Source organism: Netta rufina, assembly GCF_964035555.1.
Source record: "Netta rufina genome assembly, chromosome: 17".
NCBI classification, from domain to species: domain Eukaryota; kingdom Metazoa; phylum Chordata; class Aves; order Anseriformes; family Anatidae; genus Netta; species Netta rufina.
The window spans coordinates 2,269,471-2,341,559 of NC_140141.1; the positions used below are offsets into that span (position 1 = coordinate 2,269,471).

At 37.2% G+C, this 72,089-nt stretch overlaps 2 protein-coding genes across 8 annotated transcripts in view; one reads left to right on the forward strand and one right to left on the reverse strand.

Annotated features, from left to right (window-relative positions):
* Positions 1–8,841: 8,841 nt before the first annotated feature.
* Positions 8,842–28,898, forward strand: PIWIL1 (piwi like RNA-mediated gene silencing 1; the record flags this gene model as incomplete). Its single annotated transcript, XM_084297419.1, has 20 exons — positions 8,842–8,919; positions 10,624–10,756; positions 11,350–11,475; positions 12,227–12,441; positions 13,272–13,393; positions 14,043–14,123; positions 15,712–15,909; positions 16,291–16,402; positions 18,578–18,698; positions 21,204–21,321; positions 21,453–21,567; positions 22,491–22,678; positions 23,291–23,367; positions 23,724–23,920; positions 24,218–24,321; positions 24,838–24,908; positions 25,527–25,680; positions 26,570–26,695; positions 27,894–28,041; positions 28,782–28,898. 20 exons carry the CDS (start codon positions 8,842–8,844, stop codon positions 28,896–28,898), a joined length of 2,601 nt encoding a protein of 866 aa, XP_084153545.1.
* A 3,292-nt stretch (positions 28,899–32,190) lies between these two features.
* Positions 32,191–72,089, reverse strand: part of RIMBP2 (RIMS binding protein 2) — a gene marked incomplete at both ends in the record, with an annotated part of 144,445 nt that continues 104,546 nt past the window's right edge. For 2 of the 7 annotated variants that reach the window (XM_084296980.1, XM_084296978.1), the window contains 15 exons: positions 34,134–34,160; positions 34,747–34,881; positions 36,002–36,073; positions 37,943–38,046; positions 41,578–41,746; positions 44,059–44,243; positions 50,533–50,650; positions 55,629–55,787; positions 57,382–57,531; positions 58,971–59,438; positions 59,829–59,980; positions 62,885–63,691; positions 64,141–64,250; positions 65,530–65,606; positions 67,978–68,129. In XM_084296980.1, the coding sequence (XP_084153106.1) occupies positions 34,134–34,160; positions 34,747–34,881; positions 36,002–36,073; positions 37,943–38,046; positions 41,578–41,746; positions 44,059–44,243; positions 50,533–50,650; positions 55,629–55,787; positions 57,382–57,531; positions 58,971–59,438; positions 59,829–59,980; positions 62,885–63,691; positions 64,141–64,250; positions 65,530–65,606; positions 67,978–68,129 (2,885 nt within the window). Of the gene's footprint in view, positions 32,380–34,133; positions 34,161–34,746; positions 34,882–36,001; positions 36,074–37,942; positions 38,047–41,577; positions 41,747–44,058; positions 44,244–47,374; positions 47,528–50,532; positions 50,651–52,378; positions 53,111–55,628; positions 55,788–57,381; positions 57,532–58,970; positions 59,439–59,828; positions 59,981–62,884; positions 63,692–64,140; positions 64,251–65,529; positions 65,607–67,977; positions 68,130–72,089 lie in introns of those variants that run through there. The other 5 variants (XM_084296974.1, XM_084296976.1, XM_084296975.1 and 2 more) reach the window with 5 other exon arrangements.

Sequence of the window (72,089 nt, forward strand, 5' to 3'; positions counted from 1 at the left end):
AAACTTCCAAGGGTTGGAAGCTGACACTTTTTATCTTACTGGAAGGCTGGAAGATTCCATTGTGCTTTTATGGTGTCTGCCAGTCTCCTTTCCATAGGGTGGTGCCAGGCAGGAGTTAAATGATTGAGAATGAGAAAAACAGAACAAAGCAATGCGAAACAGAACCTGTTTTCAAAACATCTTTCAGTGTTCTGGATGTTTCCCTTGACAGAAGTCTGAATGTAGTGGGCATTTCTGGCCTACATTTTGGGGAGCTTACTGTTGCCTGTCTGTGTGTACCTAACACATAAGAAATAGCGTAACAGTCTGCATTTTCACGGTGTTGGCAGGCAGGGATTTGTGCGTTCCCAACACCCTTCACAGCAGGTTACAGAGGTTCCCAGTCCATCTTGGGGATGGTCCTGTAGATTTGGTCACTGTGTAATTCTTCTGAAAAGATCTACTTCAAGCAGGTTACAGCTCCAGTGGAAATTACAGACTTTGCACCTGAGTTTAGCACCTTGTGACTCAACATCATACAGATGGCTGGCTATCGGCCAGAGTTCCCTTGCACAACAAATAGGATTCAGGTGGAGTCCCGAATAGCCAGCACATTGAGCCAGCCTAACCTCTGCATGCTGGACTTGTATCCCTCCATCCCTTTCTGCACATTTCTAAAGATGAGTGCAGGCTTGATTTAGTAAAGTAAGCTCAGCAGAATACCAGTAATTCCCCCATCATGTTGCCTGAAGTGCATGCAGTAGCACATGCCATGGAGGAGCCTACGGTCCTGTTTGCACCATGAATTGTTTCCTGGTCTCATTCAGGACTGCAAGAGTGCACTGTCTTCCACTTAGACTCCACCTTCATCCTTCCCTCTAGCTGAATGCCCTCCAGCACTTGTTTTCAAAGACCGATGTCCATCTTTTTTGATCATACAAGCCTGTGGATTTTTCATGGGAAGAGCTGCTGTTTATGGCTCCTTTTCTCTCTTGCTTTCTTATTCCTTGACTGGACTCACTGTGCATATGATGCAGTTCACAGGTAATTTGTGCAAATAAACCACTGCATGCTTGAAAGATGCCCAAGGTGAAAAATAGCTGAGGTTAGACTGTCCCTATGGGAATAATTCATGCAGCCTGCATACCTTTTGCTTAGGCTGAATTTGAAGGTATGGAGAAATTAGATTGTCAGTAGGTGAATGCCCTGAAAGTGACGGCTGCTTATGCCTGCCTGCTGCTCCTTCATGTTTCTATCTTTCTTACTGGCTTTTCAGTATCTTTCCCATATTGTTGTGGATGTAGTCCACAGAGTGAGTGCTTCTAACTTGTTTTCTCCTGAACTGCCTCTGGTGCAAAGAATCTGGTAAGTTTTGTCAAGGCAGTTTTGCACTGGGAAAGTACAAAAGAGGAACTTGGAGTGCCTGGGGAAATTTATAATCAAAGAGTTCAGTGCACATGAAATTAGGCACCTTCAAGAATAGGCAGCATATAAGCAAGAAATTCCAGTATCTCAGTTTTGTATTTGAATTCTTCATTGTATACTGCAAGCACACACAAAAAGTCCATCTGCTCTCCCTCATCCCAAAAGAAAGTTTGTCACACAAGCCATTCACGTAATTAAAATTCTTGTGTTTATTTGTGGATTGCTTAGAATATCTGCAGAAGCCTGCCAGTATCCCAGTAAGCAAAGCCCTGCCTCCTATTCCTGCTATATCCTATTCCTGCCAGAATGTCCCAGTGGTTTAGGTAGGGAAATTTACAATCTGTTGCTCATACTATCTACAGCAAAATGAATTCAGTTGTGAGTTGTTTCCTATCAGAGTCAAGATAAGAGCTTTTGCCAGTTCTCCTGTTATTGACACCCATGTCAGTAATTTAAGCACACAAATGGAAGACTGAACTAGTAATAAAATGAAACTAGGGATACAGTAAGTGGAAAGGAACTAATTCAGATCCTGAACTGAAATGCTTCTTTGATATCTGCAGTTACATCCATGCTTTGGAATCATCTAAGAAAAACCATTCCAATTCTTCCTCATTCTTCTGATCACTGTTAGGTTCTCAACACGACCACCATCAAGGAAATCAGATGGCATTCCTGCAGAGGGATCAGCATGCCAGTGCGGCCTCTGTTGACATGTTTTCTTACTTGGTGTTCCCAGCTCATAACAGCCCTGGCTCAGGAGGTTGTTTCACTCGTGTGCCCTGAGAGGAAGTTCTAGCCTGCAAAATTTCATAAGGAAACAACACACTCATTTTTCTTTCTCATGCAACCTCTACAACACTTTATTATGTGGTGCTCATTTTTAATTTATTTTATATGTAGGATAAGTTTCTTTCCATAGAGACAAATGTGCTTCTTTTAAATATGTAGCAGTAGAGATTGAGCCCTATTAATTGTAGCTTACTGTATTATGTATCAGATCATCGTGATTGGTTAATTCTAAATGAGGCATTCTAAAATAAAATTTAAGGAAAAGGTTTAAGATTGAGATTAAGTCTTCTTTATTTTGCTGTTCAATAATATAAAATGGCAGCCTTAAATATGGAGCCATAGATTTAATTTCCAAGGCACTTACTACACTGCATCTGAAATGAAGTGCTGAGACACCACTGTGAGACACATTCATGTTGTCTTACAAAGGGTGCAATACAAGATACAACCGCAAATTTTGACAATCAAATATAGGAGGAAGAGATATGAAACCTTTATTAATGTATTTTACATAACATAGCAGTTTCTAAAAACTATGATACCTTGAAGAAAGTCTGCAACTACTGGCCAGGATCACAAAGCATCTGCCTATCTGGAATCCCACAGAACTAAGAGGAGGTCAGTAGTGGCATAAATGCCCATCCATGTTTCAATATCATTGCAGCACTGAATTCATAAGCACCTATTGCCTTTTTAAGTAGCCTGTGACAGATTCACTAAAAACGTGCATGTGTCTTTGCTTATGTAGGCTGCAGATACTAACACTTTGGCCTGTGGTTCCCATTATGCAAATGCTATATGAAGTATACCTTTATTACATAGACAGAATGCACCCAAGAAAGCAGTTTTCAAAAGTTTTTTGACTTAAAATCACAAAGCAACAGAATATGAGTAAACTCTACCTATTGTAGAAAGAAGCCCATGTTTAAATGCAACCTCCTTTGAAAAAGGTCAAGGAGCACCAAATGTTCATATTTCTGTTTTCATGTAAATGCGATAAAGACAGTTGCCTCCATGTAATAAAATGTTCAGGTTAAACTGCTGTAGAAACAGAGTATAGGGTGTGTGGTTTGGTTAGAGCAGCTGCCCAGGTGTAGCAGACAGGTAGAAACCTGTTTGATACTTCATTGTGCTCTTCCATTATTTTCAGCCCTGCAGACCAGACCCTGTATCTGTTTGGAGCAAGGAGCAAAGTGCTTTTACTAGTGCCTTACTACTGTACTAAGGAGTTTACTTTGCACTTTTGTAACCAAGGATATCACTTGTGGATTTGTGTTCTTGGTTCTTGTGAGAGCGTATCTGCCAGATAACCAGGAACTTGACCAATCTTTCAGGAAAATTCTTGGAATAGTGTACCGAAATTGTTACTTGACTTGCTTGGATAGTCCTATAGATTGTGACCATGGATCTGATAATTTCAGTAACAATGTCATGCCCAAAAGAGTAGCAACACTGGCCTCTGTCTCTGCATCAGTGACACCAATACACAAATTCAGTGCTGTCATCCTGTGAAAGTGCCGTGCTTCAAGTCCACTCATTCTCATGCACAGCACTGACAAAAATTTCAATGAAAACATTTCAAAAATGATTTTGCAACTTAAGAAAACATACTTCAGCAATTACCATTTCCTTTACCATGAAACCAAATTCACTGTACATTACAGCTTTAAAGCTGAGATCTAAGGTTCAGATCAACTCTTTAATCCTGACTGTGGCTTCGGGTACTTCCTGATATTTATGAGAAATGCTCCAGGCCTGCAGCTGGGCTTTGAACAAAAAAATAATGAACTTCATTGACTGTGAGCAAAGTTCTACACTATTTTAAAGAAAGTTAAGCTATGACATTTTTTAATCCAACACTGAATCACATAACCCAAATTCTCTGCATAATTCAGGAATGTTCAGAGCAATAAAAAGACAATTAGATCAAAACTGCTTGCTAAATGAGCTGAAATCAATCTGTCCAAAGTTGAGAACTCTTGCTAGTCTCTCTCCTGAAATGTCCCATTACTTTTCAGTACTTTTACTCTATAAAACCTGAATAAAAAGACTCTTTCCATTCTAACATACTCCATACATGAATACTTCATCTCCTCTTATTACTAAAACATTTAGACAAAGAAGGACAAAAATTCATGCTTATTTATACAGTAAGTTTTACTTATCATGCAATAGGTCCTGTTTCTGTCAATTTTATTCAGAACCGAGTCAAATCACTTCTTGCTTACTTTGGTCAGGAATTGGATGCACATTAAATGTCAGCTAGGACTGATGTGAATTTGTAATGGGCAGAAATTAACAGAAAAGAGATTTAAGTTGATATCACATGGGACATTTTTAGCAAGGATATGATAGTTCATAAATAAGAGGCCATTTTCTTTTCAGGAAAAGAGGGCTTGGGGCACTGTCTGACAAAACAGGGTTTGGAATGAGCAGTGGTGATAACTGTGGTGATTAGATACCCCGGTAAATAGGGAGCATGTGAAGCAGAAAAACAGTTTGCTTCTGCTGAAGCAAAACATTGTTGTCATGGGGAGCAGGAGAGAGCCCTACACAGATTCCAAAACTAGTGAGTGATACTACAGCAGAAGGGTTACAGAGAATAAAGGCTCATGCAAAAGGAAAAACAGAAATTAGGGATTACAAAATAGACTAGAGAATAGCAGAGGAAATAAGTTGAAAAATGTATTTTCCCCCTTCCCGAGATAAAATGTTTGCATTATATTTGTTATGCAGTGAGTTTGGTATTATCTCCTTAGGAGCAGATTTTTTCCGTAACATGCCTTTTGCTTTCTGTTTTGGTATGTAAATAATAGTTTGCCAGGCCCCTATACTCCACCCAAGGTAGCACAAAACCCAGGCTCCACTGTGTAGGCAGATCAGCTCCTCTATCCCAAGCATAATTACAGTAAATTAAATGTGACATTAAGAACTTGCATAGAGAAGAAGCAAGATTGTTAACTCATGAGATAGTATTTCAGATAGTAACATCAGTCTTTAAAACCTTGCCTAACTTTATTAAAAAAATAATTAAGAAGAATGTAAAAACATTGTGGTTGAGATTTGTGAGTACTTGAAAACTACCACAGGAATTTGAATGTTAAAGTTTATTTTGAGCAATTCCCATTTGAAAATTTTAAAAAATATTTTAAAAGATTCAGGACCAGTATCTCGGGCTTTTGAAAATCTAGCCACACGTGAGTTGCTGTGTTCCAGTGCGAGCTGTTCCTTACTTCTTCTTCCTTCAGCACAATTTACAGTAGTTTTTATTCTGATATCTTGAGGTATTGTCATTTCTGGGGCTAGAACCAAAAGAGCTATTGCTACCTGAACTTGGTGTTACAAAAGTACATGAAACTTACACTGCTAGGAGGTTACAGCACAGTAAAACATTATGCTGAAGGTACTGAAGTGAGCATTTTCTTCACTGTGTGCATTCAACTCATTTATTTATTTACCATCCAGGATCCCAAAGTGCTGCTAACTACACAAGTTAACAGCTGTCTGCTAGTGCAGTTCCTGGCTCCTACCTCCTCAGGCATCTTTTTCCTGTTTATACTTGTACATCAAATGGGCCTTTGGAAAAATCCCCGATTTTCTTTTGTTCTGTTTTCTTTGTTCTGTTTCCATGCGGTCTTTTCCCCTTTGGAGATGACATGTATGGGAAATGGCTTATTGTAGCAACAGGAGACAGAAGGCAAAAACAATTGCATCGCGGATAAAGCAAACATCAAAGCAACGTGCAAGCTAAGTAGCTGTGAAAAAAAAATTATTTTGTATTTGATATTTCAACGTGTTGAAGTCCAGCATTAGTAAATTTTTTGGCAACATGGAGAAAAGTAAAATGCAAACAACCTCCATTTTCAAAAAAAATTTTTTTTTCCTGTGTTTCTACTAAAAACCAGCCAGGACTATGGACATGATGCACCTGTTGCAACTGGTACATTGCCATTTCCACCTTTCCCATGATTGTGAAAATGCATTAAGCATACCTGTAGAGACAGTTTTAACTATATTTGAATTGGATTTAAAAAAAAAAAAAAAAAGTCTGAAAGACTGTGAAAAGAAAATTGGAACCTATCTTTCATTAACTACTAATTAACTGTCTGACTACCCACGTATAAAAAGGAGGGTGCTTACTGTGGATGTTTATTTTCATTTTTATTTTCATTTTATAAGGAATTGCTGTAGGTAGCAAACCTGATTAAGTACTTTTAGCAATTCCCATCTAAAGATAATTAAGTTCTGCCATGAAATGGAAAGAACCAGGCATAAAAAAAATAAACATTAAGTATGGCAGATATTTTAAATGAATAAACAAATATAACTATTTCCTACACACACATTCTGTTTTCTCACAATTTACATAATGTAAACGACTTTGACAACATCTTTATATTCTGTTTATCCTTAAATACTGTTGAGCTAAGAAAATCTGCATATTGTGTTTTCGCAGCTTCAACCCCCTGACCCACTGGAGAGTTCTGCAGGCTACTGAGCAGTAAAAGTTCCCTCTGTGGGTAAAGAGCCCATGGCAAGCAGTAATCTCTCAGAAGCAATGAACATGCCTCATCTGAGTGTATGTGTTAAGTTTGTTAAATATTTATCCACATCCATATTTGAGTAATAAAAATTACATGCTGAAAGTACTTCAACTATCTTTAAGCGGCAATATCCACACTTCCAGAGTTTGAAAGCTTTTATTTTTAATTTGCAAAAGAGAATCTGTTTTCCTAAGTGTGTTGCTATGCTGACATCAAGTAGAAGCAATACAGAACTGGCTTTGGAGACAAACTGACAATCCAAATCAAACATAAGGAGATATTTTTATTTTTTATGTTGATGCTGCCACTCCTTTTCCACCTGGAATAACAGAGGACAAAGAAAAACAACCTAGTCCTCTATTCCCTGCAGGTAGCTGAAAAATTGTGAATGACCTCATGAGATCAGACCAGTCTTTTATGAAGTTAAGGTTTTAATTAGATAATGTTATCTCTTGTACCTTGAAGTCAGTGTCTCCAGATGCATCACAGTCACCAAAACCTTAAGTTAAAGGCAACTTAAAAACAACAGAAATACACTCTTGAGCTTTGGCGCTGCGTAGGCACCCTGGCTACAGAAGTGTGGGGGCCCTCTCCACTTAGGGACACTTAGTTCTAAGTCATAAAATTTCCTAGTTCTGTTGCAAAGTATCTGAAATAGAGGTTGTGACTCTCTGGAAACAATCATCACAATTGAATCAGTCTTGATACTTAGAAAAAGGCACTTTTTTTTTTTTTTTTTCCTATTTGATTGCTAGTCTGCTGAAGAACACAGCTCAATGTGAGGATGATTGCTCATGTGTTTTGAATTGTTGATGCTTAATTGGCTTATGCCCAGTCATTCCTTCCAACAGCTTCCATGCAGTGCACATTTAAGCCTATTTGTGTCTATTTTTGTCTATATTTGGCACATCTCTGAGCAGAGCAAGAAGTTTTACCCTTATCTGTGTAGACAAACACAACCCTCTGAAACAACTTTGGAGTTTTATTTCTTGTTTTATTGCTCCACCTTCTGGCTAACTTAAACTCACGTTTCAAGCAAGAACCGCGATGAGGGAATAATTTTTAGGGGAAAGTTCCCTCAGAAAAGTTATAAAAAAAACAACCAAAAGCCTGCTCTGGCTGACAAACGAGCCTCCAGAGCAGGAAGACCTCTCAGCGGGCGCAGGGCCCGGCCCAGTTCACTCAGCCTCCCAGGGCTGTCGGGGCCCCTCGCCCTGTGGGGAGCAGCATGTCGGCGCGGCCAGACAGAACTTTTATTTATCCACTTTTATTTATCCACTTTTATTATTTATCAGCGGGGCAGCGGGGCGGGGCAAGCCCCTGTGAAGGCGGAGGCGGGAAAACCCGGCCAGCTTCGGCTGCGTCCGCTGGGGCCAGCCGAATACTTTGGGCCTCTTCGGCAGCGCTCGAGCCTCGGCAGCCAATCAGGGAAGGCCGCGCGTTCCCGCCTGGCGCCGCCAGCGCGTGCTGCGTGAGGCGAGGCGCTGGGTGTGGCCTGAGGGGAGGCTGCGGCGGTAAAGCCTGGGTGGGGTGGGTCTATGTTTGGGGGAGCGGCTGTGGTTGGACTCAGGTAGCGGCCCGAGGCTGGTGGAGGTGTCGGGATCGAGCCCAGAGAGAGGGCAGGTTGTTGTGGGAGGAGTGTGGGAGGGGTCGGGGGGTGGTTTGGGGTATTAGGGGAGCTGTGCGAGCAGAGGGGTGGGCGTGTGGTTGACAGGGGGTGTGAGGTGCTCCGGGGGTAGAGCGGGGAATGGGTCTGAACCCAGTTGCAGATGTAACTTGGTGTCATGGGCCCTGACTTTGGCTTGACTGAGGTGTATTTGCCTGTGCTCGCCAGTTGTCTTTCTGCGCAGTTTGAGAGCAGCTGGTGGGCTGTGCCATTAGGCCTGCACTGAGGAGCCATTACTTACTCACACTGGCTGTTGTGGCTGTATTAATGTGGAGAGACAAAGGCTGGGGGGGGGCTGTAAATAAGGGTGCATCTTACTGAGTCAATTTAAATTAAACAAGGGCAAATGTGATAGTGCTGTTCATAATATGTGTTGGGTGGGGGAAGTGGGAGATTGAACGCTAATGCTGTACATGCCTTGTCTTAGAAGGGAAAATGACAGGAAGAGCTAGAGCCAGAGCCAGAGGGAGGCCTCCAGGACAGGAAACTGCTGTTCCTTCTGTAGGAGCTGTTGTAAGTTGGTTCTTTTTAGTTCACACAGCTATGCTCTGAAAAGACTTAGTTAATATCAGATCTATACGTGTACATTGAATGATATATGTATGTATATCTTGTGTCAGATGTATTTAATCAAAAGCAGTTAATAAAATTAAACAATTCTGTGTGATTTTAAATAAGTGCTCTATTGTAATATAGTTGTCTGAATAGAATGAGTAGAAATAGGAGGTAGCTTATAAGCCTGTTTCTGAAACAGGAAAATGTGTCTTGTAGCGTTGATGGCCCTCTTGAACTGGGAATAGGGTTTATAAACCTGAGATGTGATTACTTCAAACTTGTGCTTCATGACTTGAGTAGAATTTATAGCAGAAGTCAGGAGGTGATGTCAGTATCTTCTTGTGGAGGAGGAAAGAAAAGAAACCATGACTATTGGTGAAGTTGGACAACAAATGCTGATGCAGTCCAAGTGGAGAAAAAAATGATTTTAGTTCTTTTTCTCCCTATGTAAACTGACACTGTTCTGTTGTATAGGCCGAGCATATCTTCCTCTGCGAAGGTCAGTTCCAGAAGTGTTTTTAAAGCCACTTTTGTACGAGGCTGCAGAATGAAGAAAAGAGTTTCATACAAGTTTGGAAAATGAGGGCTTTGGTGTGCACTTGTGTCTCAAGTGAGAACACAATCTGCCCTAATTGTAGGGGAAAACAGTAGCAAGTAGCCATGTGTTGTAGAAATGCACCATGCTATTTGACTTTTACACTGGACTGATACAGAGGTATCATAATACCACCAAGTTGTTACTGCTAGTGATTTATTTATTTATTTTTTTTTTTCAAAAAAGGTTAGTGAGGTTTAAGGTCAGAGGCCTACCTTTCCTTACTGATTTTCTGACAAATTTGTGGTTGTTCTTGCTGCAAAGGTAGGAAAAGGGAGGTGGGGGGAGTGGGGGGAGGGGGGCAACGGGATGAGTAGGAAGGAGTACAGGGAAAGAGGACAGTGAGCACAAATTGCAATGAGTTGTTTTGAGTGGACATAAAGACCGTAAGGTGGAGAATATAAGAACATGGAGGCCTGCCTACTTACTGATGTTGTGGAGTGCTGTGTTCTGCATCAGAACGTGCATGTGGGAATCGTGAGACAGGTGCCAAGTGCTCTGAGGGTGAAGGGGTAGAGGAATTCCAGGAGTTGGGTGCTGGCAGGGTGTGTGGCAGTGGTTTGAGGGGTCCTATAATAACTGCTGTGTTGTGGGACAGAGCTGCTCAGGTTTCGTAGTTTTATTTATAGAGTAAATCTGTGTTTCTTCTCTGGAAACCTGGATTTGTTTTGGAGGAAAAAAGCTCTTATCTATTCCAGGTTATTCTGAGGAATTCTTCCAGATGTGACACTCTTTAATGTTACTTAATCATTGAACACTAAAGCTGCAAGAGCTGTTTTATAAAAATAAGTACTGCAGATAAATGAACATAACTTCCAGAAGAAAAAAAAAAAATAATAAAAAAATATATATGTATATGTCACAAGTTGTCACCCATTGTTTTAGTATTTGAAGTACAAAGTAATATCTCTGCTACGTTTAATTCCTTTTTTCCTATATTAAGTATGTAGCTGTTAAACTTGGGTATTTGGGTATTTGAACTTGATTAGTGGCTGTGTTTTGCTGTACTCTAAGAAGCATGCTGTTTCTTTAGTTGTGATAGGAAAAGTTGTTCTCAACTATTGCAGGCTCAACGGTCTTTTTCAAGTCATCCATCTGGTCATCGGCAACCTCAACAGCCAAGTCTTCCGCCAACACTGTCAGAAGAATTCAGTGGCCGTGGGCGACAGAGAGTCCCTCAGACTGTTCCAAAGCCACTAGGTCAGAAAGGGGAAAAAATGTTCATTTCCCACAAGAGCAAGTGATTTGAAGAGAGTTAATGTATTCTTTATACAACATTTCTCATTCTTCTTTTCAAAATTAGATTCTTACTAAGATTTGGAAAAGTTTACAGTGTTTACCTTGCGTTGATAGTATTGTCACTCTAGTACGCAGCATAACAGAACCTGGACTTTTGAAAGCTACTTTAAGTGTGCTAGAAATTAAACAGGTTACCAGCTCATTTATCAAACTAGTAAATAAATAAATAAAATTAGAAGGCTGTTGGCACAATCAACTGCATGACTACCATTAGTACTTTTTTTCTGCTATGTCATTCTTTTTCTTGAATGTTAGTAATGAAATGAAACTCTCATATCAGTGTGTCACAATGTACTCCTTCATATTTCAGTGTCATTTTGACTTGAAACAAGTGCTATTTCCCCTGCATTTGCAGAAGAGATTGACTTAGTTTATTAGTCCATCCTTCTTCATCTGGTTAATGAGCTGTTCTGTTTGCATGCTGGTTAAATGTAAATCTTAGTAAGATAGTATGTATTACTTTTCATTTTTTTTCTCAATTTTCAAACCAATAGGATTACAGATTTCAGCTGGATTTCAGGAGTTGTCTTTAGCAGATAGGGGTGGACGTCGTCGGGATTTCCACGACCTAGGGGTGAATACTCGGCAAGCCATAGAACATGTTCGAGAATCAAAAACTGGTATGTTCAGATTAGATTATGGACAACTGTAAGCAAGTTGAAATGAAAAGTAGTTCTTAAAGGTCAACCTAGTATTGCCAATTGCTTTGCATGTTGTAGGTTTTTTTTGCTTTTGTCTTAGGTGTATTTTGAATAGGAAAAGTGGATAATCAAAATAAAATGGATAATCCATAATTGACTGCAGTGCACATTTTGTATTAATTTGTGTTTTTAAGTCTAAAGGAAATTTGAAATGAAACTTGAAAAACTAGCAAAAATACTTTAACTGACCTGCAGCTAGTTCTCACTGCATGTTTTTTACTTTTAAATCTTGAAATACCGAAAGATATGTCATTTTAGCCTGTGGGAATGGGAAAGTGGATATCTATATTGATTGATACTTGTGTTGTTTTTTTGCTACATGTTTATTGTTCACGTAAAGAAAGTAATTTGTCCATTTGTGTTTTGGTAGCGATTCATCTCTGTTGCAGATGGTGCTTACCCTTTAGGAGACAGGTTACTGATATAAATGTTTACCTCAATTGATGTGGGAGTTTTCCTGATGGATGAAGGAATTACAAAAAGCTCTGGTGACTGTGATAACACTGTGCATATGTGACAATTTTCTATAACTTTCATTGTACAAAACAATTGCAGAATGCAACAGATATCTAATCTCTGTATGACAGTATTTTAAAACTTCTCAGCGTTGTTAAAGTATTATAAACTGTTAAACTTTTGTAACCACTAGGATGTTTGCCTCTCATTTTAGGTTCTTCAGGTATTATGATAAAATTAATTGCGAATTATTTTCGACTGACATCTCGACCCCAATGGGCTTTGTATCAGTACCATATTGGCTATAATCCTGAGATGGAAGCTCGCCGTCTTCGATCAGCTTTGCTCTTTCAGCATGAAGAGCTGATTGGAAAGACACATGCATTTGATGGATCAATATTATTCTTGCCAAAAAAACTAGGGAATAAGGTGTGATATGAGAATTCTATAATATTCTTATTTTGACTTATATTTTATGGTGCTTCTTAATTCTTACTAGTCTGGCTGAATGTAGAGAATTGATGTCCCATGAGTAACATTTAGTTGGATTGAATTTAGTAGTGTAAGCTCATTTGCCTGCACAGAGAAATCTGGTAATAAACTTCTGATTCTAATTCTCAGGCTCTGCAAACTTGAATAATCCTCTGCACAGAAGCAGATAGTGCAGATAGTTTTCTTTCTGCATGGATCAGTAGATGTTTACCATATGCATTTTTAATGTTTTTTTTTCCTCTCCAATATCTGAATTAGTAAGCAAATGTGAAGTTAATTTCCACAACTTGAATCTGTGTTTAGCCCATGATGGTAATTCTGTAAGTGATCTCCCTGTCTTCATCTTGACCCATGAGCTTTCTTGCTCTTGTTCATCCTGGTTTTTTCCCCACTGTCCTACTGGGATGGGAGGCAAGGGGGTGTGAGCAAGCAGTAAGGTGGAGTTCGTCTGCTAGCCGGCAGTCAGCCAACCACAGCCGCCCCCTTTGCCCATACTGCGTCCTTGCTAACAATCTGCCCCAAATCATCTGCTTGTACAACCTGCTTTCGGGATAGCCTCTGTTCTGTGCCTAGTGTTTCACATAAGCAAGCAAAGCATTCTCGATCGCAGTTTACAGTCATAGTAGGAAATCAAATTCCTGTTTCAGCTAATTTTTGAGATTATTATGTAGAATTTTAATATGCTACTACACTTGATATTAATGGAGCGAAGTCCAGCTATAGCCCTGTTTGCCTTCGGTTTTGGTAATCTAATTTGGCTTTTTCAGGTTACTGAAGTCTTTAGTAAGACGCGAAATGGAGAAGATGTGAAGATCACAATCACACTGACTAATGAACTGCCGCCTAGTTCACCTACATGTCTGCAGTTTTATAACATCATTTTTAGAAGGTTTGCTTACCAGGTTACGTCTTTATAAGAAGTCATTTGAGAAATATCTGACTTAAGTGTTTCCTTTCTAAGGAACAGACTGCAAATCAATATGACAAATGTAAATTTTCAAGCCTTTGTAGCTACTGTTACTATGTGGCCGACCACATCTGGTAACACTTTAGCATGCAGTTACATGCATGCTTCTGGTACATGTTAGTATAAAGCTAGTTTATGCCTTTTTTCTGAGCAAGCAGAGACATGCTGCAGTGCTCATTGTTGTAGGCAGTTAGTCTGTCTCTGCCCTCTTCTGTCTGTGGATTTGCCTCTTAAAGACCAGTGTAGTTCAAGACTTTTAACTGAAAAAGTTATTTTTTTTCCTTCCACTACAGTCTTTCTACTTGAACTTGCTACCTGGTTTCACCCAAAATGTAGCTTGTTTTGACTGTTACCTTCAGCTGGGTGATAAGGTTATATGGTAACTTCTTCTCAACTTCTGAAGTTGTCATTTAATAAACTAAATTTCTAAATTTAATTTAATCAAAAGTTCACATTTGTGACTTTCATGTAGTCAAATGAACAAACTATACAGCTGTACAGAGGGATGGGACCACAGATAGTTGATAAACTGAATAATAATGGTGAATGACATCCTTATTTCAACTTGCAGGCTTTTGAAGATGATGAATTTGCAGCAGATTGGACGTAACTATTACAACCCCAACGACCCAGTCAGCATCCCTAATCACAGGTTTGGCAAAATGAAAAGCCAAGGGGTGGGGAGAAAGAGGAGGATTTTTCAGTATTGCTCCAGTGGTTTATCTTGTAATAAAGACTCAAAGACTTGACTTAAAACCCGTTATTCCTATAGAGCATGAGGCCTCCTTCTCATAACTTCCTGCTGTGTGCAATGTCTGATGACTCTTTACCAATGCATTTTCTGCTTTTACATTTAACTGGGATGTCAGAAACCTTGCATAAGTATCTGTGAAGCTGAGATCATTGAATAGTTCAATTCTAAAGTTCAGGAGTTTCCAGCTTTCATTCTGAAGGCATTTAACCTGCCAAGTAAATTTTTATTTGGCCATGCTCCCCTGCATGGTAGCTTTTGAACTCCCTGTACTGGGTCTGGCTGGGATGTTAACTTTCCCTGCAGCAGCCCATATAGTGTTGTACTCTGTACTTGTAGTTGGAACAGCAGTGTTACCACACCAGTGTTGTGTCTGCTGCTGAGCAGTGCTGGCGCAGCATCAGGCCTCTCTCTAACCCTCCTAGGGGGTGGGCAAAAAAGTGAGAAGAGAAACATCACTAGGGCAGCTGACCTAAACCAACCAAAGGGATATTCCATTACCATGTGATGTCACACTCAGCAATAAAAGGTGGAAACAGGAAGAAGAGGGGAGGGGAGGGCTCTCATGAAAACATCGGTCCTCCTCCTGAACACTGCCTACATGCGTTGAGGCCCTGCTTCAAGGACGTGGTCAATCACTGCTCATTTGTGGGAAGTAGAGAGTAATTTCTTTCCTCTGCACTTCCACATAGCCTTCATTTGTTTTGTTTTCCTTCCTTTTTTTAATTTTCCCTTTCCCTTTTTATTTCCCTTCAGTTAAATTGTTCAGTTCATAATAATCTTTAATTATTATTATTTCTCTTTAATTAAATTATCCTTATCTCAACCCGTGAGTTGTTCTTTGCTTTACTTCTCCCCCTCCTCATCTAAAGAGGGGGAGTGAGATAGCGGTTGTGGTGTTTAGCTGCCCAGCACGGTAAAACCACCACACTCCTTTGTTGGAGGCTGTTGTGTGTTGTCACTATCCCCCGCCAGGATCCCCTAGAATGTGCCTGATGCTTCTGGCCAGCCCCAGGTTTACTGTACATGTGGGTAAGCTTGAGTTTGAGTTGCTACCTCTTGTAGGGCTGTGGTGTGTACCTTACAGTTAGTCTAGCATACATAACCTGCTTGATGGAAGAAACTGGACAGTGTTCTAATAAGTAAATTATTGGTGGTCTTTAACACAGTTTTTGAATACATTTATGCTTTCTATTTAAGATATTTAAGACCAATAATATGAAATGGATTTCTTAACTTTTGAAGTGCCCTTTTTTTTGGTTCAGTCATACTACTGTATCATTAAATTAGTCGATTTAAGACTCAAAAAAAACAAACTTTAAAAAAAAAGATGCACTTAAAGTGTTTTTAGTTTTATTAACTTTGGGGATCTTGTTTATATTTTAATGATGTTTTTGTTGTGTCATGGCTATTTCCAAGTGTCTGAGAAAGTGAACAGAACAGAGATCCTTCAAAGTATATTAAGATCCTGTATGTTCTCTTTTGTCAGGTTGATGGTTTGGCCAGGCTTCACAAGTTCTATTCTCCAGTACGAAGAAAGCATTATGTTATGTGCAGATGTCAGCCATAAGATTCTTCGCAGTGAAACAGTGTTGGATTTTATGTATAGTCTCTATTACCAGGTTGAAGAGCAAAGATTTAGAGATGCCTGCGCTAAAGAACTGATAGGTCTAATTATTCTTACAAAGTAAGTCTCTTTGGACTCTTCTCAGAGATTTGTTCTATTTTTGGGGGTGTTCCATGTCCTGGAGTATACAATGAACTATCAACCTGAAAATGTTATCACTGTCTAGTTAGCAAATTAGTTGAGGTAACAGCATTTAGAAAAGTGGGAAATGCGTCTTGGATTAGGTCTGTTTTCATGTTGTGTTACTGCCATGTAGCTTTTAGTAGAATTGATACCTGTTATGATTGATACCTGTTATAACTGGAAACCTGAAGTTACTGTTGTTGATAGGAGTGAAACTTCCAACTTAAATGAGTATGGCCATCAACTTTTTTTCCTCACAGTTCTGTTTCATTTGTATTTAAGATTAAGAAAAATAAAATGGTGAACTTGTTTATTCAGGTACAATAACAGAACATACAGAGTTGATGACATTGACTGGGATGCCAATCCACAGTGTACTTTTAGACGAGCAGATGGCTCTGAGATCAGCTACGTAGACTACTACAAAAGGGTATGGAAACTTACCTGTCATTCTATGTATTATGCTTGAACTTGAAACTTCAGAGCATCTTCGGAGGTTTTACCTACAATGCATGGAATAGTCATTCCTAGTTGGCTTAAGCAGAATTTTATTTTAATAGATACTGTGTAATCTGAAAGAAGTAACTACAGTAGGCAGCTTGCATTAGGTAGGAGTGGCCCATCTTAAGAAGTGGGAAACTGGGCAGAAATGCCAGGAGAATGGTATGGATGATCAAGGAGCTTTTGTAAAGCTCAAAGGCGAAAAGGAAATATGCAGAGACTGGAAGCAGGGACAAGTAACCTGGGAGGAATACCGCAACAGTATCCCAGCATACAAGGATGAGGTTAGGAAGGCCAAAACCCAAGTGGAGTTGAATGTGGTAAGGGATGTAAAAGACAAAGGATCTAAGTACATAGGTATTTATCGTACGGTATTTTATTCATCTATAAGACAGAAGGAAGATCAGGGAAAATATGAGCCCATTGCTGTGAATGAGTTGGGCCCTGGTGATACAGGGTACGGAAAGGGCTGAGGTACTGAATGCTGCCTTTGCCTCAGTCTTTGCTAGCAAGACTGGCCTGTCAGGGGTGTCAGGTCCCAGAGACTGTCTTTTGGAAAGCCGAACACTGGAATTGTGGAATCCTACACAGAAGTTTCTGCTGTAAAACTGGATGGAACCAAGTTTAAATTTAGCTTCTAGTTCATTATCTATTCTAGTTCAGGTTGGAGTTCATAACTCTTGTGACCTCATGCCTATGCTGTGATCCCACTTTTTTTGTTTGTTTTTAAATGCTATTCTTTGCATGTTTTCTCTTTAAGAATAAGAAGGGGTTAAAGTATGAAGTATGGTTGGCTGTCAGCTTTTTTTTCTTTCTAAATTAAATTAGTGACCACTAGACAGACCAGCTCTTGCCAGATATGAAGAAAGGCTGGGGGGTGGCTGGGTGGGGATGAATTGCAGACTTACATGGAATCCTGTTTGATTCTTGTAGTGTATTTAATTAAATTGCTACACAGGGCAGGAACCTTGTCCATTAGTGATCTGAAATGAGCATCCTAATCTCTGGTTAGGTACTTCGGGTGGTACTGCCTCAAGCAAGGCAGAAGGATTATTTGTCTGTTATCTCTTACAAGTCAGTATCTTGGTGATACCAGCAGAGAGAACAGTGCTTCTGTGTTTGGCCTTTTCTGACAAAAAGAGCTCTCATTAAGTGAATGCACCAATCAAAAACCAAAAGTTTTTTTTTAATAAAAAATACTTTCTGAAGTGAGCATTAAGAAAACCATGTGTTTGTTATGAATATGCCAGAAGGCTGTGCTGCCATTCAGAGAGACCTGGAAAGGCTGGAGAGATGGGTAGGAAGAAACCAAATGAGGTTTAATAAGAGCAAGTGTAGAGTCCTGCACCTGGGAAGGAACAACCACAGGTACCAGTACAGGCTGGGGGATGACCTGCTGGAGAGGAGCTCTGAGGAGAAGGACCTGGGGGTCCTGGTGGACAACAGGTTGACCATGAGCCAGCACTGTGCCCTTGTGGCCAAGAGGGCCAATGGGATCCTGGCGTGCATTAAAAGGAGCGCGGCCAGCAGGTCAAGGGAGGTGATCCTCCCCCTCTACTCTGCCCTGGTCAGGCCTCACCTGGAGTACTGTGTCCTGTTCTGGGTTCCCCGGTACAAAAAAAGACAGGGATCTCCTGGAAAGAGTCCAGCGGAGGGCCACAAAGAAGATACGGGGCCTGGAGCATCTTCCCTATGAGGAAAGGCTGAGAGACCTGGGTCTGTTCAGCCTGGAGAAAAGACTGAGAGGGGATCTCATCAATGTGTATAAATACCTGAGGTGTGGGAGACAGAGGGATTTGGCCAACCTCTTTTCAGTGGTTTGCTGGGACAGGACAAGGAGTAATGGTCCCAAGATAGAGCACAGGCAGTTCCGCACCAACATGTGAAAGAATTTCTTTGCGGTGAGGGTGACGAAGCACTGGGACAGGCTGCCCAGGGAGGTTGTGGAGTATTCTTCTCTGGAGATATTTAAGGTCCATCTGGATGCCTACCTAGGTAGCCTGTTCTAAGGAACCTGCTTTGGCAGGGGGGTTGGACCCAATGATCTTTCAAGGTCCCTTCAATTCTGTGATAAACTAACATGCAATATGTATTTCTAATACAGCAATATAATCAAGAAATTACTGACTTGAACCAGCCTGTCTTGATCAGTCAGTCTCGGAGGAAGAGAGGAAGCATGATATTAGGACCTGTGGTTCTAATTCCAGAGCTGTGCTACCTAACAGGTACAGTAGCAATAGTTGCTTCACATTCAAGCATCTGTCAAATCATGCCTCCTGCTGAAAGTGATGTTTTGACAGCAAACTCTTGCAAAGTTAACTACAAATTATTTGCTTGCATAAAAGTGAGTTCATAAACAAGCATGAAGCTCAGAGTTCAGATATTTAAATGAGACTGAAAAGTTTGAAGGGTTTTGCTGTTGCATAGTCTCTGCCTAGGAAGTTGAATGTTGCCACACTGATAACTTAAAAAGTTTTTGACAGTATAACTTCTGTTTGAAAAAGGGAAATTATCTATAGATAATTTTGTGATTTGCGTAAGAATGTGTTTTTCTCTGAGATACTTAGTTTGCATTTAGCAGTACCTGGCCATCTCAGTTGGATAACTGAGCAAAGCGAACTATCTCAGTTAAACAACTGGTTTGGTTTGCTTTGGAAATCTAAATAAAGAGCTGTGCATCTTACAATTTGGTGTCCCCTAATGCAAAAATATAAAAATGTCTTCCTTGACATCTGTGCAGATGGAAATGTGTGTTCAATCAGAACCTTAGAACTCTGATTACCACTGATGCCACTGTATAGCTGCAGCACATGCACAGCTGATCTGCATGACTGGCAAGAAATACTCAATACCAGTGATTTTGTGATCCTGAGCAGTGAGCAAATTGCCTCTGCTGGAATTCTCTTCTTAAAAGTATGCCCAAGTCTGCTCTTAGTGGTGACCTAATGAGTATGTGCGTAGGATTTCAGCTGTTTACATTTTCTTGATGCACATCCTGTCTCATGTTCTTGTGAACTATACTTTGGCTGACTGTAAATTTACTTTTGCAGTTTTACAAGGTACCCGTGCAGTTGCACTGGCCTCCTTCTGGGTGTGAAATTGCTGAGCTATGTCTTAAAACTGTTTGCTTGCTAAAAAAGCATAATGCCCCTTCTAGGATCTCTGATGTGGTCTGTGTAGTTCAAATTTCAGGAGGAGTAATGGAAATGTGGGATTGTTATACAAATAATAGAGCTGATTGGTGAACAAAACTTGAATCTTGTTACAGATGCCTACTGGTAATATTTGGAACATATCTGGGATAGTCCGAAACTTATTTTCTGATAGGAAGACTGACCAAACGGTCATCCATTATAGATAGTCTGCCATGGTGGTTGTTTTTCTGTCTTTTGTATAGACTGTTCAGACCTCAGTAAAGGCCTCAAACCTGTTGGAAATGGCAGGACTTGTTTTTGGCTGTCTTCCTGGGCTACCGCAGATGGGAGGGATTTTCTGTGTGGAGGTCAGGTGACTGGTGTGCATACCTCACTTGGAGCTCAAGAATTGTGTGCTAATTCCTCCAGTTCTAGAGGGGTACTTAGAGCGGCTAGAAAGCTGTTTGGTTTCAAGTTCCAGATAAAAGTGCAGTCTTTCAACTTGGAGATTCGTTGCTAGCTACAGCTTCCTAGTCAGCTATTCTAAACTCAGGCACCTTCATTGTCTTTAAGTAACTCCTAAGCTTGTACCAAGTACTAAAAGCCATGTCTGTGTTCACCATAGAATTCAGCATGTTCTTTTAACCATGGGTCAGAAGTAACAAATGTACGTATCTTGTATGAAGACCTGGGAGATTACTGAGCATCAAGATACGAAGTTTTAATGAAACAGATAAAGCTTAAAGACAAGCTTGCATGGATCGTAAGAAGACATTGTATCACAATATTAGGAACATCTTATTTTGAAAGTGTGTGTTGGTGTTTGTTTTTTTTTTTTTTTAGCTGACGGTCTGTATAATCAGCCAGGCATGAATATTAAACTTCAGAGTGCAAAGCTGACCTCAGTGTTCAGTGTTGTTCAGCAACTTGGGAATTTTATCTTGTGTACTCTTTTTCTTTTTTTTTTCCCCTAATGAATTGAATGACTGACTATATTAATAATGTTATGTGCTGGTAGTCTTCACTGCATGGGAGGATGAATTCAAAGCTTTGGGGGTCTGATAGAAATTACGTTAATGCTAGCATGAGTCTACTTAAACATAGGTATTTTCCATCTGGTTAGTAAAAAAAAAAAACTTCCTTTTGCTTCTTTGCTATGAAGAAAACCAAATGGGGGCAATAAGAAAACTAGAAAACACAATTTTCTTTTAAAAATAAGAAAAGGCTGAGGAGCTTGCATGTTACAAATACAGTGAAAACTTCCACTAAACCCAGACCGTGAACAGAAAATATGCGCTCAGTGAAGAGCAAAACATCTGTACTGTGCTGTCATCGGCAGAGGTATCAGTTGTTACCCAACATGGGATGTATTCTTACAACTTGTAGACTACTATTAAACTGCCTCTAAAATAGCACTGACTATTGCATATAGATAATTACTGTCTCGTGTTTACAGACTGTGTTACACTCTTCAATTGCTGCAGCTTGAAAGTGAACTGCAGAGAACAAGACTTGTTGGTTTATGTAGGTTTTAGAGTTTACTCTTCTTTGTCTTTAGTCTAATTTGTACTTGGAAAACAATTTTGCTGTTACCAGGATTGACTGAGAAGATGCGGAATGATTTTAACATGATGAAAGACTTGGCCATTCATACACGACTGCCACCTGAGCGAAGGCAATGTGAAATCGGAAGACTTATTGACTACATCCAAAAGTATGCTACCTGGGTATCTTCTGTGCTTCATTGTCGACCAAAACTTTCATGACAAAATTATTTAAAAAAAAAAAAAAAATAATCCCAGCAAGAACAAACTTGTTTTAATTGAAATCTTGTTTTTTGAACAGAGATGACGGTGTTCAGAAGGAACTCCGGGACTGGGGTTTAAGCTTTGATTCTAACTTGCTATCCTTTACGGGAAGAGTTGTTCAAGCGGAAAAGATCCTTCAAGCAGGAAATGTGGTAAATAAAATAACTTATAAAATTTTCTGCATCTTTCATCAATGAAGCAAGTTCTTAGAGGGTGAAATACTACTTGTTGGTTTATAAACAAAACATTAGGAGAGAAAACATGATACATAAGTCATTGTCCATACAGGACACTTAAAAACTTCTCAAGTAGTTCACAAGTTCTGTTTAAAAATGCCTGAGTCTGGCTTGCATTACTATAACATCTTCCTTGCAAAACAGTCCTTTCTGTCTAAACAAAGTAGTTTCAGATAGAAAAGTAGGAGAGTACAGATGTTTTTAATTCTTTTTCATTTATTAAAATACCAAGACTTTCAAATGAAAAGCCATTAATGAGTTCAATGGAAAAAACACATACAGAATCTATTCACTCAAAGCTGAGTAACTCTTTTAGTATGAATGACTGAAATTTCAATTAAATCATGGATTATCATAAAACACTACATAATCACTCTATAGTAGTCTGTGTCCAATTGGGTTTGTTGGTTTTTAAAGGGTGTTAGATGGAAAAGGTTTGAATAGTATCTATGTACTCAGTAAAGCCTGTCCTAATCTTAAAAAGATCTTATACCTTCTTTATTATAATGTCTTTTTCTCAAGCAGTTACCTTATTTAAAAATAGATCTAGGGAGAAAAACATAGTAATATATTTAAACAGCTGTATTTATAGTTCTATCTAACTAAAACCTGTGCAGCAAATAGTAACTTACACTGGCTAAATGAGTGAAACATTTAAAGTATGATGCCTTGAAAGTTTTAGATAAAGCTTACTTTAAATTGGTCAGTGACATCAGTGGAAAAAACAAAAACAGTCATGTTCTAGGCAAAGGTGTTATAGTCTGTTCTTGAAGCATATCAGGAGATAGCATGTTCGGTAGGTTGTTTGATTTTCTTTCTTTTCAACCTCTTATTTACAGTTTGATTACAATCCTCAGTTTGCTGATTGGTCAAGGGAAACTAGGGTAGCTCCATTAATCAGTGCAAAGCCTCTGGACAACTGGTTATTAATATACACACGGCGCAACTATGATACTGCGAATACATTACTTCAAAATCTGTTTAAAGTCACACCATCAATGGGAATCAGAATGAACAAGGCAACCATGTAAGTGTATTTCCCAAAGTTAAATAATTCTGTGCTTACTAAGATGTATCTGTTAGCATGATTCACATGGTAAACAAGATGTAGTAGAGATATCTCAGCATAGAATCTCGCATAAGCTTTTAGCTTAAAAAAAATAATAGTAATAATAATAAATTGCTTTCCGTCTGCAAATTCTTCAGGTTAGTCAATTTACTGAGTTTCTTAGTCATGTTTCTATTTGTGAAAACTTTCACTGTGGGGTTGAGGCCTGCCAAAACCAAACAGTATTAGACATCTGGTCATTAAACAAAACCTTTGTCAGATGGACCTGTATGTAATGCAAGAAGGAATACATGTTTTTTTGCAGACCTTGAGCATGATATCTTTGTGCTTTACCTTGTTTTTAACTGTAATTGCCATTAGAAGCCCAAGTCAAGAGTGATTTCCCTTAGTGTTCAAAAACTGCAAATATTGTATGTTGAACAGCTGTAAATGTGACACTTGACCCATTATGCATCAGTATTTATGTCCTTGCTTAGTATCCTTACTAGTATTTATTTCATGTCCTTGCTATGATTTTAATAGCTGTTCAAACTTTTAATACAGAAAAAACAGCTTTCTCCTCTTTTTCAGGATTGAAGTGGATGATAGAACCGAAGCTTACTTACGGGTTTTACAGCAAAGTATCACTCCTGACACAAATATAGTATGTATTTTAATCCATAATTTCAAAGCATGTTAATCTGCCATTGTTTTTTAACACTAGTGGATTAATTTTTAGGAGTAAAAACTCCTGGTTCCTGAATATCTACTGTTTCCTACATGCCTGATCTCATACTTCTTTTCAAATTCCAATCTGTCAGTATCCTTCTGTTTAAAAAGCCTTTGTACTTGACTCTGAAGTATAGCTTCTGAAACTTATCAGATAGCTGGTTTGAATATTTCTCAAGTGTAAGAAAGTTTTTTTGTTTTGTTTTGTTTTTGTTTTTTTTTTGAAAGAACTACAACTGCTATGTAAATCTGAGAATCTAGCTTCTTAAAAACTTTTTTCTCCCTTCAAAGGCAGTTTGTATTTTGTCTAGTTCCCGAAAGGATAAGTATGATGCTATCAAGAAATACCTCTGTACGGATTGTCCCATTCCAAGTCAATGTGTGATTGCTCGCACTTTAAGCAAGCCTCAGACTACTCTGGCCATAGCGACAAAGATTGCCTTGCAAATGAACTGTAAAATGGGTGGAGAACTTTGGAGTGTTGAGATACCAGTATGTATTTCTTTTTTCATTTTCCTTATTCAGTCTTATTTTTGGAAAAAAAAAAAAAAAAGCCTTTTAAATAAAATAAAAAAGCAAATACTTTTTCTAGAGTTTGTTCTGTCTGTGAGAAGGGGCCTGAAGTTCAATTGGACAGAAGAGGAATGTAGTTCTAAGAATTGAGCATCCATGGTTTACTGAAATGAACTGAAACAGCTAAGCTTATGTCATGATCCTGATAAATCATAGGATGGAGGTGATAAGTGCTTTTGCATATCTATCATATGTTCTTTGTTGATTCTTTTTCAGCTGAAACAAGTAATGGTAGTGGGAATTGATTGTTACCATGACACTTTAGCTGGGAAGCAGTCAATTGCAGGATTTGTTGCTAGCCTGAATCAAACAATGACACGGTAAGATTTGAATGCCAAAATAAATTTTATCTTTCCCTTAAGTGAAAAGAGGCTTTACTGTGATAGGCTATCATGTAAGTGTCTGAATTGATTTAACTGTACATTTTTAATAACAATTACAATATTAGATTAGGAATATGTTTCACTTGGGAATGCTTCCTTGCACTGCATCCATTGAAAAGTTAGTCTTGCCCGTGCTTGACAGAAGGGGACAAATGGTGGGACAAGGGCTGAGATGAACGGAGGTCATTGGGGTGACAAGCTCTTTACCTTTTTGAATTGACTTGTATGAAAGTGTTGTTTATTGTATAAGAATTTCATATGGTGCTAAGGTACTGGTCTACAACAAGGGCTTTACAGGGGGAGCATTCTCATAGTATACAAACTCTTTCCTGACTGCCTTGACCCACAATAATCATAACGACTAAATGTGCACAGACATTTAAAAAATGTTTTTTTAATTGAAGTAAGCCCAGTAAGTGCCTTAAATGTCATCTTTTATTTTGTTATTCACAGGTGGTTCTCACGCTGTGTTGTTCAAAGTCGTGGGCAAGAACTTGTGGATGGTCTCAAAGCTTGCTTGCAAAGTAAGGGAAGGCTTTCTGTTCTAGTGGAGCAAGTTAAGACATGACAAGCTAGCTTCCTCAAAACACACTTCTTTAGCTGCCTTAAGAGGAAGTATTGCCAACTTGTACTTAGATTAAAAAAAAAAAAAAAAGATTAAAAATAGTTGTAAATATTGCTGAAATTTAGTATCATTTTGTATACGTTCTTTCATTGATTTCAGTTTTTTTTAATGATGGGTAAATACTTCATAGAATACACCTCAAAGAATGTTTTACAGGAGATGGATTGAAAGGAGATAAGAACTAATTCTACTTTAAGTAAACAATTTTCTTGTTGGCATCTCTGAGAAAATTATCATGCAGAGCAGGTGGAAGCAATGATTCTAAAATAGATATGGTTTTGTTGTTCTTTGTTTCTGGGATAGGTATTTGTTTTTAACTTGTGGATTGGCAGCCCTAAAGTCTTCAGTGGGTGGAATGAAAGGTACTTCTAATTGAATATTGATTTGCTGCTGTGGTATATTCACATTGTATAACCATGAGAATGTTTCTTTTTCTTCCTTGTGGTTATTTTGTATGTTATTTTTGAACAGCCTTTGGCGATTCAGAAGTGTCTTTTACAACTTACTTTTTTTTTAGCTGCTCTAAGAGATTGGTTCAAGTGGAATAAGTATTTGCCCTCTCGTATTATTGTGTATCGGGATGGTGTAGGAGATGGACAACTCCATACTTTGGTTAATTACGAAGTGCCTCAATTTCTGGATTGTTTGAAGAGTGTTGGCAAAGACTACAAGTAAGTCTGTGTTCCCTGGCACTTTTTTTCATACCACAAGAGAAAGACAATCTAAGATAGAAAAAGCAGTTACTGATGACAATTGCTTCTTTTCATTTTTATTGCTTCACATCAAGTAACTGTTTTTCTGATGATTGCTTACATGGTTGGAGATGCATAACTTGTAATAATAGGAATTTTTTTGTACACACCACATAAGTATTCAGTACATGTGCATATGCATGTATCGGTTGTTCTTGATGCATGGTAATTAAGACCTTTCAACTGGTAGGTCATACCTGATTAGTATTTCATGTGTATGGTAGGTCTGCTTCTTACCAATTCTGAAAGAACTGTGTATTGCATGTGCATGTCTTCAATTTGATCTTTTTTAGTCTGCTCTGAATGATGAAATTACTTCCTGACATGACAGGCAATCGGAACAGAAAACAATTCAAACTAGGCAAAACTGAAGTACTTGCTACTTCTGTTTCATTTCTGTAATGGCTTGCTTTTTTCCAAAAAATACTATTACACACAGTTTTTTCTATATGTAAAAGATAAAGGAGAGAGATAGCAGAATCAGCTTTGTACTTGGAAGATTGCTTTATGCTCTGTCTTTCATCTCCCTGTGAAATCAAATATAAACTGATTTGGTGGATGTTGCACCAAAAACAAAAAATCTGAAAATATCTGAATCTGAAAAAAAATCTGAAAGTCCAACTTAATCTAAATTAATGAAACAGTGAAGACTTATCTTGGAAGTTAATGCCCTGGAGAACTCTAAAGTTAATTTTAATTGAAAACTGCAGACAATCTGCTACTGAAATAGTCTCAGTGCAGGTTTTCAGGACAGTTTTTTTCCTTTTTTCTTTGTTTTTCTTCTTTTCTCTTATTTTCACTTATTTAGTCCAAAACTTACTGTGATAGTTGTGAAGAAACGAGTGAATACCAGATTCTTTGCACAGTCTGGTGGAGGACTTAAAAACCCACCCCCTGGTACTGTTGTTGATGTTGAGGTTACCAGACCAGAATGGTAAGTTAGTGTATTCTTGTATTTGCTAGCAACCTGATAATAAAAGAAATATATCCAGTATTAAACTGTCTGTGGGATTGAATGTAAGAATGCTTTCCACGCATGCCCTTTTGAAAATAAACAGTATTAAACATGTAAATGTGTAAATGGGTAAGATGGATAATGGGAATGCAGATGGGGAATGGGTAAACTTAAATTTTATTAATTCATTATGCAGTATTTCAATATTTAGCACTTATATATGAATACTCTTATATAATACTCCTATATCATATAAGTGCTTTGTATTTGTGTGTGTTTGTTTTGCTTTTGGGTGCTTCTCTTCTTGATTTTTAAACTGTCTCTGACATCCTGTTGATAGGATTACTCAGCAGTCTGTGACTGAAATTAATTTGTCTGGGTGTAGTTTTGACATTGTGTGTAAAGTTTGTCCTTTTTAAGGACAAAACTTGGAAGTTTTTTTTGGTGGCTGGTAAATTAATAGAAGACAACTTAAAATTACACAGTCGTGTGTGTATGGATGAAACATACACACACATCTCATTTGTTTTCATTCACGTGACATTCTGTGGAACTTAGGTCAGGTACCCAGGAAATGCAAAGCTTATTCAGTAGATGGTGGGATGGTGGACTTGTTCAAGGTATGCTGGAGCACGTAGGAGAGAGAATATTGCTTTCTGTGGCAGTGCATAGTTACAATAGCTAGTTTTGCCTTTTTTGTGTGTGTGTATTTAACTGATAGTTTACTGATTAGCTTACTGATAGTGATTCTGGTTCTACCAACACCCTGAGCCATCTTTGGATGCTAGCGTACTGTAATATTCTTTAGTACACGTGTACTGTAGCTAAGTATTTCTTCTGGAAGAGGTATTTTTCTTGTAAGATGGAAGCATCTCTGTGTAGTAGCAAAACACAAATGAGGAGTGTAAGCTAAGTGTATGTGCAGGGTGGAGCAGATCAGGAGGAAAACCTATGTGATGAAGGTTTAGGACCTTCACAGCCTTACAACTATCTCTGTCTGCATCTAATCAGATGCCTTGTGTTCTTCCATGTCTTCTGGCCTTTCAAAAATAGAGGGAACCAACTATTTTGTGACCAAAGAAAAGGAATACTTCAGGGCTTACTGCATGTGCATCATGTGATTTAAGGAAAAAACAACTCTTTCTGTATAAGACTTTAGGGTTTTTCTTCTTTACAGGTACGATTTCTTTATTGTGAGTCAGGCAGTGAGAAATGGCTGTGTTGCACCCACTCATTATAATGTGATATATGACACTAGCAAACTGAAACCAGATCACGTGCAACGTTTAACTTACAAACTTTGCCACATGTACTATAACTGGTCGGTAAGTATTTCTTTGGGGAAATTATAGTATTCTTCATAAACTGAGTGCCTCTGTGTAGTAACAACCCACAAGAAGATAGAGAAAAGTTAACTTTAAAGCACCCATGCAGTTCCAAAATGTCTGCAACTATGCATCTGGACCTAGAGTGGCCATCAGAGAGCTAGTCTCTCACAATCACCTGGTCTCTCTGAAGCTTGAAGACTAAAGGAGTTTTCATTATCACATTATCATTGATGTTTTGAGTATTATCCCTAAATTCTATGTCAGAAACACAAATGAAGTGATTATTTGTTACCCCCAGCAATAATTTTTGTAGAGATGGAACTGTGTTGTTAGATTTCCTGTTGGGCCTCTTCTGTTGCATACCAAGATCAGCCCAGAGTCAGCTCATGCTTGAAACATGCTGTAGATTTGTTATCTTAATATTCATAAATATGTCTCATGACTTACATGTCCCATATTCTGTGAGATACAGCATGGAATATAAAACCTGAATGGCATGCTTTTTTTGGAGGGAAGTGGGGAATGGAGTTGGGAATCTGATTGTACTCTTCTATAAAGCACTTCCTTAATGCATATCAGTGTAAGTAATGTTGTTTCACAAATCTGCATAAATGACAGGGAATCTAAACTTTACATGTGTCCAAACTCTTGAATTCCAGCATTCTTTTTGTTACAGTGAAGGCATGCTTTGATAAATTACTTGAAAGTAATTCCTTTTTTTCTTCCCCCTTCTGCAGGGTGTTATCAGAGTACCTGCTCCTTGCCAGTATGCCCATAAGCTGGCTTTCCTTGTAGGTCAGAGTATTCACAGAGAACCAAACCTTTTGCTTTCAGACAGACTTTATTATCTTTGAAGTTGAGATATCAGCTAAAAAACAAACTGCAGTTCCTTTCTAGAGAATATACAATTGTATGAATTTTTGTGGTTTTCTTGTTTTTATTTTTTCTTTGAGACACATGGAGTGATGAGCATGTGGAGTTGTGGAACTTCATTGTAGCAGGAAAAAGGTTGAAGTAGCAGATCTGCATTTTGAATAAAAAAACACAATTTTCAATATTTTCAGTATTTGTTGATTGAGGTGTTTTGGGGATTCTTCTCAAAATATTATCAGTACGTAATTTTATTTATGGTTTTGGTAAAGTTTGCTATGGAATTGTATCTTGTAAGCTAAGAATATAGTTACGCTGACCAAAATCCAAGCTTCTTCAGTTAGCATATTAATCTTCTAGTATCAAAAATGTGATTGTTGTTCCCTTGCTTTCTTGGCTGTTAAAATAAGAGCAAAATTATCTATCTTTTTAACTATTTCATATTATCCACCTCTTAAAAAGAGAACGTTTTGCTGTTTTTGGTTATTGAGGCATTAAAATTGTAAAGTGCTGCAAAAAAAACAACTGTGGATGGGTTTTTAATGCTTGCCCCCTCGTAGGTGAATCACAGAAATCAAAACCTGTCTTGTGCCCACGCCTCTGCCTAATAGAGGGAAGTGAAATAGGATTTTTCAAAATGGCATAGTTAAGGAAGGAGCTCTAAGTATACCAAAGCTTTGGGAAATGTCACAGGCAAAATTACTTCTGTATCTTACTACAACTCTAGAACACCTTTATCGGTGACTCCACAAAAGGGTGGATTTCACTAATCTTGAATGATCTTATGTGGTCTTGGTGGCTTAGCACAGACTATCGATATGCTTTTGCATAGTTGTGCAACTTCATGTTAATTGCAGAGTGTTATAGACAACCGCAGATTTTAACCAGAATGAACTAAATTTTGAGGTTAGCATTTGTTTGTTTTTCTCATTTAGCAAGCATTCAGTTCATTTCCAGCAAAGATATCAGTGTCTGTGTCAGCACTGACTGGAGTTATTAAAAAAAAAAAAAAAGTTTTACTATTCACAGGACTTATGGGGTTTTCAATTCCAAATAATTGGAAGTGCTTAGGTATTGCTTTGGATTGTAGTGCTAAGATTCTTAGTGGTCACTGTTCAGCAGGAGTGGCTTAATTTGTAAAGCAAAACTCTGACTACTTCAGATGTGTTACCTGGTACACACTCAAACTAGTTCATGTGGAAGTATTTAGATTAGTGCTGTTTTTTGAAACTAACTTGTGAACATTGTTCCTCTTCTTTGCAAGATCTGAATAAAGTTGTTGTAATCCTTTATTTGTTTACATACTTCAAGACTGGAGTTGGCATACAACATGACATGCTAGTGTAATTTTTTTTAAATCTCTTGAAAGTTTCTGCTTTACACAAGCCTTTATTCTGCAGCAGAGTTCAGCGGCCTACCACAGCTCAGAAAAATGAGGAGTCTCTACAACCTCTATTCGGTTAATTTTCTCAGCCTAGCAAAGAAAAAACCTTTACCACCCTCCTTCTTATCTATGAAATCTGTAATGAAGAGAGGCATGTTTTCAGGCAACGGTGTTCATCTTATTGATGCCATATTGTTGTACTGTATTACTTACATAACTAGGAAAAAATAACATATACTAACGTACTTATGCTTGTCAGAGGTATTCCTCCTGGTACGGTTTGTGTTACTTGAGGTCAGTAAATAAGGAGCTAGTGCACCTGCTGCCATAGCCAGCGATAGAGAGGCAGAAGGTGGCTCCTGCATACTGTTTCTTCTTTGTATGGGTGCAGTATTTGAACATGTAGGTTGCACCAGTACTGTAACCTTAATGAATGGATCCTTGTGCATGTCTCTTACCATTTGCATCTAGATTTAGAGAGGGAGGGACATCTAGCACAATAAGCAGCAGCACATACAGTAGATGTACAAAACATACTGCACTCTACAAAATATCAAATTATTTATTTATATAAAATATATTACATGACAATTGTACACATGCACACACCCACACAGTACTTTACCACAAATTTAGGCCATTTATTTTCTTTAATTAAATGGTATAATCTAGCACATACTATCTTACAGTAATTTACAATATTATCTGAAGACACAATGGGGAAGCTTTGATCATTCATTTATAAACCTTCCATAAATTACAAAAAGAAAGGCAGTCTGAAAAGTATGTATAAACAGTAAAAACAATTTACAAATGGACAAGAATTACAAAATAGTAACAGCCAATGACTGCCATCAGTGTGTAAGATTGTTTTTTATTGAGATGCCAATGTTGCAATTAGTATTCTTATCACCTTTTGCAGCCTTTTTACTAGCTACGGCTTGTGTATATAACACAGTTTTTGACTTCAGACATGCACTTAACCTTGAATCTGACATCAACAATATGAAAATGCCTTTTAACTTAGGACTGCACCTCCACCAGAAAACAAGGTGGGAAGTAAAGGTTTCTTTATTTTTTTTTATGGTAATTTAGAATAGTGAACCAGGAACTCCAGAAGTAGAGTTTGTGACATTTGTATGATTGAAACTGGGGGTGAGGCTCTGAACAACTTAGACTGGATCTGATTTCAGTTTAGTGAATATGTTGACAAAAGAAACATGGGAGAGGAAAAGAGAAAGAAAGAAAGAAAAAAGCATTTTGCTCAGTACTTTCAAACTCTCAAGAATTGTATCATACATGGAATGGAATTAGCAACATCATATTTGATCTTAAATTACTATGATTTAGGGAAGATGAGGACAGTTGAATACACAGTACATACAAAGTATATGTTGTATATTTATTAGACAGTACAAATCATTGTGCATTAATAAGGCAAAACATCAAGGCTGATTTAAACTAGGAGTTTCAAGACCACTTTTTTTTTTTTTTTAAATGATTAAAATTAGACAGAATGGGGTGATCTCTCTTGACCTGAAATCAATGAACAGGTTTTTCTTTTTCACCTGACCCATGGTTAAAGGAGACAAAAGGCTGAGATTTATTCAGTGTGCTTGCAGGTGTTGAATAGACTTCAACTAAAATCATGTCCTTCTTGTCTTAATCCTACAACTTTTTCTTTTTGAAGAAAAGGAATATTTGCAATGCTACACTCACCTGCTTTTTTTCTTGCTGTTTTAAGCAATTCACATGATTCTATTGATGTCAGAGTTAAAAATGCAAAGGTTTAATAAAGTTGTACTTCATAGTCATGAAAGCCCTAGTTTTGACATTTAAAAAAAATAAATACACAGACTGGAAGCTTTACAAGTTGTCCAGGAGTACATGAATCATTTCACTGCACCAAGTTTTTTCAGCAGTTTCTTGCCTTTGGAAAGCAGCCCCTTTTTCTTTTTCGAGGACATATCCCTGCCTCTCCCGGGACTACCAGAACCCATAGATGACGTAGGTGACCCAGAATGGAGATGAACTGTGGGGGATGGTGCTCTCCTTGCTGTACCTGTATTCTCAGGAGGAACCTATTAGGTATATTGTTATAATTTATTGAATGTTTGAAAGCTTAAAAGCTATTATCATCAAGAAAGTTGGCAACATTATTTGTCCCATTACCCACTAAACAAAAGGGCTGGTTCATTTCTTCTGTGTCTTAAAATATGGGCGTATAGCAAATATATAAATTTTGAGAAAAAGTATAAACAATAGAAAACGTGCCAATAGAGCCCTAGTTTGCTTATACTTTTTTAAAGAGTTGCCTACACTTCTTTTGCTGTAGTTCTGGCCACAAAAGCCGCAAAAGGAGTTTTGCATTTCAGTACTATGCTAGTACAAAAATGAAGAGGGATACATTCAGCTATGGATTTAAGAAAAGTAAATGTATTAATTACTAGGGATTATCACTGTATAGAAACCAAACTGTTTCCAGAAGAAATTAGTTCAAATGTTACATGATCACATACTTTTTGTCCTTTAAATGCCTTTTCTTTAAAAATGACTAGCATACTTTATATACATATTTGATAAGATGGCACACTGGCTTAAAGAAAAAGAAAGAAAAAAGAAAAACAAAAAAGCTAAAATGAACCTTAATTGCAATCAAAGAAAGCTTAAAGACCCTGACTGCTCAATGTGTATGCTGCAGCTGTGAGGTTGCTGAATGAAGGTGAATACTTGAACAATAATGACAGCATTCCTAAATATTTTAAGAGACTTAATTGTTTTAATCATCAAAAGCACTTGAATGAAAATGCTAAAACTACTTACACTCATCCTATCATAACTACAGTGCCCTACTGACAAAATGTAGTACTATCTGTTATGATGATATTGTCATACTACAATCCATGCTTTAGGGACCTGTCTTATCGTGTAGTCCAAGTTAAAATATTAGCAATTTACTGGTGTGTGCAACAGCGAGTTAAGCAAAGGGGCTTCAAGCCTACTTTGATTTTAAATCAAGGTCTAATTCTAATGAAAAAAAACAACTTGGTAAAGCACCCCAACGTACACCTGAAGATACCATATATTTAGTCTAATGCATTCATTGAGTGAGCTGCATGTTTCGTATTGACGCTTGTATTGCATTGGTAAACCAAACAGTTGCTAATATTTTAAATGTGCACTTTCTAGGAAAATCCAAGTAAAGTGTACCACATGTAGGTTTTTTTTCTTCCTTCCTCCAGAATTGTTAAATAGTCAATCTTAAGCAAACTGAGGTATAATTGATCGTGGAAAGGCAGATAATTTAAGTAGCTATATTTGACTGTAATGAGTTTCAAAACCAACTCTACTCTTGTACACTACAGTATACACCAGCATACGTTTCATTTGTATGTTCTTTGAGGGTTGGGGGTGTTGTGCTTTTCTCTTGGTATAGGAACTTGGAATTTTTATATCCAAGATTGGCTAACAATGCAATATGCAGCTTTTGGTTGTAGGGTAGTTAGACATCAAACTCGCTTTTCTATGTAAACATAAACATTTAGCTCATGAAGAAATATGTTCCAAATGTTGACCTTCATAAATTGAGGTCTAATTTACTTATTTCTACGAATTCCTTTTTAAAGGATTTGTCTCCTAAAAAGCTAAATTGACTTAACTAGGTAGAGCAAAAGCATACAGCCTGGTCTTCTGTGGCCACTCATTTTGGAGACATATTTCTTTTTTTTCCCCCACAATTAAGTTTCAAGACTTGCATTAGATAGCCAGGTAGCTTTAATTGAAATCTCTATTGGTATCTTCAGTTGCTCACTTACGTGAAGGCTACATTGCCTTATTAAGGTGTGAAATGAACACTCTTCTTCTGTTTCCAAGCAGATGAGCAAAGAAATAAAAATATATATAAAATATATAATATATAAAAGTATTGCAGTGATGAAACAAAACCAAAAATGAGACACTAAACATGATTAGTTTTTCATAAAAGAGATGTCTTTGGGCAATTAATCAGTGCCAGTTGGAATAAGAAATCTAAGAATTAAAAGACTGAACACTGTCAATCAGCTGCATTTACTATTTGTATTTAAAGGGATCATACCAGTCTCATTCACAAGAACTTTTGCCTTCATCTAACTACTGCATATAGTAAGAGTCATTCAGAAGCATTAGACAATAACTGCTTTCACCAGGGACAAACTGTATAAACTCAAATTATAATTGAGATTCTCTAATGACTGCAGTCAAATGTTATATTTAGATTATTCATTTGTAAGTGTTCCAAGCTAGTGGAAACCTAGATAAAGTCATTTTTTCTTTATGTTTTATATATTTTGAAAGTTAAATAATTTAAAATGGGTGAGTGGATTTAAAATGTTAACAGTCGTGTCCAAATTATGAGACAGAATGGAATGGAAAATAAAAATTTAAGTTTTCCTTATTTGGTTGCTTACCCTTTTTGCTTTTGTACGCATCGGTGTATCGTGAAGATACTGCGAGGGTGCATCAGATAGATAGACTTCAACATCGTCAGGCACTTCTTCAAGAAAGTTGGAAGGAACCAGCCCCTTTTGTCCATTAAGTTCACCCTATAATGATGAACATTTCAGGGAATAAAATCAAATGCAGGTTGCCAATAAGGTAAGGAAATACTTCGACTACATCTCAAAGCCAGTGAGGAAGAGGAAACAGCCATCTAAGGTCACACAAGCCAGATTTTCCTGCTTCTATTTCTGTGATTTGGCAATGGACACTATCCATCAAATAAAAACAGATGAGCACATTTGTCTATAATTCAGGGTGACACTAAGACATGCTTTGAGTACTATAGCAGTTCAGTTGCTCATCCAATTTGCTATATACAGATTGTGACACAGTGCTTTTTTCATTTTGGTGCAGTTAAGTCTGAACTATGACTTGACAACTCAAAGCTCATTCCCAATGGGTTTGTATGTGAGAATTCTCATGCTGTTTGACCAACTTGCACGCTCAGAGTTCCAATGCAATGAATGCGTTGACACCTGGAAATCACAAGTGCTAGTGTGCATAATGGAAAAAAAATTAATGCCTGCATTATTTAAAAGCAATAGAGAAATGATAACTGAAATCCCATGCAGTTTCTAGACTCAGGTCCTTAGGACTGCAGCATCAATGATAAGTGTCCTAGGCTTCACAACCTAAAAGCACTTCTGAGGTAATCAAATTATTCCTGTAGCTATCTGTGCATGTGGAAAAACTAAAAGGATGCAGACTGGCAGCTACTACTGGAACATTGTCTCTTAGGAGACAACTCTTCTGCTTTGAAGGAATGGCAAAGTAGCATGAACAGTTACCCAGTGCTCAAAACTGAACTACTGAACTATTAATTTACTTTAATGAACTAATCATTTTTCATAAGGCCAGGGCTGCATGGAGGTTTTTCTCCCAGATGAAGTGCCTTATCTACTAACAGTCATTCACATAGATACATGTGATCAAATTATACATTTTCCAGCAAACTATATAAGGCAAAAATATAAAATGCCAGAGACAGCTTTGAGGTACATCAACAGCGATCCCTAAAAATGGAATGAAGTGGCAAGTGAGCCAACTTCAGTACTGTTCTCTTAGGGAGGGCAGTCTTTCAGGTTCAGCTCTACTGCACAGCTGCGGGAGCAGTGAGGCCCAGAGCTGACAGCTTGTAGCAGTGACCAACAGAAGCCAACTTACATAGTAAAACCCATCTTCATCAATTTCACCGAAGACAGTGATAATGTCCCCTGTACAGAATGTTAGCTCAGCCTGCGGAAAAATGAATGTGTTTTGTTAAACAAAGGTTAATATTTATTCTTCATTAACAGTAACACCATTAATATTTTTTCCCTCCCTTTTAAGACAGAATTGGCGAAACTGAGTTTTAAGTTGAAGTTTAAGAGCTTTTTTTTTTTTTTAGAATGCTAAATCTAGGCACCTCTCTTATTAGGTTCTAGACAGCCACAAGACTTGCTGCAACAAACAAGCTGAATGCAACCATACCCAGGAGTTGCTCAAAACTCAGCTGCATGAAGCTGTGAGCAACCTGAACAAACTTTAAAGCCAGCTCTGCTGAGCAGGGTGAACTCCATGGCTTCACAGGTACCTTACTGTCACTCACAAGGCACAAACAGGACTAATGTCTACAAGACAAACAGAGGATGTTGATTTCTTTTTTTTTTTTTTTCCTTTCTGAAATATGAACTGAAATTGTGGGGCTAAACTGGATTCTGTTCAATAAAGGTGTTAGAACAAGTATCTCCAGTCTCCAATCTGCAAACAATACACTGATCTCTTTAATTGCTTGGGGTTTAAATGTAATCTAATTCATTTTTAAATTTATTTTTTAATTTCTTGCGGCCATGGGAAGGAAAGAGAATGAATAAGATGTTTCCTATGTGTATGTTGCAATTATTTGATTTATTGCACAAACTATTTTGTAACACCATAATTTAGAACCAGATTTGGTTCACCAAGAAATATAGGACAACTCTGGCTAAGTTTTAATGTATTAAGTCCCAGTTGTTTCAAAATTTACCTTCTTGTTTAAAAAAAATCCAAGTTGTTCTACAAAGAAATTTTAAAAAGTATATTAAAAAAAAAAAAAATTGAATAACTGAGGAAGCTCCTAGGTCTTCAGCATTTTATTTAGCGCTTTGAGTGTACACTGACATTCTTACCACAATGCATATATAAATGAAAATTGCATCAAATCTTGGTTGTGGGACTTACCATGTAACATCAAAGACAATGTAAAAAGTGATTCCATTGTTGCTGATGACAAATATGGAGAGATGGGAGACTGCATGTAGGTAAATGGAAGATAAACCCATAATGAAGATCTAGCTAATGGTCAGTTGTTTAAATGAAGATCTAGCTAATGTTCAGTGGTCACTTAAGATATCTTTACATTGTTGTAAGAAAAAAAAAAGGATTAAAGACAAGACATACAGTCACAAAAGCTCAGATACATTAAGAAAAAAAATACAATATATTATGAATGCTGTTCCACTGTACTATAAAGTTCTGGTTTGCATTGCAGAAGGGGGTTGACATTTTGAGGAAAGGTAAAGCATGATACAGACATTAGAGAGCGTGCTTTGCTATCAGCTTGTCAGTGTGAGCTGGAACACTTCTCAGAAATAATCATCTTCTTAGACAGTAACATATAAAGAAAACTTGAAAACAATAAATGGAAAATAATCATTCCCTACTATTTATAACTCCATGCATTTTTCCTTATCGACTTTATATATAGAGACATGCGCAGACACACACACACATTGCACAACCGTATATCTATAATTGACTGCATTGATACATATTAAATAAATATTACAAATTGAGGCCGTGAGCAACCTGATCTAGTGGGTGGCATCTAGGGGGATGGAACTAGATGCTCTTTAAGGTCCCTTCCAACCCAAGCCATTCTATGTTTCTGTGGTATTTGAACAATCAGAAATTGACTTGTGCAGAATTTATAAGCCTTTACTATATATACATCTCTGAAAATATCTGACCAATGCTTGTAATTCTGATTTTTTTGATTTTGCATAATAGTGCTTACTAAGACCAACTATGTTTCAATTAAATTAGGATTCCACAAATGGTAAACACAGTAAACAGTTATGTCAATACCTCTACATCAACGTTAGGAGAACTTTCTCTTGGATCATAGTCATACAGAGCCACCATCCTTCTTGTAGATACTGAAGGTTGTCTGCCACTCCGTCTGTTTCTTTCTGTTCCAATCACAAGGAGAGGAAGGGAAGGAGAGCTATAAAAGTTATTTTGAACACAAAACACAAGGTGCAATTTTTCCCTGCATCACGTTCACAACAGTGCATTTGGTATTTCTCTAGCACAGTGGTAAGACACCATGGGTTATCAAACCTATTAACACAGATGAAAGTTTCAAAACAGCATGTGCATTTTGTAAGTAACTTAACAGTTGTCTTGCCCTCTTTATTCTAAGCCCTTGAATCTCCACACAGTATATATCTGCAAAATCAACGTTCTGAAATTTACTGCCATCCTTTGTTGGAAGAATCAGAGTTTATCAGGGTATGTAAAGGTAAATGCTCAGAAGTCAGATTTATTTCATTTTAGTAAAACTTTTACTACCTACCCTCCTCCCTCCCCCCTCAATCACAAGGAGTGTTGTGCTTGAAATTATTCCTCAACTTTCAGCTGGGAGACTGGAATGAGAAACGGACACTCTCAGATGTCCCAAGACAAAAGAGGTTACCAATCATGTAAGTGGTCTGCAGTATTTTCAAGACTGACTACAAGAACCCATTCTCAAGTACTGTTTAAGATTCCTTTGTGGAGGAACAGAAGGAAAAGAGTAAAATAGTTTACAGGAACCAGATGACATGTTTACTGCTTGCTACTGAATTACAGAGAAGTTTAAAATGGGCCACATTTTAAATTCAAATGATTATTAGCATGATTCTTGCAGATGATTGCTGTAGCAAAGAAACATGCTTGTTAGTGCTACTTACATACAGGCATTGAGGGCAGGTCTGATGAGCATTATGCAGTGTGACAAAGGAAACGTGGGGTTGGGAGGCACCCTATGACTGCTCTGGCAGGAGGGTGGGCATTAAGGGCTCAGCTGATGTAGGAGCAAATACTGAGTGTGGCATGCACTCGCAGCTTTCACACTGCTCACCAGTTGACACTGAAGCTTTCAGAGATCACCTACTTCTGCAGCAGGTGGATTGGAGTTACCTTCCCAGCTACCATTGCAAGGGATTTTTACATAACACAAGGAGAGATCCAAAATGAAGGCATGGACTGTAAGAGATGCAGGACCCAATTCCCCTGTTTCCCAAACACTTGGATCAACCCGTATTTAAGTGATTACCTCAGAAGAGCACTTTTGATTTTGGAATTCTTCTCTGGGGCAAGACACTGCCCACAGTCCAGGGTCAAAGGCCCCTCTATGACCAAGAAAAGAATCCAGAAAGGATTCCGTATGTATTTGCTATGTGACACTATTTTCCGACTGCTGGTTTCCAAAGATAAAAGGCATTAAAAAATAAATAAATCTAGACAGCTCAAATCATTTCAGCTACTTTACAGCTTGAATTAAGTTATTGTTTCTTAGCACAGACCTCTTTTAGACTTTCTGGATCTGCGGTGTACAGAGCGTGTGCTCTCTTTGAAACGGTCACAGTTGACTTCAGGAAAGGAATGCATACAAATAAAAGAAGAGAAGATATGAAGCTGTTCAAAGTTCTGCTTTTAAGGATTTAATGTGGGCAAAGGATTAAGAAAATTATAGTCATATGAACACAGCAATGTAAAGTGTTTGATATGACATTAAAAATATGATTAACAACATGAGACAGACTAGCAATTAGAGCCTGCTTCTGCTAAAAGATCCACGTGGGCAGCCACCGTGACAGTAAGGATCTGAGCACATGGATCTCTTTACTATTCAGAATTTGTACTTAGTTTAAAATTAAGCCAGACTAACTGCTCTCCCCAATCCATTAATGACCGTGGTTTTTGTGTTTCTTTTAATTTTTATTTTAATTAATTTATTCTTTATTGTGACTAACAATTTAAATCCATAATAAAAAGTATATGGTACTTTTGAATAGCTAAAATATTTAAAGGTGAACTGCTGGGGGTAGGTTGCTAACAGTTCTCAGAAATGTCTCAGAATAAAACTCAGTGCTTAGAAATTTTGCCCTACCTTTGAGATTTTTAATCTCAAATTGTCTCCCTCTTTCCAAGATAAAGACTTTCTGATTTCTCAACTATTTCAGAAGCCACTGCAAGTTGAGTGCAATGAAAAAAGATGATATTTGCAGAATATCCCTTAAACAGCCAAAAATTAAAATTACAGGGAATTACACGGACTGGTGGTTTCATTTTCACAGGTGTTCTGTATTGACAACTTCCTGACTTCAGTAAGAAGAGCACTGAGCAGGACTCACAGCAGTAAATTTCAAGCATAATTGTTTAGAAATATATTTTCTGTATTCAGGTATGTCTTCATGATAGAATTAGAAAAACATTTAGACACTTGTTAATCCCACCAGGCCTTCATTTGTGTTTACAGATGTAGCCACAGCAAGTTAGGTATCCAATTCCACTAGGCTTCATATGATGTAGTCCCATGTTTATATCTACTTTGCAGAATAATGCTGTGGACAGCCAACCTACTTGGGCACATCTGTAAGTCCCACTGTCTGCCTGTCCCACATTTTTGAAATGTATGTTTAGGTGTATGTGCTAAACCTGGAGGAGCAGATGGGCAGTGGGGTTTACAAGTCCAAAAGTGGGAGTATTTGTTGTATTAACATGGCATTTCCCAATAAATACACAGATTTGAAAAGACAGCAACTAAGAACTTAAATCACCCCTTCCCTTTCATGGGGTATAGCGATATTTAAAATATCTCAATATCTGAAGAAGGAAGAAGAAAAAATTGTCTAACATTTACTAATATGTTTTTGGATATGATAAGGTTTTATTCAATCTAAGAAAACAATGGTGGAAGACTTTGTTTCTTAGCAACCACTTTTACAGTTCACTTTTAAACAGGACTGAAACAGTTCCAGCCCTATATACTCTCTGAATTACACTGAAAGGTTTAAAACATATTGAGATAGTTGTTTAAAATTTACCTTTAGAAGGAAATCTAAATTAAGATACTTGCATCGCGTGCCTCTGTACAACACTGAACCGATGACGTAATGCAAGTGGTTCATAACACAAAATCATTTGGCCTAACTCTGCTTTTAAAGGGGTTTGTTACTGCAATACCCATAAAATCTCATATGTATTGCTATCCCAAATTATATTATACATAACCCTTTGCCACCATCCCTTTAAATTATTGGTAAAGTAGGAAAACGTAGAAGAGTAAAAATAACAACAATAAGTGACTCATTTTATGCTTTGCAGCAGTGAGCATATCACAAAGCACTTCAGCACAGCACACTCCAAAGCACAGGGATCTAGTTCTGTGTCTATAAATCTTTCAGGTAAGAAAAAAACATTTTTTTTTAAATAAGAAAAGAAAGTAATGGGTGTAGTAGTGAAGATAAAAGTCCTTATTTGTGGCAAAAGGTGTGACCAAGATCAAATATTTGTTGAATAATTCAGATACTGACACAGAATGTATCCCATAGTGTAGTAAATTGCTGTAAAATTCAAATGCATCAGCATATAATAAAAACAAAAGGCAAAGCAGATCCAGCCAAGTTAATAGCACCCAAAATTAGGTGAAGTTATGCATATATACTTTCCCTTACCTATTTTCTCTACTGGTGTGTTCAAAGGAAGAAAACCTTGTTTTAGAAGCTGATCCATCATCTCTTCATCATCTGCTTGGATCTCAGAGACCATATTACATGGGATAAGACCAATTCTTGTACAGGTTTCTCCACGATAGAATCCATCGGCATCTTTGTCCCCATAAACCTGTCATTTAAATAATAAAAGTGTTGGTTAATAAAGGTTTTAGTATTTAGGATTTTTAATGAAGACAGAACAGTTACCAAGGTATAAATAGGTAATTATAGTATAGATGTGAAATTAGTTTTTTACTACTTTGACTTACAAGACTAGAGATATTAATTTGAATTTTGACTTCAGTTTCTTAAAACAGATATGGCTTTTTTTTTTTTTTTTGGTTAGCATTGAAAAGCATAAAAAATAGTCATCTGAAAGTCATCAGTTTCCCCATGTGCTAAGTTAAAAGCATGCTTACCTATTTACATAGATGTTTATGGAATTATTCATATGGCACTGCTGCTTGGTGTCATGTGACATATATTCAATAAGAAGCATTTGCAAAACTGTGCCCAAGTTTTGTTATTTTGATTAGAACTTGCATATGATCAAAAATAAATAAATTTTAAAATGCCTATTTAATACTTAATAATATTTGATGTATATACTTACTTAAGCTCCAATAGTGTTTTTCCAGAAGACATTAAGCTACAAGAATAGCATGAGCTTTCATCAATGAGAACAGGTAAATCCAAAAGTTGTCTTAATTTCTAAAAATGCAGTCAATTCATAAAGTTTGCCAATGATACAGAGGCCTAAATCTAAGACTGCACAACACAGAAAAAAGAGATATTCTTAACACAAAACTGATGGTTAATTTCTGATTGATGGTTAATTTCCGATTCCAAAAAGAAAGCAAATCAATTGCTTTCTTTTCTTTAAAAACAAACAAAAAAATCCAAACCAATCCCTTCAGTTTAAATCACAGTTTGTAAAAACTGACCTTTTAATAGCCTCAGCTTTCTCAAACATGAATCTTTTTTCAGTTTGAATCAAAACATGTTCATAACTTACCTGGCACCATTACTACTTCACACAATACAGCATGTGCGACTGTAATGTACGGACAGGACAGACTTCACACAACTGCTTGGGTAATGTACAAAAAGTATTTTGGAAATGCAAACCAATCCACATTCACATCAATTCAAAGAGAAATCAAAACCAGTAGATCACATAATTATTACAATGGTCCCAGATATAAAGTTAATATCACTCAGAATAAATATCTGGTGTGGCGACTCACTAGGCTTTTCAGTGACAAATGTACTATCAGTGAAAAAATAATTAAAACACCTGAATGAAACATAAGTTCTTTTCCATATATCTCCATATTTTGGGCATAACTTTATATCATATCACTTAAAGAGGTAAGCAAAATATTGAAAATATTGAAGTATTTAACACATTAACATTAAAAAATTGTTATTTTTGTGTACAGACATTAATGTTAGGATCCAATCCAACACAGTGGAAGGAAGTATATATTTTAATAGCTTAAGTAACATTTTTTTATAGTTTTCCAAATAAGTGTATATATTTATATACACTTATATAAGTGTATAAGTGTATATATTTTTAGGTTCAGTTTCAGATCGTACTTAAATCTCAGTTAAACCCTGGATTACCAGCAGCCCTTCCTTCTCCCCTCCCTCATTTCCACCCATTTTGCACCAGATAGCTTAGATACAAGGCTATGGAAAGAGATGCTTACACCTGCTGATTCAACAGGAAATCTGCTAGCTTTCCAAAATCAGAACAGCAAACTGAACAAATTCGTCTTGCAGCTGCACAATCATAATAAGGCAAGCTGTGACAGAGGGCATGCATAAAGACACAGATGGGGTCTAACACTGTCTGCCACCTGAAACAAGCTGATTTGTCTTCTGCTCCCTCTTCAAGGAGCAACTTCTGCACCTTACACCTGAACAGCCAAAAAAGGAAGTTATTTTATCAGTTTCAAAAGAGGATGATTCTGGAAGAGAAATACCTAATTTTAGACCTTATTTAATTTCAAGTGTATATGTGCTAGAAGGGTTCAGTGATTAAAAAAATACAGCAGCAGTGGATACATACGGAGGTGCAACACTAAGCTCTTTTACAGCACTTTTGCAGTAAAGAGGTCAATTTCTGAAGCAGTTTTTCCTATAGGGGTTGTGGCAACAGACACAGGAGGCCTCAGAGTCACAATTTAGTCTTTGCATCTAAATCTCAAATTGAGTCTTTCCTAGCTACTTAACGCAACTCTGAGATTTCTTCCTATTGCCTAATTATATTTAAGCAATTAGCAGTAGATATTAGGTTCCAAATCCAATTGGATTTACAGCCTGAACCTCTAGAGGAAAAAAAGATCTTGGACTCTTGTCATACAAGTTGCGCTCTCCACTGGAAACAAAGGACATGCTGTTTGTAACAATGGGTCCTTTGTTTCTAGATCCCACCTTAATGATTTGTCCTTCTTTAAATGGCAGCTCTTCTTCTGCAGCATCAGGATTTGGGGACATTGTCAGCGGATCATAGTCAAAGAGTGCAACAAATATTCGAGTAGAAATATCTTCTGTGCCAGGATCTGTTTCTGATTCTTCATAAAAATCTGGAGAAAGATGGTCATGACCACCATAGCCATCTATGAAAGTAAATTCAGAAAAGAGCAATTCAGTAATTTGGCCTCATTTTTTCAACTATTTCATTTAATATTTGAAAAGTGTTTGGTGTTTCAGTGAAAACATAAAGCATGTCCTATCAAGTTTGGCATTTCTTTTTTTTTTTAATTAGCAAGTTGTAATTTTTTAAGCAGTTTCAGTCTGCATGCACTGAACGTGGTGTTGATCTACACCACACTGACATTTACATAGGTGAATATAGCTTAGATAAGAAAGCAACTTTTGTTAGGTTTACTATAGTTTGCTATAAATTAGTGAAGCATGTTAAGAGTGACATAATGATGATTTTGATAGGCGTTAACATTACTGCAAAAATAACCATGCTTTGGATCCACCTGTTTTCCCGCACAGCTGCTTCTGCTCTTCATGGACACAAGAAAGCACATCCCAGCTGTGTTGACATACCATGTTTTAGGTATGAGGTTTAAAACATGGTTATAACCTCTTCTCTCCAGACGGGTAAGGAGAAATATATTTCGGTAGTGTTAGTTGCGTCAGGGATGGAACTACACTACTATTTTGCTTAAACAAAGTCAATAGTTAACATTGACAGCAATGCCCCAAACCCACCTGAACACTATAAAATATGATAAAATCCAGGAGCAAAGGTTAGCTGTGACTGCATTTAATTATACACTCATTAGGAAGGATCATCCGTGAACATCACAACACTTGACACTATACTGTTCTCAGGCCACTGCAGGGTACCAAATCAATTAGGACTTAAAAAATAAGAATGAACATGTTGTCTCATAGCTTTCAGACATTTCAAGTTACCTGGAGAAGGCATATAGTCCCTGATTCAACAACGTATTTGAGAATGGACTTCAGTAAAACTGAATTAGTAAACTAGGCCAAAATGGCTAACACTAAGTGACACTAAGTTGACAGGTTTCAAATGCTTTTAATTTTGTTTTGAAAGAGCATGTAGCAGTACTTTCTCCAAAAAACTTGCTCTTTCAAGACACATGAAGCTGAAGACCCAAAAGCACGCAAAATCACAAGCCACTTCAATAAAAATTATTTTCAAAGTCCCACTAACTTGAATGGAAGTCAGATACTTTTGTTCTTTGCTGAATCAATACCTATCATCCAGTTTGCACAACCTTTCACACAGATAAATTGAGCTACATTATGAACTACAATGAAAATGTAATTTACCTATATCATTTTTTTTCCAGTCACATTAATACAAGTTTTACTGTAATCATCTCTTATAAAGAATACCTTTGTTGGTAATCATTGAAATATTTAATATGTAGTATTTCAGAAAAAAAAACCACACACTTCTTTAAGCTTCAATTACAGATTTCATTCAACATTTGACATGTTTAAACTACCAGAAAAAAAATAAAAATCAGAGGGTCACAGCTTTAAGGAAACAGCTACTGACTCTTGGGTCCAAAGTGCAAGAAAGAATGTGAGTAGGGAAAAATGCAGAACAGCAAAAGGGCAGGGAAAAATTCCAGCCAAGAAGCTTTATGCAGGCACAAAGCACAGAAAGGGTGTGTGAAAGAAGTGCACATATGGGACAGAAAGCAATGGGACACACAGTGTGGAATTCTTCTCTATTCTGTTCTCCTCTCATAGTCATGTTGCGGTCTTTATGTGGTTTATACTCAGGCCCACTAGGCAACATAAAACAGGTGGTTGAAGGGGTGGAATATTTTGATTGTTAATTTTTAAATTAAAAATACCAATGTTTGCATCTGACTTCAACTGTGATTAATAGGAGTTAGGTGCAAATATGAATTATGGCCATATGTATCCCAGTTAAAAGCACTAACCTGTAATAATCTGACTCATGACAGTGAAGTTTGCTTCACTGAATGAGAACACAAATAGTCTCTTTATTCTCTCATTAGCCACTTATTCTCTTATGAGCTATATATCATACACATATATAATTGTGTATGTAAAATCTTAAATCTTTGGCTGCAGCCAGCCAGATTCCCAACTGATGTCAATTTCCTGTAGTTGCATTGAACTCACTAGCTATACACTGATTTACACAAGTTGGTGATCTGGTTGTAAGTCAGATATGTTTGCTTTGAAACCCAGCATTAAATTATAATTTACTTAACTTTCAGGGTCTATTTACTTCATTTCAGAAATCAGAAAAAAAAAAAAAAAGGAAAGAAAAAAAAAAGAGAAAAAAAAAAGGAGTGATCACACACTGGAACAGGCTCCCCAGTGAAGTAGTCACTGCACCGAGCCTGTCTGAATTTAAGAAGTGATTGGACTGTGCACTTAGTCACATGGTCTGAACTTTTGGGTAGACCTGTGTGGTGCCAGGAGTTGGACTTGATGATCCTTATGGGTCCCTTCCAACTCGGGATATTCTATGATTTTAAGTGTTTCCTAGATCTATATATGGCCTTGGCTGCTTTTATGGGTTAAGTGTTAGACACTTTAATTCACTATGTTATGAACTATGAAAACTGAATTGTTGATCATGTAATGATTTCTATGTTGATGAAGCAGCAAATACTATCAGTAGTGGGTATAATTACCTTACTCGTCTAATACAAGTTTGCTATTATTATGTAATTTTTCCTAAAACTATGAATATTTTTTGTCTTCACCAAGGGACAGAGCCAAAGACCTGTGTGATTAATGAAAAGACCCTGAATCATCGTTTAGCCCAAGCTGCAAATCAGATTAATGTTTGGTAACAGATTCCTATTACTGAACACATAAATCACATTGTGATTTACCAGCTACTGTTTGACCCTGTCCAATCTATATGAATCTAGTGAAAATGTGCTCATTTTGATGAATGGTTGTTCAGGTATATACAGTAAATATTGACTGGCGTTAGTAGCAGCGTAGCTTCACAGAGGTTCATGCAATGCAGTGTGCTCAGACTCTATTGAGTATGCAAAGGTGGCTGCACAGCAGTTTCAGGACAGAGGACTAAGGGCTGTTGTCCCTTACAGCTGAGCTGGAGAGACTTACCTGACAGCAGACAGGACTTAAGAGCTAGTTCCCCTGGCATTCTGCATTGCATGCAATGTTGTCATACATAACCGCACTTGTTAACACGCAGCTCTAAAACGTGTCTGTCATAAAGGATGAATAATGTTCGGCATACCGTATCTATATTCAGAGGCCATGGTACGCTGCTGAGGCCATTTCTTGTGTCCACCAATGCTGCGATAATAAGCTTCTTCTTTTACAGGTGAAATATTTCCCTCACTACCTGACCGAGACCAACCGCCTTCACTGTTACTGTCCATTGTAATTTCTACGAAGAAAAAGGGAATGATCTATTAAAACATATTGTATAGTCGCCTTTGCGGAGGCTCCTGAGGGCACATTTTGACTACCTTCTTTACTAACTTGCATATAGTAGGAAGGCTAAACACTGTGTAAGCTTTGCCAGATGTCTCAGCCTCTAGAAATCCTCCTTCAGCAGGGAAATGTGCATCTCCTTTTCTAAAGCATCTATCTTTTATTTATTTTTTTTTTTAATTCACACTGTAAATATTATTTGTTAGATCTTTGGACAGGAATCATCTGTTATTATGAGGTTTAAATAATCCAACCTGACAGATCTGCAAGGAGATCTGCAATAGTATACTAACCCAAAGTATTTATAGCTTAATTGAGAAAATACTTCAAAGAATTTCCTATTTTAAATTCTGGAACATTTGGAGAAAGATTTGATCTTTGGAATCCTGACAACATTAGATTGTTAAAGGTCTTTCCTTCTAATTTAATTTGCCAATGCTGCTTTGAAAACTTCCCATCATTAGTGAAGCCGAGTAACTTAGCAAATACTCCAGGCATACATGTAAAGGAATAAGCCAGTGCCAAGAAATTTGGAATCCACATTTGTGAGCTGTATACTGAGGCCAACAACAGTTTCACATATTTAAGCCATCTAAAGTTTTACGTATTATAATGACAGACCCACCATAATTTCATTCTTCCAAAACCCTACTTGCAGCCATTATTCATGGGAAACTTCTCTGTTAGTTGGAGCTCTGAAGTTGCTTCAAGTTTATTCACCACTCAACTACATGCTTTTGTGTGCCATATTTTTAACTCACTTTTTTTTATCTGACCTGCTGAGATATTTCATGTCTTCTAGATTATTTTTTCCCAGCAAGTTTCCAGGAAGCAACTTTTGTGCAGAGTTTTATCTAGTGTTTATATTAGCTTCATTTATCCTCAAAGTGATTTACTATGGTATGATGCTGAAAGTGAGAAATAATGCATATCTATCTTTCAGCAATTTTAATCACTAGTCTTTCAGTCAGAAATTAGGACTCTTGAAATTGAAGGCAGATCTGGCCTTCCAACAGCTTCCCAGCATTTTTTTTTAATTATTATTATTATTGTTATTTGTTGTTAGATACTGTTCATAATGCTCTGTAGTTTGCTTGTTATCAACATTAGACAATGTTGTAATTTATTCCAAATGGAATCCCAAAGAGCATCTGTGGATTGTACATAACTCAAAATACACTAATTCATGAAGTTGCACTGAAAGAAATAAAATCTGTGATTTTAGTTTGATTGTTAATCTGCTTGACTGATTATAAGAAATTAATTACTTTATCCGATTCCTAAACTGTTGCTATTGAACTGCTAAACAAAAGAGTCATTACTTGGTGGGATCCATACCCTAACTTTGTTGACAGAAAGTGAGTTCTGATAAATTTAATCACCTCCATTATTTTTTAATTACAATCAAAATTAAAGGAAACCCAAAGGAATAATTAAAAACAAACAAACAAAACCTGTCTGCTTTCTTGCTATTTATAAATAAATAAAATAAAATAAATTTACACATAATATAAAAGAATGAATTTAGACACAAAACTTGGTTTAAGTAGTCCAAACATAAGCCAGGAATCTTTATTCCTGAGAAAAACAGGCTGCTTTCAGACTAGGAAAAAAAAAAAAAAAAGGATGCGACAATCTAACAACCTTAACACCATCATCTGAATGCTGTTTGGTTCAGCTAACAATAACCCATCAACAGAAGCACAGGAGCCTCCCTGGAGTTGAATCTTCCCCATACCATTTTCATACCAGTGTAATTCCATTGATATCTGAGGATTATCCTCATTTACAGCAGGATGTGGGAAGAGAATCAGGCTTCTGAACAGCTATGCTATACTGCAAATGCTAAGAAAGTTTCATGCATTACAGCTCTGCATGTATTGTGATCTACAGTTTCTTTCATTAATAATTACTATACACCACATATAAATATAATTGTGTCCACTAGGGGGATTTTGCTTTTAATAGACAGTACACTTCAGTACTGGCATTTTAGTGTGACCCACAAAAAGGGAAAAATATTTAAGATTTAAAAGTAAAAGCATTCCTTTATGATCAGTCTCTTTCCTTCTGATAATACCCATTTGTGATGTCACTCATCCACATAAATGTCAGGTGAGAACATCCTGACACTGCTTCAGGCTCCTCCTGATGTCCCTGAGGCTCATCCTCATGAAATGCAGGTTAGGGACATAAACCTAACTGGTTTTACATCTTCATGGAGTAATGTTCTGCTAATGGCTCACCAAATTCTTTCTGCATTTGTTTTGCATGTGTTTGCTAATTTTTCAGCATGCATGTTCCTTATTTATCAGTCTAGAGTGCAAGTTTTAACAAATATGCATTTTTCCATAATGTCTTTATTCCATTATCTTTTCTGCACTACTTTTTGGATTTTCTGGTATACATCAGCATACGTTTTAAGTCATAAGTAAACCAGAATAGGGATGAAATATCAAATCTAGTAAATATATGCAAATTCTACTAACTTGTTGCATTTAACAGCTTTCATTTTTTTTTTTTTTCATGCTAAATTCCAAAAAGTAGTCAAGAAAATGGAAAGTGAATGCAAAATAATGGTTGATGAATGGGAAGATGGATGGATGAATGGATGGTTGAATGAGTACATTTATTTTACTGATCATATGCCTGCCTGCATAGTAATTTGTTTTGGTAAGATTTGATAGTATCTAACCTTAACCAAGCTTAGAAAAGTTCCAATACCCATTAAATTCAATAAAAACCATCCCGGTGATGTTGATGTCTATTGATTCAGCCCCCTGAGAACCCAGTATGCTTACATTTAGCTCTTATTTAGATGGAGATGTTTTTAGTTCAATTTCATCTCATTTAAGTAACTAAGAGAAAACACGGCTCAAGACAAGTGTCCATTGTAAGGACCACCTTCCCAACTCTGAGGCTGCAAAGAACAGAAATTCACCAATCTGTCCAACTAACCAATGGAAGGGACCAACATTGGTCGAGACCTTTGTGGCACTGCACTGCCATGAGAGGACCTTCGCCCTGCATGCTCCGCCCTTTCAGGCCGTCCTGCAGATGATGGATTACCTAAAAGCTAAAAAACAACAACAGAAAAAACAGGTTTGTAAGTTACATGCATGGTAACATTATGGTTATATGGTTGGACATTGATCAGGTCAATCGCATTTGGAAGCATAAGCTCTAAAGGCAACTAAACTTAGTTTTTAACTGAAAGGTTAGCTGAAAACTAAATACTGTTGCCTGGCAAACCTGCAAAAGAAAAAATGGTTCCCTGATTTATGGCAGAGATTTTGCAACCAGCAGTCACATATTGGAACAAAAAGAAAAGAAAAGAATAATTTTGGAAACATTCTTTTGCCTTTGTCGTTGCTGCTATGACGTTATAATCTCCTGAAGAGTAGTGCAACCGGTTATGAGAGCTGACGATATCAGGCTACACTGAAAAGGCAAGCATATCTTTGTTTTCAGCTATATAGCTTTGTCCAGTTTGCAGCATGTGAACAAGGGTATATCCTTCTGTCTTTGAGCACACTGCTTTTCTATAATGGCCTTCAACTCTTAAAGCCTTTTAGAGGTTATTGAAACACGTAGAAGGGAATGTAGACACACTTCATCTCACACCACATCTGTCTCTTTCTGTTCACTTGCAGAAAACGTTGCTATTTTAATCACTAAATGGTATTATTTTAATGCTTTCCAGAGTTCATCATGCAGCCATTGAAATTAACACAGCTTGTGCACTAATTTCAATGGGAGAAAATTTTAAGGATCGTTTCAGATTAAACTGCTGGGCTAGAAGAGCAGGCAGCTGATTTCTACTGTTAGAAAAAAAAAAAAAAAAAAAACAAACACATTTGATTTGAGATCTCCACTCTGGATTGTGTAGACTGAGAGGGTAAAGAACTTGTTTGGTCTTTTGGGAGCAGGGAAACCTATGGATGCATCTGTCAAAGCATGGAGACTCTGCTATAGACTAATGGACAGAAATGCAATTAGGCAAGATCACACAGAGGCATCCTTGAAAGATATGGAACAGCCCTGGCTCTCCCTTTCGAAGAAGCTGTTTGCCTGCATTCTCATGCAGAGATGCAGTCTGCAACTTCAAAGGCAAGAAGAGATGATCTAAAAAGGAAGGCGAAGTAGTGACAGTGCAGAGAGAAGGCAGAAAATGGAAATATGATGAAACCTGTGACTCCCCAAATCTGGGTCATGTTCACACTGGGGAGAATCTTGATTCTTGTCCAGAGATGGTTCATGATAAAGAGCATATCCTAAAAATTCTGAGAGTGAAATGAACAAAAACAACATGATGAAATGGATTCCTTGAGATATTTAAAATAATAATTACTGATGAAATATTTTTCCAATTAAAATGCAGCTTTTTTTTTTTGCTTTTTTTTTTTTTTTTTTTTTAAGCAACATTTAGATGGGCAAAATAAATAAAGACAATATTTTGGAAAATCATAGTTCAGCTAACCCTTAATTAAAATTTAGATTCAGTTGTCCTTTAATAAAAGCAGCCATTATTGTATTTTTTTTTTTTCTGTGGGAAAATCATTGTAAAGCAAATTAAACTGATTTCAGCATGATAAAAGAGATGACCATAAAGCAAAATGCGGAATAATAAAGAAAACTGAATGGGGAGAAAAAAAAGGGGTGGGGGAAATGCAGCAGATAGGTCCAAAGGATGGACTCTAAAAATTAACTCAGAAAAAAAAGAAAAACAGAAAAAAAGTAGCAAGAGAAAGAAAACAGACTGATTTGGCAAGCAGATGTTAGAAGGAAGATTTATTTCACACACCAGAGAGTCTTCTGCATCTCTGTGGGATGGCTTTGCAAGTGGACCAGCGGCCCTAGAGTCAGCCATTTTTAAGTCGGTCTTCCAGCCTCCCTGAACTTCTTCATTAGACAAATTATCTGTTCTATTACATCTCTGAGCCTCATACTTTTTCTCATAACTGGGCTTGACCTGTTCATTCCTGGGCTCTTCAAAGGAAGGACCCAAGTCACCAAAATCTTCTTCAATGCTGGTTTGTCTTGTTAAGGTTTTCCTGCGAGCAAGCAAGGGCCTCATGCTTTTCCTGCAGGAACAGTTAGCAGTCTCTGCACAACAGCTAGATGCAACATTGGCAGAAACTGAATCACAAGCATATCTGAAAGTAAAACGAGATTCTTCTTCTTCACTTCCACAGTCTAGTCCACTGTCTGGGCTTCTCGATAAAGATCGGCTATATTTACATCCTTTGTCGTCTCCAGCAAAATCCTCCATGCCTGAAATTCTGTGCTTGGCTGCATACCAGAAGTTGTGCTGCTGGTCTTGATTGTAGGGCCTAGGTGGTCTAGAGTCTCTAGCTATTTTGGGATTCTTTTTATAGGGCATACCTAAACCCTGCTTGTATAGCAGTTCAGTGTATTCACCATCCTCTTCAGCTACTTCTGGAATACTGAAAAGCTTTTTACTGTGATGTATCTGTTGTGAAAAGTCAGGCTGTTCCAAAAAAGTGGCTTCAGTGGTCTTATTCTTATCGCACTCCTTAAGATTATGTAATGTTAAAAACCAGACAGGGAACAAATAGCGTGTGACAAAAATAAAATGGGAGGGAAAAGGGAGAAGAAAAAAAAAAATAAAGACAGAATTAGTTTTAGAGCAATGGCAAACATAAGACATGCAGCTTATTTAGTGAAAAAGATGTCATGCTTTGAATGAGTATCTGTGAAAAATAAATACATGATTAAGAAGTTGCTGGGTGTCAGATACAACATGAGAGGTCAGTACAAACAACTGAGTGATGCTCTAACAAGAATAAACCCATGCATTTAAAACAAAGCAATAGAAGCTGCATACAGGTTCCAGCATGGTGAATGAGAATGACATTAAAACATAGCACTAATGTTTAGTACTTTCCTTGCCCCATGCCAAATTGGAATTTAATTTTTCTTTGTAACCCGTACCCTTATCTGAGAATGAAAAGTCTGTTATAACAAGCTGTCTTGCTTTGCATCTGTGAAAGTACCGTATATATATGAGTAGCAAATATTCCTACATCTCCTGCCAGAGGAGAAACATTTTGCAAACATCATTAAAGAAGCTCTAGTTTCCTTTGTCAAACTGTAATATATATATATATATATGTATGTATGTATGTATGTATAAATAAATATAAATAAAATTCCCAATTTTAAAGCTTGGCTTCCACAGAAAGAATCCTGAGAAGCAAGCTGCTCTCTGATGTCTCTTGGTTTGCACTGTCATCATATCTCCCAAAATAATCTTGTACCTGCTTGTTAAAACGAATATTTGAGAATCAGCCTATTAGTAGAAGTAAGTGAAAGTCTCTGTTTATATCAGATGTACGTAAAAACTGTCCCAGCCTGAATAAAATAAGCATTCTGATCATGATAGATATATATAATAGGGAATAACAATCTCCCAATTAAGCAAGTATATATCCACATACAAAACATTTTCTTGTTATTTTGGAGAGAAAACTACAGCTGAAAGTGCATGTTTGGAATACCTTCAGATGCAAGAGGAACAGGAATCTGTTTCCATTATGGAAAATTCATTAAATGTGTTTTTCATTTTTTTTGTTTGCTACTGCTGTTGCAAAGTGAGACTGGATCTAGTGAAAGAGGGGGAAATTATGAAACACTTTGGGATCAGAATGTGACCTGCATTTTGTATCAAAAAGCTTATCAACACGGTGGGCAATAGTCTACACATGAGACTCTGACATCCATGAGTCCTTCCCCAGGAAGTACTCACAATAAATTCTACTAAAACTGAAAATCAACCATACCCTCCACATACACTAATACATCAAGAAAAGTATGCCTGCAAACTTTAACACGTCTAAAATGATTTACTACACCAAATAAGGGTCTGGATCACCTATTTAGATATCAAAATTGGCAACACTATTGTAAAACCAAGAAGTAGACATAATTTCTGATGCATAAAGAACAAGAACAGTCTAGGGAGAATTCACTTTTCCCCCAGACGAATGGGACAGAAGCAGCATGCAGAAGGATTTCAGTTTGAACCTTTATGATAGCAGAAGAATTGAAACACTGATTATTTTTCTTTTGAAAAAAGTACCTGTCTTATTCCAGACAGTATCAGATTAAAAGGGCTGAATTTACAGTACACAAAGGCAGTTACAACAACAGTTAGAATTCTTCTATACATAAGAACGTAGCATTTTTTTATGCTTTACCAGCATACTGGAAGAAAAATACACCTGTGGCTTCCCTTATCATTCAAGTTATCCAACTTGCTACAAAAACACAATTTAGTGCAATCAACAGACACATGAAAAGCAATTACAATTTATACATACAAGTATGAGAAACATATATTCTGTATTGGATAAGTTCAACATTCTGCAAATAATTAATTGTCTTCCATGATAAATACTCCTCTTGTGATTAAGCAGTATTGCTGATAGATATTTCCTACTGTCTCTGACAAGTGATTATTAGGTGATTCTTTAATAATCAGAGCACAAGGATTTCTGATAATACATTTATCAAACAGAGTTCACCCAAATCCCCTTCTTACAAGTGTGCTTTAAAGCCAGAGGAAGAGATGGCACTGCACTGAAAACAGGAAAAAATTCCTTAGACTTGAAAAGCCAAAATTTTTTTTCCTATATGTTTGTATGTTTATATAAACCTTTTTGCCCAGAAACAACTCATGGTCTGGGTAGCACATGCAGTATATTGTCATATAAATATGGGAAAAGACCCCCGATATAGATCAGAAATTGCAACTTCCACAATTACATATAGGAAAATAGTCAACTAGCTAAAAGATTAGCTATCCAACTATAGAAGAAATAAAGGAGAAAAAAAAAAAAAAAAAAGATGTCAAACCAAATATGTTAAAGATAGCCTCGACATCATAAAAACAATTTTTGCCCTAGTTCTAGTTTTATACAACAGTGTTAGTTTTAATTGTATGCAAAATCCCTAAGTGTCTAAAAGAAATGGTTTGAAGGAAGAATAAAAAGACAGAGGTATTTTTAAGGTTTCTCTGCAGTCATGCTTACCTTAAGTGCATTGTGTGAAGTCACACTGACTCGTCGTCTTCCTCCATCCTCCAGCTGCATTTCCGAGTACAGCTCTTCTTCATCTTCCTCCATAATATCGGACAAATCAGAACCTCTGCTGCTCTCCGTATGGTACTCTTCACCATGGCAATAGTGAGGCTAATCAGCAGGGTGAGGGAGAAAAAACTTTACCGAGTGACATTAAAAATCTTTGTATACCACCAAGAAGGACTAAAAGCATTTCCTAGGTTTGAATTTCAAGCTAATACTACATATAAATTACATAATGCAGCTTGCTCCTCTGTTTTAGCAGACAGATCATATATAAAACTTTTTGCCCATTTATGCTCCCAATTCAAGAAATCCAATCTCAATCTCACAGGTGACCCAAAAAAGAATGTCTGCATTCAGAGCACCAAATCTAGTTTTAGTCTTGATCAAACTCACATAATTTAAAGAGGTCCTTCATGCATCAGTAGACTTGCTGACCGCATTGTAAAAGCCCTAGGATAATTCACATATCTTCTGTTCTTCACAGCTTTTTGTTGCAACACATTATAATTTAAAAGTGATCAGCACTTAATTATTGCAGTACGTTACCATCATTATATGATACAGCTAGCTGATGGATTCTGAAGTTTTCATTCGTGCAAACACTGTAGGAACAGACTGCTATGATCTTAATGTATTTTTGTTTGTTTGTTTGTTTGTTTGTTTGTTTTAAACCAATTCAATATTTCAAGTTCTTATTAACTTTCAGTTAGTTGGAAGACAAAGAGGACAAAGTATGTCTTACTGAATTGCTATTGTTAAATAGGAGTGGCCTTGGTTAAACTTTTAAGCCAGAACATTACATTTAACAAACCAGATCATAAACCAAACTCATTGTACATTTTGTAACTGAACTAAACTCACTGCACATTTTGTAAGCACAGCATGATTAGATATATTAAAAAAAATGGGAACCACTGTACATGAAGATTGAATCAAATCCTGAAGCTGCATATTAAGGAACATTTGAAGTTTGGAGTAATGCTTATAAGTGCTTGAGCTTCTGTAGCGAACTGAACCAAAATTCCAGAAAGTCTCAAAATTGGTACAAAAATAATGAAGGCCACTGCTTTGACCCTTCAAGAAGGGAGGTCAGACGTTTGGCTAATAAGATTCTTCAACCATGTCAAGACATAATAAAATATATCTTTGCTAGGATTTACAACTCTCTTAAAAGTAATGTAAGAAATTCATGTTTGTTTCCAGCAGGATCAGACTAAAAGCTGCACAGGTGTGGAAAAACTCTTTTGGCAACATCTCTCTATTCCTTACAGCATGCAAAGTATGTATGTATGTTGCTGATTTTCTGCTAATTAGGATTACAGGTCTTTTATGTCACACAGAAATCCTTCCCCCTTCCCTTTTTTTTTCCTCACGGAATGCTTTCATATGCAAGAGTAATGCATGATACAGAAGCTTAGAGCCCAAATGTGACATTTGAGTCACATTTCTGTTCCATTTTTTTCTGTTTCCAGTGCTTAAGACCACTGCTTGGGATAACAACCTATAGATGCATGGTGCCAAGCATTCAGTTCCCATAAAACAGCATAATGCTCCAGTAAGAGGACATTTACCTAACTACCCACAGTTTTACCAGTATGACTACAATAATCAGTCGATACCCTGAATAGCCTGCTGAGCTTCACAAAAATACTTGTTTCATACCAGACAACTGACACAAGAAAAATACCAGGCTACTTACTTGCTTTCCAAGTTCTGACCCTTTCAGAAAATCATCAACTGAAGCCCCCCTCCTTTTGACATTAGGAGAATCATAGCCATCTTCCTCATCATCCGAGTTAGCATACTGGGCTGCATTGCTCCTTTCACTAAAAACACTTCTTCTCTCCATCTATCAAAGCAACAAAAAATGGAAAATTGTGAAGACTTGATCCTGCAACCAATGGAGAAATGGCAAATATAAGACATGAGTACTCAAGAACACAACATTTAAATATACTTGTGGCTTAAAACAATGTTAGTTTTCCTGACTCTAACCTTTTAGGAGCCTGCAGGAGTTTTTTGGTTGTATTATCACTCTCACTCTAAGAATGTTTTCATGTGACCATTAACACAGCTGCTAGCTTTCTTCCCTCTACCACTGTTAATCTTAAAATTCTCAGCATTCTACAGTCAGAGGCTGCTAATGAAGACTTTAATTTCCCCCTTGGCTGAAGATTAGCAGAAGACCTAGTCACTCATTTCAGCATTTTTTAGCTCAGCACAAAAAAAAAAAAAAAAAGCTATAGAATGAGACTTTATCCTCTTCCTCTACTCACAGGTGACTCTTACCCCTCAGCTTCTGAATGCTGCTGCCTACTCCCATGACAAGGCCTCCTGAGTGTGCCATCTAACAGGCTGGATAGATGTCAGGGAGAGGACACTCAGCAGCCTACTGCAAAGGGAGAATTGCTACTACTGGAGATCAAACATAACAAATATCACTGGTGGAATTTGATTTAAGGTAGAGTGAATCCATCTGTAAATTTCTGTCCAGATCCCTGGACATTTCGAGCATCACTAAAATTAATGTAAATAAGCATGGTTCAGAGCATATGCTATGTCAGCAACTTTCAAAAACAGAAAAAGCATTTCAGTTCTCTTTCTCTGTTTCTTATATCAACTTTCATTTGAGTGCCAAAGAAACTGTCTTTACTCCATTACATTTATCCCAGTTTGCTTTCCTTATAAAGAAAGGGGAAAAATACACACAGAGATTATTGACCCAGAATTATCTAGCTTCTCAAAACTGGTATCATCACCTACTGGCTCAATTCTGTTCTGAAACAGAGATAATCAATACTGGCAGGCTGTTAAAACATGCATAAATGTCAAAGTAATTGGAATTATTCTGGAGATACAATGGGAGACCAAAGACTCCATATATCAACTCATGACAGACATATGAAGGACAAAGAGAATTTATGAAAACTAACACCAGATCTTATCTTGAAGCAAGTAACTAGCAGTTATGAGCTGTGATGAGAAAATAACTGCCCAGAGACCTTTTCTTATTTTTTTTTTCTTCTTTTTTTTCAGAAGTAAGGTGCTCTGCATTTTCCAAAAACATTTCTAGTGATCAAAGGTTGATCAGTGCTTTTTATAGTTATGAGCGTATTTGTGAAAGATGCCGCAGAATTTTATCACACTGTTTCTTCTCAAACCACTGACCTTCAGTGTTTGGGAATTTATTAGCTGCTCAGTCAGGTGTATACTACAAAGTTTTTTGATAGTAAGTGCTACAATGAATAAAGCAATCCCTATAAGCAGCAAGAAAAATTTTGCCTTTACCCTATTGCTCTCTGCAACTCGTTGTGCAGCTTCTCTTGCCATGGCTTTTGCAACCGTATTTGGGACAGGTGTGCCTTGAGGTTGAGGGAGTATTCGGTTAGGTGATGGAGACCTCCTCCCCTGAAGAGGGCTGTGAAAGTTAGGGAGAGGTGGCTCAAGTGTGTGCCCATGAACAGGGGATGCCGAACGAGTCTGCTCCCATGACTCATCCATTTTTAAATGTGGATCTAAATGTTCTTCTTTGGTTTCTGGGGCTCCGGCACTTGCTAATGGCTTAGATTTGGGAGCAGTTCTGGGGTGAGGGGTTGGAGGCACCAGTAGGTCTGATGGAATGGCAGCAACAGTAGAGTCCACTGATTCCCCTTGTGCAGAGAGTGTTCGAACAGTAACTTCTTTTGCTTCCAGATTTCTTAGTCTCATTAACTCCACCAGTGTGTTCTCTGCTGTTGGAAAGATCACCTCCGCCACCTGGGTACACAAAAAAGCAACTTACTAGCATGAAGACATCTACTTCCCTCCCCTCATCACTCCCCTCAATGACACTGAAGTACAGCCTTCAAGGTCTTAACATGGAGTCAATTATTGCCAATACAGATTGAGCTTTGAGAGCTCACATTAGGTCTCCACACCAATTAGCACCAGTTGTCTTTAATCCTTTCAAATAATTTGTCCAAAAGATGAAGTGTGTATAAAAATGGAGCTAGTGATCAAGTTAAGCACAAACAAAAGAACAGGTTCTACTGAAACGCAGGAAAACCCTGCACATATCCAAGTGCCATCACACATTTATTGCTGCCTTTACCTGTCAGTGGAAATTCACCTTACGTAGATGGTACCTGCAACACTGGAAGAACTCACCCGTTGACCTTTTACATAAACACCATAGCCTGTGACATTGGCACCATGGGAGGTCCCTGTTGCAGTCAGAGTTGGTGGTTTCCAGGACACCTGTACAGTTGCTGGAGTGGACCCGGCCCGGACAGTAACATCTTGAGGTGGAGCTGGGGGACCTAAAGACAGGTAAGATTGGTCACCTTTGAGCATTAGATCAGAGTTTGTACATCAGCTGATAATACTTGTGAGTTTGAAACTACTGATCTCAAAGCACTTATTTTTTCAAGAAGACAAAATATTCTTACTGCAGTTACAGTGTAGAAACAGAAGCACACACTCAGCAGATCATGGAGCTATAAACTGACCCTCAGCCTACAGCCATTAACTAAGTTATATTTGCAAGACAGTGTGTACTTGCACCTTGCTCAGGAACAATTTTTATCCCTTCAGGCTGCATAACTACTACTTGCTCTGAATGCAGAAGATGTGAAAAGGAAAACGTGGGGAGAAAAGTGCCTAGGAGTGGCTGAATGAAATTTTTTTAATGAAAAACTGCTGCAAGTGACAGCAAGTGACTTTTTGGAATATATCTTTGCACTGAATGCATATGGCATACTCAGAAATCACTTTTAAATTCTGTCTCATGACCATCAGTGACTCCAAGCCAAGATTTGCAGGTCAGAAAGCACTTCGGCACTAAGGTGAGCTGTGGACTGCGAGCCAGAACCATAACCTTTTCTATCAGCAGCATGTTGATGTAATGGGAAACTGGACTCAAAGACTCCTCTGCACTGAAAAAAAATATGCCTGCTAACCTTTTAAGGCATTTACAGTACGTTTCGGTAATAGCACACCAAGTACATCCTTAATTAAAAGGCATTATTAACCTACTATAAATAGCACTACTTTGGACAGAAACCAAAGTAAAAACATCACAGAGATTATTAGTTCATGAATATTTCAGGCATCCTGTTCTGTTAATTTAACAGTCAAACACTGAGAAGTGTTTCATGCTAAAACATTTCAGATGCAGGTTTCAGCTGCAGCTATCTCTGGGTGATAGCTGGGAGATGATAAACCTTAGTTGCTGTGAGTTTGCTTTTGCCACTGAACTAAGCACCAACAATTTTTGTTCATTTACCAAGAGAGAAAGCTACAAATACTACAACTGTGTGCATTCATTGCTACCAAACAGATCATGACACAAGCGTTAATATCAAACAAGCCTCAGCTTCTAGACAAAACCATCAGTGCATTCCAGTAGTTTTTTTTTCACTGAGTTTCATCCTTTGCCATGGATCCAAATCCTTCCGCAGGGATTTGCATGGAAACACAATTCTGGTCATATTCAGGACACTACATTTTTTTTTGCCTGTACCATTAGTTGCACCTACAGTGTATTTTTAACTAGCAAGGCCAAAGCACATAAACTGATCTAATACTATTATTTCCCAAGACAAAGATTTTGATTTAGGGTTCAATTTCATCTTCGCTATTTTATTTACAGCCGGCATGCCCAACATACAGAAGAGTTCCTCAGTTTACAGGAGAGAATGTATATGATCTAGTCCAGGATCTCATATCTGACAATGACATTCATCTGCTCCCACAGTAGAAGGCACCTTCCTCCCTTTTCTCCCTCTCTTGCCCTCACACCTCCCAAAAAAATCAATATCCAGGGAGTCTCTCTCTACTGTTGTAGGCTGTAACAGAGATTGGTTTAATAAACTGTAATGCTTCTCAACAGAGAATAATTCATTGTTGCTTTATCATGCTTTAGCAACTAGAGGGTGATGCAGCATGTTAAGCAGTTAGCCTGAAAAAACCTCACTCATTTAATAAATTTAAGCCACCATCTAAGGCAGTATATCCCAGATTATGCAGAACATATACCTAGTTTAAAATGCCCTTCTATTAGCAAATGCTACAATAGCACCACCACTTAACCCACTGAAATGATTTAAAATAAAATAGTAAATGCCTGAACTGAGGACATTTTTACTGAGCCTATAAATAAGCAGCATCAAAAGCAGTAGACATACAAGCTTAATTCCCTCTCTAAATTCAACCATCTTGCATGTCTCCTTACATATAAGTCTTGCAAGGCAAGGAAGAGACCAGAACTAATTTATCCCCCTTCGCTGGAATCAAATCCCAGCAAAGTCAATTAACCCATTGCACAATACATGTTGTTGGAATTTTAGTCACCAGGAGTCACTTGTGCTTTACTGTCTCTGCTTCAGAGGCATTCAGTGCTCTGAAAGTCTAACTATATAAGGAGGCTTCTACTTGTCCTTGATTAGATGAATCTATAAGAAGAGATGTCCAAAATTTTCAGGTATTGCAATATATCCCTAAAATTATGACATTACCCTTTAAATGTACTACATTATTTCATCTCTAGTTTTCAATGCTACATCACTGTTCTTAAATAGTGGGAAAAGACTAATAACGCTTTACAACATTTCTAATGTAAAAGTAAGTTGGGGGAAAAAAATCCCTTTCTTTCCAAAACATGACCAATTTGTTACCTTTAACAATTCATATTATACTTCTGATCACAACCACACAACCAAAAGATATTTGAATCCCCTTAAATCACTGCATAATCCGCTATGCTATCCATAATGCTTTTCATTACAGAAGAGAGTTGGGTCATCCCTGTAAAAAGTGCATTCAGACACACAAACAACATACAAATAATATTCTAGAAGTAATAACTGTTTATTTCCAGCACTGTCCACACCAACAAAAATAAATAAATACCAGAACTAGTATAACTAGACTAATTAAAAACAATTTGAGATTATTCTGATAAAAACACATTTAGCATGTGATCCGTAATGGAGATAAACATGTCTTTCCCTAGTTTATCTCTCCAGAATGTACCCAGGAACCAGGAGGAGAATAAAGCAGGAGAGGAATTAATTATAGATACTGTAAAGCAATCTAATAATCTGCAGTCTTCCCAAGAATGTGACAGTGATTACAGTATAAAGCTAAAGGTTAGGTTAATTTATTTAGAATTTTTCAGAGAAATTTAACTGCAGAGTTTTGGGGTAGGAAGAAAAATATCAAACCTGCTGGCAATGTAGAAAATTCCACAAAGGCTTCCTTTTTTTCTCGTTGTTCTAGGGGAAGCTGCCAGGGCATCTGATGGGGCTTTGCCATGACCTTCACCTTGTAAGCCATATTGGGTTTCAAATTAAAAAAATGGTACTTGTAGCTAGCAGCCTTGACAATGTCAAATTCTTCTTCATTAAGAAAGATGACATGGCTGTAGTTACTATTTGTAGGGAGCCAGGACAGCTCAGCAGAAATCTGGGTTATGTTGTCCACTTTAAGATTAGAGGGGGCTACAATTACGTCCTTCCCAACTAACAAACTGCACTGCAGTTCGTCCGAGTTACCCTTGTTTGTAATGCTCTGAACTGATATTCGGTATGTACAAGTAGAAATGTTAAGCTTTTCTATAAGGGCTTTCGTTCTGCTTCCCAAGGCTATGTTCATCCGTACTTCTTTGTCAACCAGAACATTATAGCTGCTAATGGTTCCCCATCCGGGTGGCACTACCGGTGGCTCCCAGCCCACAATAACACTTTTGGCTAGTTGTTTAATAAGGGTGATTTTTCTAGGATAAGGCACAATGTCTTCTCCAATTTCATCGATGTTCACATCCAGAGTCCCTGCGCCATTGCTGATTATGCTAGAGTCTATGTGACTTGGACTTATCTCTAGGATGTCTCCTTCTAAAGTAGAACCCGAATGGTTGATAAAATTCTGATCTTGTTCACTGCTTAACGTGCTTGATAAACGCGTCTCATTGTCTTGAACAAAATCCACAAAATTTGAAGGGACTAGTCCTCTCTGTCCATCTAGGAGTTCCCCTGGTGAGAGAGAATAATGTCATTAAAGTCCTCAAAGTGCAAATGCACTCCTGCACATTAATGCTTTGCAATAAGTAGATAAGGAAGAAGATACAGATGAAAGCTATACATAAACAGCATTCACAGTTAGAGAAAGTAAGGTTTCAGTGTAGCAAAAAAAAAAAAAAAAAAAAACAACAACACAAGAGAACTCACAGTAAGTTTTCTTGTCACCTTAAATCTTATCTTTCAAGTAGGAAAAGCTGACAATATAAAATATCTTATAATTAGCTATGCCTGCAAGGAGTGGCTTTGCCAGTGAAGAAACTCTGTTAATTAACACAAAGATGATAGGGGTAATTTTAGCAATTGATTTTGTAGTAGATGAAGGAAAGCACACGGAGTGTGTTTAACACTGATTTGAATCTGCATCGTTTAGCATGAATTTACAGATTAAAAAAAATAAATACCTTCATAAAAACCATCTTCATCCATATCTCCATACACATAAAGGTACTTTCCGGCCGTAAGGGGGAGCTCTGCTTCTGGATTTTCATTTGGTCCATCGAAAGGGTTGTAACTGCAAAGGAGTAGAGATGAAAAATATGCGTGTTCATTTACAACCACCACATACCTGAATACTAATCAGAAGAAGGTATACACTTCTAAGGGTGCATTAGATAATAAGTCATCGGTTTGCTGTTTCTGATTACCTTCTGAAACATATTTTGAATGGAGTCTAGGTGAGTTTGTTGTACTGCCTCTATGAACTGTATTGCCAACAAACTGCCATGAAACACAACATATTCACTTAAACACTATACACTTAAAACCACATCCTTTTCCAGAGAGAATCTACTCACATTTTTTTCACTTAGATCTCTTTGAATACTCTGGCCTAAATCTTTATTAAAAAAAAAAAAAAAAAAAAAAAAAAAAAAAAAAAAAAAGAATTAAGGAGATCTCACTTGGGACATCTCTTCCAATCCCCATCTTCTGTTTGTTTTATATGACGGTCTTTTACACAAGTTATTAAATTTCAACAGAGACAAATTAAATAGAGACAAAAACAGTAAGCTACAGCTAAAGCAAGCTACTCATAGACAAAACTTGTTATAAGTGTTTAAATCCATATTAATCTCGAAGCATGAATGCAGCTTATGAGTTAACTACAGGCAGATAATCATTCTTTGCTGTAAGGTGTTGTAGAAAACAGGCCTGGCCAGGAGACTGAAATGTCATTTGGCACAAGCAGTGTATTAGTGCTTATAAGAGCATCCACATGTTATAATCATTCTAGTAATCTTGAATAAATATTAGAATCTGTTTAAAATCATCCTGAAATATAAAACTATAAGACAGCAGAATTGCTGATGACAGTAGATGCAGTGATACGGTTATCCTCAGGATGCAAATGCTCCCAAGGATAACTGCATTTTCTCAGAATTGAAGTGTATGGAAATGGCAGTGTTTTGCAGCCTTGGCAAACAGGAAAGGGGGCTGCTATCTACAGCAGTCTCAAGCTTGGTTTACAGTGAAAATAACTATTTTCTGGTTTTGTAGTCTTATGCTATTAGAAGCAAGTGAACATCAAATACTAAGGAATTCAGCTGACCAATTATTTATTACCTGCCAGCTTTGGGCTATATCCCCTGAAAAGCCTAGTTTGTCTAAATCTAACAGACAATCATCTTTGCATGCTGCAAGGCACTCTGCTCCCTCCCTTGTGCTGTAGAAGTAGACTCACAGCCCAAAGGAAGCATGGACATAGCTCTGTTAACCTACCTCCCAAAAGCGAAACAAAGTCATGTTGAATATTACAACTATGTATTATATGTGCAATGAGCTGGTTTTGTTACCTATAACGGGCAATACAAAGATGGACTTTCCCAGAATATCTCTGCTTTGAGGTATTGGAATTCTGATCATTATCCATCTGTAAAGAAAACGAAAGAAAACAAAACAAAGATTTCTAAAAGATGCATGCACCATTTTTATATCAGACAATATAAATCTGACAGAGAATGTGCAACATTAAAAAAAAATGAAATTCTAATAGAACAGAATTAGGCACTTTTGCATAGTAGGTCTTAGGCTATGAAGGAATTGCAATTCAGATTCTAGCATGGCATAGAAATTGAGCTATTTCTTGATATATTCCAAAGATTCAGATGATGTTTCTGAGTCTGGATATTGATTTTCCTCAAAAGCTTGCAAAATCAACCCAAATGTGGATTGGTTCTTTGTCATTTGGTAAGTAGAGATGCATGAAGACGTCATGTCCACTCACTTTCATGTTGCTGACTGAAGTTACTTAACCATACTAGCCTCTGACCATCTCACCCTCCTGACAAAGCTTTTAGTGAAGTCTTTATTAAAATACAAGAAAGTCAGTTACTCCAGAGTGACCTATCATAGGTGATATGTCTAGTGTTTCATAATACAGCTATGTAATTATATAGACAACCTAAAATGATACTCTACTATTTTAATTAGAAAACTATCATAGCACCGTGATACTCGTAGCTAAATACTTGAGACAAATGATGAGTTTCTGAGCTGGTGTGAGTGTCAGTTTCCACATAGCTGGAAACAATGAATATCACATAAAATATAGCCCCCTTTCCAATCCAATCCAATCTGCAGCATCAGCAACTGCTGAATTCCACACTTTCTATTATCTGAAATCACATTCCATCGACCTGCTGGACAATCACCTCCCTTGACCTGTTGGCCACTCCTCTGTTGATGCAGCCCAGGATGCAGTTGGCCTTCTGGGATGCAAGCATGCACTGCCAGCTCACGTCAAGTTTTCATCCACATTTCCTTATGATTTTATTAACACACTCTCCTTTGGGTCTGAATACTTCTAAAAAAGAATGGAACTTAATTTCTGTGTGCTTGCATAAGGTAAGTATGTATCACATAATTACACTCAAGACAGCACACAAAGAACAATTCCGCAAAAGAGGGCTTGACATTTTCAGTGAGAGATAACTCAAAAACAATAAAAAAAAAATGAATTAAATTTGACACGCATGTCTTCTGTTCCTTGCTGTTAGTTCTGCTTCCCTAAATCTCGTTGCTAAGCTGCTGTTTCTGGTTTGACTACTTCGGGCTGCTTTTTTTGTGGCCTCTACAAAAAGAAGTGAATGTTCCACATTTCATGGTGGTAAGGACACATAATATATTTATTTGTGGATAATCCATAGTAACAACCATGGAATTTCTACTGTACTAAAATCTAATATGTTGTTGAATATCCTACACCATACTCAGTCTTGCAATCCATTTAAAAACATTTGGATTTTATCAATTTTCAGAGGTTCAGTAGCAATGAACATAAAATAGTAGAGAATATTCACACAGTTTCAATTTATTTACTTCTGTAAAGATAAAAATGGGAGTCAGGACTGTAAGCTGAGGGTGCAAAGTAAAGATAATTTCTTCTGTTTGCCCACATATAACAGGCATATAATATTTAATATATAATATTATACCTTTCTATAAAGCTTTCAAAATGTGTCCTATACCTTCTTATATTTAAAATTTTCCCTAAATATCAACAACCAACTTGTCACATTGTCTTCGTAAAGTTCTTAGGAGTTTCCCACTGGCTTTCTACAAGAATTCTACTAAAATCTAGAAAACCTTTTTAAGAAGGACCTCTCAAAAGTACAATTAAATACAAGTTGGAAAGTTGAATAGTGTAAGAACTTAGAGTAAATGCTCCAAATTAGTTTAGAAGAGTGTTTAGAAACTGCTTCTAGCAGGTGGTATGAGCCTAGTTGTGGTGAGAAAAGTAACACATCATGAAAACCAGGCAAAGAACAAGTACTGCAAAATAAGCCACTTCTCAAGCCTAAAGCACACTTGCCATGACAGGGCACTGGTCAGAATTGCTCTTTTACATGTAGATACCAAGGCTGTATCAAAGTCACACATTTTGGTAGATACAATAATAATAATAAACCTGTGTAACAGACATACACCAAAACAGACACAGACAGAAGTACTGACCTGCACCTTTTAAGCACACAAGTAATGCAGAACTCTGAATGCAAGGATGAGATTTTCATAGAAGCCTAAGGGTCTCACACATGCATTTGTCATACCATGTAACTAGCATATCAACTAAGACTTTGAAAAGTTCAGTGAAATTCCCACTGGTCACATTCACAATTTGTCTCAGACAATGAGAATATTCTTGTCTTTTCAAAGGAGATGGATGATCCCACATCAGTCCCTGGAGAAGAGATCCTGGCCCCATAACACACATTTCCAGTAACAAATTTCAAAAGACTCACATCTGAATCAAATCTGCATCTTGGGGTACCAGATCTTGACTTGGACAAGAATGTAGGTTTGACAGACAATTGCTCTGGTTTGTCTCCAGATATTTGAAGAGGTCGTATAAATTCTGAAATCACAGAATGGCTTCCAGAAGGACTTTCATGACCTGGCAGTGAAGAAAACACATAAAAGAATAAATAACTGCTTTCAAGAGAAACATTTCCAACTAATAACAAGAAGAGAGTTATTTTCTCCTCCTTTTAGAAATCATTCTAGAAAAACACTAGGGTAGGTAGAGTGAAGACAAGAAAAGTAGCTAAGCCTACTACTTCACAGCCTTTTGACAGATTACATAAGTCAACATTATGTAGTGGAACATCATGTAGATAGTGAGGCTATTTTAATTCAAAAAAATAAAAGTTAAAGCTTTCCATAATGCAAAGAATTCTGTTTTAGTTCTGAGCACCTTGATATCTTCGGAGAAGTAAAGTAATTTGCCATGTCGTTGAACATGTTCAGGACTAGAAAGCTACTGTTGGAACCCCTCTATTTCTTTTGGTGACCCTCTCATATTCTGGAAAATAAAATCAAGTTGTGCAATTATCTTCAAAGAAAGTGACTGACATGTAAGTCATTTGGTTGGCAGGATATTCATTTTGAAATGAAGGGAAGTATTTTGGCATGCTGCGGGGCCAAGAAGTTCCAAGAATACCTGTTGCATATTTCTTATGAGTACCTCATTAACACCAGTACTAAACACACAGTTAGATCATATTGCCATCAATTATTTTTTTTAAAGAGAAACTATGAAAAAGAAAACATCTCCAAATACTTCTTTATGTATATATATATATATATATATATATATATATATTATTGTGCTTTTTAAACACACCTAAAAATAAAGACAATACATACTGCACATTTAAAGGACCTAAGGAGAAAGGCTTACAAGAGGCTGAACACACTAATCTCCTATTGTCTAAAGTGAAAACTAGACCTAGTGGTGAGGAGACGTACGTAAAAAGAACTACTTCATTAAGGTTGCAAGAGAACCAAAAAAGGTGAAATATAAAATATTTTCACAGCTTTCCTCCTTCACTATTAGGTTAGTCCCCAAACCACATGAAAAGAAGCAGAAAATTGTAAACTGAGCATAATTATACCTGCAGCATCAGCAGAAGTTATAGCAAAGTCTGGGGCATTGCTGACACAATCAGATATCCAAGGTGTCTTCTCTCCTCTTCACTTTTTCTCATTAACATAACAAGTCTATGCTCTAATTTTTCAGACCATAGATATGTGCAGGTTTGGTATTTCCTCTCCAGTTCTGCCAGAAGTCTGGACAGCAAAGTTTTGCTACTGAATTGCAAACTTCTTAGACACGTCACCTGGAATTAACACTGGAACTTCTTTATTCATTTTGCAGAAGACCATAACCTCCAAAACATAACATCAGAGTGTTTTTTTTCTGGTGTGCTCCTTAGTCCAAAATTATTAATTTTTTTTCTGCATTAGTGTAATTTACAGCAAGACAGCTTAAGCACACTGACAACAGGGAAACGTACCAGTCACCTTACAAAAGATTTATTACAATCAGCCCTGCTTGCAGCAGTCCTCAGGCTGGTAAAGGCTGCATATTTTGTTCTTGGAACCTTTCTCACATGTATAACAGAAAAGTCATCCCTGTTAAGAAACCTTTAGCCAATTAAGCTCCTTCTGTTTGCTGTTAATGTGCTTGCCATATCAGCCTGTCAGAGCCAAGCCTGTAAATAATTGCTCCAACTGTGATTATTCATTCAAAGGAAACTGCTGTTTGGTCTCATACCTCCTGGCTTTGTTACTAAATTCGTTGCACTACATACAAAGTGTGGAGAGAGATTCTTAGAAGATCTAGCCCTTGCTTTGCTAGGATGATTCTCTTCTTCAGCCAAGGCAATTCATTGAGATGTCTGGGCTTGAACAACACTATGAATATGGAGGAATGAGACCAATTAAAACTCTTAAAATTTGTTCTTTCACTGGAAACTAATTAAAAATGCATCTTTGCCTTTATATTTGCACTGTGGATAAAACTAACACTTAAAAAAAACACCAAGGTACTAGTTCATAAGAACATCCAGAAGCTTCTAGAAAAAAGCTTCTCTTTTACCTCTAAATTCTAGGAGAATTAAAAAGCCATGTGCTTTTTTTTTGTGTGTGTGTGTGCATGTGAAGTCTTGTAAAATCCATATGCCATCAAAATGGCCATTACTAGCAACAACCTGTCAAGGAAATCTGAACACCCTTCCAAGGAAAGAGGCAAAGAAGAACTCCAAACTTAATTTAAATGTCTCAGGCAGAACTGAAACTGACCATAGCTGAAGTACAATTAGCCTCTCCATTTTATTTATGGGACTGCTGATTCATTATGAACTACCTAAATTATCTAGATAGGCCATTTAAATGCACCCTTTATCTGATGAATAATAAATCTTGAAGGTTTTTGTATTGGGTTGTGACATTATTATATGCTCAGAGTGAACTTTTTATGTTCTAATCTATTCTGGCTAGGTTTATTTCATTTCCTGATACATTTAAAAATTGTCAATTAAGGCAAAGCAGCTGGTCATAAACTGATCTCATTTCCGTCATTTGCTTTGCTTTGAAAGCTGTCCTTGTGTTTCCTCATGTGTTCTTTTTTCCTTACACATAATAAAAATAATTACACTTCTGGTTTGAAGAACTTGCTTTAGCATTACCATCATTATTCTGAAATAGTTGATTTCAATAATTAGACATTCTACCCACTTGCTTAAACATTATTTGATTGTTATCATTGCATTCATACTGAGAATGAATATTGTCCAAGGATTTCTGATGTTTATACTACAGTGCTGCAGGCCCTGAATTCTAAGTAGTATAAAGATCAATAAGTTATGAAAAAAGGCTTTGAGAACAAGGCCTTTAAGTGACTTCAGTACAGACCTAGCTGTGTTCCGTGTTTCCAGTCCAGTTCTTTTTTCAGGATTTTTGTTTATTTTGTTTTGAAGGTTTTATTAAAAGCTGTTTCTATTAGCAGTTATAGAATAAATACTACATAGTGTGTTAAGTTTGAGTCAGGACCTAAGAATGTTTAGTTGATTTTTATTTGAGGACTGAGGACTATTTACATCAACTCCAGAGATAAAGACCGGACCTTCACAAGCTGCCTAAACAACATTTCAGTACTTAATTACCTTTCTAAAAATATGTCTTGCTTTGAAAATCCTACCCTTAGGGACATGAAGAGCTAATCCTGTTGTTGTTAAGGAAATTTCTGCTAAATTCTTACAGCCATCAGGTAATGTCTTGTGTCTTGTCTCTATTTAATGCACTTTAATATCCACTTAGGTAAGATTTACAGCTCCAGAAGAGCCTTTTAAGCTTATATATACACCACAGTGGGTGAGACTGCAAACAGCTATAATTTTGTGTTTTAAAAAACTAAGCCATATAAAGTACAGAGTCACTGAAGCAGAATAAAAGAAGGATGTCACCCTGGTTTCTTCTGACTTGGTTTCACACTGAGTGTGGCACCCTTCACCAAAAATAACTGCTCATCTATAGTGATATGGAAATGATTTGTGATTTCTAGGCCCTACACCTCACAATTTTTCTAGAAGCTTAACAAGATTAAATAAAACAAGCAAATAAATACAGACTATTTTGTTTGTCTACTTCCTCTTTATATTTATCCTAAAACAATTTCAGCGGAATTTGTAAGCTATGGAAATTATCTGATAACAGGAAACTACAAGTGTTTCTTTGTAGAACAAGTAGTAAAAATTATTCTGTCATGGGTGATACTGAGCTAAGTATCACCTGCTTGTGAGCACACTTCTCAGCCTTGATAACAACATAGTTATACACAATCTAAAAATTTACATGCAGGTTCCTTTCAGGTGTCCTCAGGTAACTTCTTGCCTTGAAACTTTTTATGAATAAGGAATTGTTAACAAAGATGTGTGGTCTGGAGGAGCAGTTGCCTCTGGCAACAGGCAATTATGACCTGGTGAAAATTCACCACAGAGCCTGTCAAAACACACACTGAGCTGAGCATACTAGGTACTTTATGCATAAAAACACCAATACGGATTTTTTTTTA